The following is a 68729-nucleotide window of genomic DNA, read 5'->3' on the forward strand; positions in this document are numbered from 1 at the left end:
CTGTGTCCAGCTCCTCCCTCTGCAGATGAGCAAACAACCCTGGAAAGAAGCAAAGACTTGCTAGAAGTTTTAGAAATGTAGTGACACTACGGGACCAAGTCCACAGACTCTAGACCTCCTCACCTTACCACACCTTATTCTGCAGAGTAAGCTGGAGGCTACAGTTAGCACCCAGAGCTACACCCAGCTGGTTTCAGGTGGGGCCCACGTCCACCAGGGAGGCCCATCGGCTGGGGCGTGATGAAGATGGCCCGCACCTCTCCCGGCAGGCCCCACCACCCCAACTGTCACCTGCAAAGCCCGTGTGAGAACTCAAGCTGTCAGTGCCTCCCCCTGGGGACGCCCACGCCTACTGCTGCCTGAGCCACGAGTCTGAACAAAGAGAGCAGAGGCAGCAGCTCCCCTCACCCCAGACTATAGTACAGCTACTTGAGCACCTGAGGGCCAGGCCTCCGCTCCAACCCACCCAGGTTCCCAGAACTTGCTGGAAAGAGGGATGAGATGTCTCCTGATCCCTGCAGTTGGGAAGGAGCCAAGGGGGACCAGCTCAGCATGGGTGGTTATGAGACGATAGTGTGAATACTGACATTATCCTGAGGACTGTATTCACTTTCTCTGTTAATTCTCTAATGACTATATAAGGTGTTACCGAGCCTTTTATTGTGGAAGATACAGTTTAAGTAACTTGCCTGAGGTTAGTAAGAAACAGAGCGGGAACTCCCTCATATTTGCTTGATACTTAATGATTTTGTCCAGGTTTGCTCCAAGGTTCCCCTTCTAGTAAGTAGAGGAAGAGGAAAGAAGGTCGCTAGAAGAAATGTAGGGGACTTGATGGACAGGGCCATGGGCAGTGGCTGTGGTGAATGGGCCAGAGAAATTACGCGGCTATGGGGGAATAGCCAGGTCTAAACTCTGGGGACCAGGAACAGAGGCACTTCATACTGTAAAATGAAGAAATACACACTCGGCCCATGGAGGGACGGATGGTTATACCATGGGGTTGAAATCTCAGGGACATTAAGAGGAGGGGTAGGAGATGAGCATGGAGAAGGAGGCTTGGAACCCTACTTCTAAGTACCTTAAATGGCAAGCAAAGGAGTTTGTGCCCAAGCCTGCAGGCAATGAGTCACCAAAGGTCTTTGAGTATGAAAGTGACACGATCGGGACGGTCCTTGGGAAGAGGAGGCTGGGAGAGGTGTTCATGGATTGGAGGAGCAGAGGCAAGGCCTGAGGAGCTAAGTTGAGGGGGCGATTAACCGTAAGACATATGGAGGGTAATAAAGAGCCGTCCCAAGGGAGACAGCAATGGCAAGGAGAGGTACCAGGGTGTGAGTCAGAACTGGCAGGACTTGGCAACTGAGTGGCTAGGTACAGGCAGGAGTCGCAGGTGGTGGGAGGATGGTGAGGAACTGGGAGCTCGGGGGCAGAAGAGGAAGTGGGTAAATGGCTCCATTTTGGAGACCCTTGAATTTGAGACGGTAAAACATCCATATGGAGTTTTAGCAGCTCCCTGAATAGCTGGGTCTGAAATTCAGAACAGGTTAGGGTGAGAGACGCAGCTGTGAGAATAGTCCCCATAAAGACAGTAGTCGAGGAGCCCGAGGAAAGAATGAGCCGCAGTCACACAGCGCCCCACGCCTGGTGGGCCCTGCGGTCGCGGTCTTGAACATTTTCGAACAGGGAGCCCTGCATTTTTATTTTTTAAATATTTTATTTATTTGTTTGACAGAGAGAGAGAGCACAAGCAGGGGGAGCAGCAGAGGGAGAGGGAGAAGCAGACTCCCCACTGAGCAGGGAGCCTGATGTGGGGCTCGATCCCAGGACCCTGGGATCATGACCTGAGCGGAAGGCAGATGCTTAACCGACTGAGCCACCCAGGTGTCCCAAGCCCTGCATTTTTATTTTGCCCCAGGATCCACAAGGTATGCTAAGGGAGGCACTAAGGAAGAGGATACAATACAGGCTAGGATCCTTAGCCTCAAACCACACATGGGCCTTAGGGGTCTGTGATGTTTGAGAAGTGGGGCAATTTGATGCATTTGTGCAGTCGTGCATTTGAGATGGGGTTCACAGATTTCATGGGACTGCCAAAGGGGTCTGTGACCGAACAAATTATAAACCAGGATGGTACTGATTGCTGCTGGGAGGGGGAACTGGGTGGGTGGAGGACAGGTGCAGGAGGTTTACTTTTCACTGTATGCCCTTTTTCTTCTGTTTGAATGTTTAACTATGGTATATATTACCTGTTCAAAACCGAAATAACTTAAAACAAAGTCTTGATGTTGCAGAGAAAGAAGAGAGACCAGAGAGAGGGTCCTGGGGATAAGCAGATGAGGAGGGTGGAGACGCAGCCGCCACTGAGGCAGCAGCAGAACTGGAGTTGAACATGTGGGGGTTCTGCCAAGGGAGGAGGGCTCTGGTTTTTGTAAGTAAACTCTATGCCCACAGTGGGCCTCAAACTCTCCACCCTGAGATCGAGAGTAGCATGTCCTACTGACGGAGCCCGCCGGGCCCCCAGGAAGAGGGCTTTCGCAAAGGAAGCCTACCACCAATGGTCAAATGTGGCCAAAGGGGAAGATGAGGGAAAAGGCCCAGTGCCTTTCATGTGTCTGAAGCTTCAAATATGCATACTGACAATGGCAGGGCCTCCCCCGTGAGGGGTGCCACACACACCACAAGCCTCCCTCCCCCTCACTCAGCCAGCCCCATCAGCCCAACCCATCTGTGCGTTCCCTCCAGACGCCTACAGCCTACAGGGACGAGCTCAGAACAGACGGAAGCCGAAGCCACGCTCCCGCCAGACTTGGAAGGTGGGGTCTTCTCTGAGAGCCAGGCCATTCCTTTCCTCTCTCTCTCATCCAGGCGGAGTCGCACCGGGCTGCCAATCCGCTGGCGTGAGAGATCAGCAGAGGGCCCTGTGGCCTGAGCTGCTTCCACCAGGTAAGGTCTTCTCCCCCCCATGCTCCTCCTAACCACTGCGATTTTGTCTGCGCTCCTTTGCTAGCTGGCCCCTGCCACCCCCGCGGTCCCTGACCCACAAGGCGCCCTCACCGGCCAACAGCAGGAAGTGTGTGTGCTCTGCGAGGGGCCCGAGGTGAGGCCAGTCCTGTGTCTCGGAAGGCATCCCTCTGCTCTGGGCCCCTGCTCAGAGCTGGGCCTTTATGCCCTGCTGCACCTAAGCCTCTCTAGAGACTGGGGCGGGGTCTCTCCTCTTCTAAAAGCCTGAGAGGATTTCCTAAGTCTTCTGGGTTAAACCCTCACTCCCATGGGGTGCCTGGGTGGCTCAGTCGTTAAGCGTCTGCCTTGGGCTCAGGGTGTGATCCCAGATCCCTGGGATTGAGCCCTGCATCGGGCTCCAAGCTCCGCTGGGAGCCTGCTTCTTCCTCTCCCCCCCCCACCCCCGCTTGTGTTCCCTCTCTCGCTGGCTGTCTCTGTCAAATAAATAAATAAAATCTTTAAAAGAAAAAAAAAACCCTCACTCCCAGAAAGCCCACCCATGCATACATCTTCTTATTAATCTAACATAGTTCTAGCCACAGCAGTCCAAGTCCATTTTTCCCGGCCATCCATCCACAAATAGTTGTTTTGCTGCCATACGCCAGTCACTGCGCTAGGCCCTATGGGAAAAACAAATACAGGTAAGACACTGCTCCCGCCCTCCAGGAGCTTACAACTGAGCTGGAGAGCTGGGACAAGGTGGTCAACAGCAGCAAACTGGACCACATTTTGACTATCTAACTATCTGGGGGCTATGTCACCTGCTCTTAGAATCCTGAACAGTAGAAACAGAATTTGGAGACAGATTTTAGGAACTGGGTCTTGAAGGATATATGCAGGCTGTAGAAAGATGGGAGAAAGAGGAAAAAACTGCCTGTGGGGCAACTTCTTGAGCAAATGCACGGGAGACACAAGACATGGTGTATTGCCCACCGAGTAAGATAAAGACCCTCCCTGTAAGAAGGCAGCAAAACTCGAGGGGATGGTACAGCCGAGTTGTCAAGGGGACCCCAAACCAGGTAAGAGCATCCTGCTTCTTAGTCCTTTGTCATCTTGGTGGCTCTCATGGCTATGCTCAAGGTGCCTTGTCATCTATTTGAGGTGTTTTTTTTTTCTGGGTAATCTTAACCCCCAATGTGGGGCTCAAACTCACAACCCTGAGATCAAGAGTTGTACCCTCCACCAACTGAGCCAGCCAAAGGCCCCTCATCTATTTGAATTTTGATGCCATGCTCCATTGTTTGGTGGCCTAGTAGACTCAAGGTGTGAATACAAACTCAGTGGGGGCCTTGCAAGCATTTTAGTTAGTACCCAGTCCCACAATTTTCTAGATGGAGAAAGTCAGTCTCAATCTCTGCTTTTCTGGACCTCAGCTCTCCCAATTATAAAGTAAAGGTAACAATACCTACCTTGTAGGATGGTCATGAGGACTAAATGCAAATGCAAATATTTTTGTAATTTGTCAAACATTAGAGAAATGAGCTGTGGAAGTACTGTTTTTTTTTACAGTCTGTGTCCTCATCCCTTATTCAGGTACCCAGACAGCTTGCTAACTTCTCAAAGCACAGCAGCGCCCCGGAGATACAAATCTAAGGGGCACCTGGCTGGCTCATTGGTGGAGCATGTGACTCTTCATCTTGGGGTTGTGAGTTCGAGGCTCACACTGGGTATAGAGATTACTTTAAATAAATAAAAAGAGGGGTGCCTGGCTGGTTCAGTTGGTTAAGTGTCTGCCTTCAGCTCAGGTCATGATCTCAGGATCCTGGGATAAAGCCCCACATTGGGGTCCTAGCTCCGTGGGGAGTCTGCCTCTCCCTCTGCCCCTCCCCCTGCTCGTGTTCTCTCTCTCAAATAAATAAATTTTTAAAAGGTTTTATTTATTTGACAGAGAGACACGGTGAGAGAGGGAACACGAGCAGGGGGGAGCTGGAGAGGGAGAAGCAGGCTCCCCGCTGACCAGGGAGCCAGGTGCAGGGGCTCATCCCAGGACACAGGGATCATGACCTGAGCGGAAGGCAGACGCTTAACGACTGAGCCACCCAAGCATCCCTAAAAACAAACAAACAAAAAAAACCCACCTTTAATAAATAAATGATAAAAAGAAAGACATCTTTAAGTCACCGTCCACAAGGTCTAACTTGCCTCCAAAGGACTCACAGGTAACCCTCATAGGTAATGCCCATTATTAGATTTGTTGTTTGAGGAGTACTGGGGGAGAAGAGGGAAGATTGGCAACTGAAGCCTAACTGATGGTATTATCCTGCAGTATTCCATTTTTTTGTTCCAGTTATAATTTGTCTTTAGGCAGAGGACCGGTGCTCATTTAAAATATTTCTCTGAAAGGAAACTGTCAGAGCTCTGCAGACCAGCTGGGGCAGGTGCTACAGGACCCCTGTGGCAGGTGAGGAGGGGCGCTAAGCAAAGGGTGGTAGCAGAGAACACTGCAGGGTTTCCCTGGCCAAAGCAAAGGGCAGGAGGCATGCTGAAGGTACCTGACGGGGAGGCTAGGCAGAGAATCACCTTGACTTTTTGAAGCCATCTGATTGCTCTCTGATTTATAATTTTTTTTTTTTTTAGGTTGTATTTGAGAGAGAGAGTGGGCATGAGCGGGGGGGGGGGGCCGAGGGAGAAGCAGACTCCCCACTGAGCAGGGAGCCCTATATGGGGCTGGAGCCCAGGATCATGACCTGAGCCCAAGGCAGATGCTTAACCGACTGAACCGCCCAGGTGCCCCCTGATTTATAGTTTCAGGGACAAAAAGGCACTGGGCCAGTGGGACTTGTTTTTCTGAAAGTAGGCTGCTTGTGACCCAGGACCTTGTGATCCGGGGAGACCCAGTCCAGCAACAATGAAGCCTTACTTTCACCACTGCCTCCCCCTCACTTCTCTCCCCACACATACGGAGCATTCTCTGAGGTCAGGTAGCAAGGCCAGTGTGTTGGCATTCGGAGGAACGGGAATACCGATGGCCAGGAGGAATGACAAGCTCTCAAGTTCCAAGCCCTCTCCATGGACTGTTTCATTTCAGCCTCACACTGTCCCTGAGACAGGTGCTACTGTTAGCTTTTCTTTCTCACAGATGAAGATTCTGAGTCACAAAAGCGATGAAGCCCCAGCTTCCTCAGCTGGTTTGTGACAGTACAGCCATCTGCAGCGTGTGCGGTCGCTCCGGGGTGTGACCATTCTGCTACGGGGTGAAGGTCCCCTGGCTTGGGTAGGCCCAGGAGTTCAGAAAAGGCTAATTTTCAGCACTACCCACTCTAAACAAGTAGGCTTCACGATGCTTGAAAGCTGATGGAAGCTCCCTTCCTTCCTGGAACATTGGCTGGAGTCTGACAAGTCTCTGATTTCCAAGGTCATTGCTTCCCCTCCCCGCAAGCCAGCACTGACTGGCTCCTTTCCAGTGTTCAGGCCCCTCATCCATCTACCACTGCCCTCAAAAATAACTGCTTAATGGCTCTCCAGTAACTGCAGCCAACTCCTTAAGGGCTCTTGAGAGGAGATCATGTGGGAAAGCTAACAGAACTCATCCAACTTTTAAAAGTGAGCTTTGATCAGCTCTTTCCTTGCCTCCACCTTCCCGGATGATCTAAATTGGTTGGTGTGCTTCACCTCTCACCGAGCTCTCTCCACCAAGAGCACAGGGAGAGCAAAGCCGTCCTGGATATAAAGTGCAAAAGTTGGGAGGGAAGAGATGTTTGATGCTAGAAGGTTCAGACACAGCTCTGAGACCAGAATTCCTTTCCTGCATCCAGCTCATGACTAGCGACTTCACCTGGTTGCCATGGAAACATCAGTCTCTGGTGGATGGCAAGTAGCACTTCTGACAGAAAGCATCAGAGGCTACCATGGTAACACCAAAAAGAGTGAAGCTGCCTTTTCTCCTGGAGGGGTGAGGAAGGAATGGAGGATACCAGGGAAAGCAGGCTAGAAGGGACGGGCGTCAGAAAGCTTAGCTCTGACTTAAACAGAGAAGGAACTAATTCAACAGACACCTAGTATGTGCAAAGCAAAGCAATAATGAAGAAGGCATGTCTATGGCTGGCCTCATCAGGCCATAATCTTCTAGTAATAGAGTTTACCCAGAACTGTAAAGGCAGAATGAGAGACTTGTAACAGGACAAAGAATCCTGAAAAGGGAAATCAACTAGCAAAGCTTCAGAGTCTTAAAGGACAGGATTCTGACCAGCAGAAGAGGGGCAGAGGGAACAAGCTGAGCAAACATGGAAGTGGAGAAGTGCAGGACGTACTGAGAACTCTGGGTACAGAGGGAGGAAAAGTGACTCCCAGGCCTTGGCTCCCAGGAGGGGCAGGCTCAGATTAGGATCTAGGAATCTGAAGCTCGACTGCCTGGATTGGAATCCCAAACTTGCTGTGTAATCGCAGGGCAGGCTACTTACCCTCTTTGGGTATCCGTTTCCTTGTTTGCAAAGTAAAGATGGTGAGGGTCGACCTCGGAGGGTCGTTGTGAGGATTAAGAACTCAGTACACAGAAAGTGACTAGAACAATGCCTAACCCGTAACAGCCCTGCACCACTGTCGACAATTCACCGTCATACCACCCACCTCCCACTTTTCGGAGCCAGCACAGCCTCTCCTCACCATCCGACTATTACTTCCCGATTCTCACTAGGCCCCTTCCATAACAGAAAAAGGAGAGGCTGTGGTTGACCCTCTCCCTTCAAGCTGTAAACTCGTTTCCCTTCCTCATAAACACCAGGACTAAAGGTGCAAAGGGCAAACCCCTGCTTCCTCTGGTCACTCACATCTGGGGACTGTCGGAGCTAAGGAGAAAGTAGGCAGAAACCCAATTTCAAAAACACGTAAATTTAAAGAACAAGGAGGAAATACCACTGCCTTAGAGAAGACAGAATAGGCTAGAAGTCAAAAGTCAGGTGAACGTCTCCTTTTTAGAACTGAGGACAGCTGGGCAATTCTGCACTAGAAGAGGATCTGGGCCAGTCTCTCCTCTACCCACACCTGAGCCACTATGCCCAGGCAAGAGAGGCTCAGGAAGGTTTCTTTTACCTTAGGAGGCTGTTTGCTGTCCCCTCCTCTCTACTCCAACCACCCCCAACGCAGGGATGAGTAACTAGAAGGCACTGAGTCACATGTAGTGACTCCGGTGTCACCCACTGGATGCTGTCACCTTATATGGGTGAGGACTAGAGTAGTTGTCTTCCATGTTTCCTCACTTCCACCACCGTCTCTCCCCCAGCAAAAGGCTGTATGAGGAACGAAGAAGCGTTGCGGGGAGAACTGAGGTGGAAGAAAAGTGAAGGCAGGCCAAAGTAGGCAGGAATGGGAACGAAAGGAAACCAAGCAGAGACAGGCACCCATCTGATGAGGGCAGGGAGGTAGGCAAGGCCTGTGGGTATTTATAGTTTGGAGGAGTTTAAGACTGCCATGAGGAAGCCTGGTCCCGAGCCTCAGGATAACTAACAAAAATGGTCCACACTATTTTTCAGGATGCATTAGCGGCCAAATCAATAATTATAGGGGGACTGGGCCCTAGCCAGCTACTACCTAAAAACAACGCGTCCTGCTTCCCTTCTCCCAGGCGCAGAGAGCAAACCAGGACAGGCAAAGGGTGGGGGTGGCGGCAAAGGCAACACAGCAGTGAGGCTGCAGCAGCCTGGGGGAATCAAGAGCTAGTTCTGGGTAGTGGCCTTTTCTGCCACAAGCAGGCGCCAAGTACCTAATACTTCAGTGTGAAAAGCAACCCCAGAAGCGAGTATCACCAAGAAACCTTCACTCTGCTTAGGAGTCTGAGAGCTGACAAATTAAAACCTAACAGCAATTATCCATATTTTTAGCATGACAATAAAGTCTTAACATTGTTGCCATAGAGACCGGTAGAGAATGGAGGAGTCCCACAGAGCTCTGCCCCTGAACTTCAGACCTTCTTCTCTAGGCTGGTCCCAACACAGTGAGCCACCTTATGGCAGGCCTCTTGTCATAAGCCTTACAAAGCAGGTGGAGGAGACGTGCGCATCCCCTTCCTCAGGGCAATTCCTGGAATACTCAGCATTCTGGAATTCACTGGTCCCAAGCCTGTGTCATCCCAAGCAGAGTCACATATGGAAAGCAAGAGTTGAGGGCAATGACTGAGGAATAGCAGACTTCAGGAATGGGGAGCCCTGACGTATGACGCCCAAACCCCTCTGGATACTGGACTAGGAGTTCCATTACAAAGAGGGCCAAAGGCAGGCACAGAGGCTAATGGTAAGACTGGTGAACTTAGCAGGCTTCTCTGGTACTTAAACTCAAGATCATAGAACACCTCTAGCCAAAGGTGCAAAATGTGCTACCGTCACACTGCCATCTGGTGGAAAGACAAGATCTGTCCTTAGGCACAGAGAGCCTGTTACTGTGTCCAGTGACAAGGTAGGTTTGGAAATATTGGGGGGGGGGGGCAGTTACGATGAAGACATACGGAGGAGACCCACGGGGCCGAGAGTATAATGCAGACAGATGGTGAACTCCATCCAGGCATGTGCCTTCTGTCCATTTTAATTTCTAAGGAAGATTAGATAAAACAAAATTAAAATAAAAGGAAAAAACACAAAGGCATTACAAATGTTTTATATCCCTAGAACCATTCACGGTTTTGGCTCATGAGAAGTTATTAACATCAGACACACCAACTGACCGAGACCACACACATATGGGCAGCGGCCACCACGACAGTGGAGCCTGCCTTTCATACAAGGTTTATATGGATATATGCACATGTATGTGTATGTATGCATATGTGTGTACACATACATATACACACACACACACACATATATTTTATGTACACAGACACGAGGGTATAAAATCCAGTGAAAAGGGCTCACATGTGCCCAGGTAGGGGACAGGAGCAGCTTTATCAGCTGGGGTTAAGCCCACGGTAGAGGCACATGGGAAATGGTAGAGAGTAGCAGCCTCCTCTCCATCCTTCCACCCTGGGCCACAGGAAGGACCTGGGAGGAAGGACAACTACACAAAGGAAGATGGAAGATACTGGAAAGGTATCCCACCTTTCACTAAACTCCTGAAAGCCCTGCCCCTAAGACATCCGAAATGCCTGGCAGGACAGATCATTCTCACACCCCCCAGCAAGATGCTGAGCCCACGGTAGCAGTTCTGGCCCCAAGCTGAGGCCTAAGGCAGGCTTCACAATGCGCATGTCTGTGCCACCTTCCAGGGCGTGTGCAGCAGCAAGCCAGCACCTTCAGGGATCACCCCCCACCCCCCAAAACCCCAAAATCCTCTTAGACCAGAGGTCTTAAGGGTTTTTTCCTCAACGGACTGTAGGGTAAAGGTATAGGAAGAGGAGAGAGGTTAGTTCCTTCAGTTAATGCCCTATTGCCTTCCCGACAGGGGGGAGGAATCGAGGAATCACTACGAGGTGGTTGGAAAGAGCAATGAAAGCTCATCCCAGAAGATGACATACGCGGAGAAACAGGCATTCCATGTAGGTGCAGATTCTGTCTTCTTCGACTAGTGGCTTTGCTCAGCAGAGTCCACTCCCAATGCAGCCCTGGGCAGGAGCTCTTGAGTCCAAGGGTGGCTCCAATTCCCGCAGAGTCAACGTCCATACGCTCAGGATGGCTTGGTCCACAAAATGGAGAAGGGGCCGTGAAAAGGTAGACGTGGAGAAGGGAGTGGCAGGACCCAGAGGCACAGGGAGGCAGTGTACTGCGCCACTGACTTACCTATGGCAAGAAAAAGAGGTCAAGAGAAAGCTAAAGGAAAGAAAACCAAAGACTAAACTGAGCCAGACCCTGAGACTCACATGGTCTGAGGGGTAAAGAGGCTGGAAAGCTGGAAGCATTGGGAGGCGATTGCCTGGGAGGCAAGGTTCAGGGCCGGACTCAGAGCTGCAACACAGAGAGGCATGACAAGTTAGTGAGCACAGAGCATTCCTTCTTTCCAGGGCCCAACCCCTTCTCCCTTCCCCAAGTCCAAGTCTACCAGTCAGAGCCGCAGGGTTCAGGGCCCCCAAGGGAACCGTCCCGTTCAGTTGCAAGGCGGCGGCAGCCTGGGCGGCGGCAGCAGCAGCTACAGCTGTGGTAGGCAGCTGGATTCCGGAGCCTAAAAGGGAAAGAAAAGTTGGTGTTAAGTCCCAACCCCTGATCTAAAATTCCACCCCACGTTCTTCACTCTGCACAGAAACTCTCTCCACCTTCTGCCAATTTGGCCATGAGCTGCAAACGTCCACCTGCTGATCCCAGATCCAGCTCTTGGTCCCCATCCGGAAAAGTGATGTCTGTGCCACCATCCAGTCGCTCGGTCACTTGGCCAACTCTCATAGGTCGACCAGCAAGCTCAAAGCCATTCAGCTGTTCCAGGGCCCGCCGGGCACACTCGGAATCTGAGAACTACAAGAAACCCAGTCCGTGTATCAGTCACCTCCTGGCCGTGGACATGCTCGCCAAGACCCACCACCACCACCTCGTCCCGCTATCCCAAAAAACTGCATGCTCACTATGGCACAAATCGTTCTGTCCCAGGCAATGTGACCTAAGATCCCCATCCCCCCAAAATATTCATGTGAAAAGGACCTTTTCCAACGGACTCAATGGCAATCACTAATCTTCCAGCTCCACTAAGAACCTAATAATGCAAACAGTCTATTATCTATAGGGTGGCCTACACTTACAGGCTGCTTCACAAATGAGCATATAAACACAAGTAAGACAGCCTGAGAGTCAAGATTCCTGGGCTTTTTTAACTTCAGCCCTTAGGACTAGTCAGTTAATTCTCAGTCAAGAAGTAAGAATCGGGCACTCCAGAGCCCAGACATAGGAGGGCACGCATCCTGGCATGGAGAGCACCCCACCCCTACGCCTCCACCATTGCTGCTGATCAGAGGGCGCTACTGCCCAGCAGCACCAGAGCAGCCTGGGGTAGAGAAGATTCCAGTCTGCTGTTGAAGTGTCAAGGGTATTGATCAAAAAGGCGGCAGCACAAGGGCAAAAAGGCCTCACAAAAGCTTTTCTGCACCTGAGTCATCAAGGAGTTAGAAGAGGTACTTGCCACTGTGGACACCACAGCTGGCCGTTTCCTCTGGTAGCACCTGCCCTAGGGCCTGACATGTGGTACTGACAATTCCTAGGCAGGTGGTATAAGTGGCTTGCCTTCACTGGATGCTTCTGAGGTGAGCAATACTCCTGGTAGAAAACAACCTACCTCCCCTCTGCCCTGCAGGCAGCTGTGGGGGGTGTATGCTGCCTGGACTGAACCTACAAAATACCAGCTTCGAGACTCTGTGGCTGGCAGCCAGTCCTCAGCCTGGAGTCACACGGGGCTAGAAGAACCAGTTATGGGAACTGGAAGAAATTTTGTTGGGAGTGTCAGGAAAAGGCCTCGCTATTCTCCCTACAGCGGTCTCTGAATATAAAGATATTTCTCAGTGGAGAAACTGCTTCAAATGGGGTAGTGCCAGGAAAAAAAAAAATCCCTATTCCTGCTCCTATCGTGAAAACATACTAATTCCATGAAGCATGTGTATAAAAGCCCACATCTTACCTCCCTCATACCCCCAACCTTTTAGCTGTAGCCTGAAATCATTTCTATTACCCAAAGAGCAAGCTGCGGCACCAGAGAAGCTGGTTGAACTCCTGGACACCCCCATACCAGGGCCACTGACAGTGTGTAGGAGCAAAGCCAGGATCTCAACCAATGCACTCATCTCAAGGGGCAGAAGGCTAGTCCAAGCTTCAGGCACCCGGGCTTATGGGTCATTTAGACAGTTCCTAAAGGAGGAGGATGAAGCTAAGCTGCAAAATCAGACAAGTGGACAAACCCACACTGAAATTCAAAAGTTAATGACCACCAACTCACCGTAATGAAACCATAACCTTTAGAACGGCCTGTATCTGAGTCCTTCATCAGGACAATATTATCAATCTGTAGAAGATGGAGAAATTATTAGCAATCTTTGCGCTAACCCGCACCTTTGATCTTTCTTAACTGTTCTACCCACCTCTAACTTTGTAGCCAACCAATTATAACTCTCCAAACCTTCTCTTTAAAAAGAGACAAAGGCCACCTCTTTCCAAAACACCTTTCCTTACTAATCTTACTGAATCTGGACCCCATTATGACTTCATGATGCCTGACTCATATGCGTACTGAGCACTCTGCATACAAAGATGGAACCTAACTTTTCCAGCACGGACCCATCCGCTCATTCTGACTGACGCAGCGGGTTAATCGTGGTCAGACAGAACAATGCGGTACGCTCACTCTCCCCACTTTTTCCAATTCCCTTCCGAGGTTTCCATTACTTTCTACTCACTTTGCCAAAGGGCTCAAAGATGCCCCGGAGCATGTCCTCAGTGATATTGAAGTGCAGGGAGCCCACGTAGAGGCGCATCGGTCCGCTGCTGCCCTTCTGCAGGTTGTTGGCCATGGCTGCCAGTCGGTTTTTCTCAGCCTATGCGAGGAGGAACCAACAGCTCGTATCCCACACCTCCTCCCGCCGAGCCCATCTTCTTGTGTCAGCTTTGCAACTTGCTCACCTGTGAAGCCTGGACGATGATGGGCACTCCAAGCAGCCGCTGCCCAGTCAGCCCAATGGCCAGAGGCACAGACTGGATTTCACAGAATTCCACGTAGGCAATGCCCTTAGAACGACGGGAGTTCCGATCGGAGATGATTCGGACATCACGAACCTTTCCCGGGCAAGAAAGCAATCCTGAGTTGGGCATAAAGGAGGATGGACAGAAAATAGGCTACATGGAAGAAAGCTAAAGGCGGGGGAAGGTTACCTTGCCGACAGCAGAGAAAAAGTCCTCCAGGTCCCGCGGCCGAATGCGGGCAGCTAACTGCATACAGAAAACCGTGCGGGCATCACGCTCCTCGGGACTCAGATTATCAATGGGCTCCCTGAAAAGCGAGTGCAATCTGGTGAGACGCCTGCTCCTGATACATGGTTACCGCTCTCCAGCTCCCCTCAAGTACCACACACTCCTGTATTCTGGCTCGAACGGCTTTCTACTTGTATCTCACGATCCCTGGCGGAGTGCTCACTATCCACTCACCTGACTGGACTCTTTTCTCTGAAATGAGGACTCTTACTGTGCGCGTGCCTGCGCCTACAGAACAGAGAACAACAGATGGAAAATCACGTCATCCGATTTCACTCGCGCTCGTCCAATGCTTGGTCTGCCAGCACCTCATCTCACATGGGAACTGTCCACACCACCCCTGCAGTAACAGGGTCTGTGCCCACCACACCGGGCTGCGAGCACCCGCGGGAAGGAACCACAGTGCACAGGGTTTACCCGGACTCCAACACAAAGGCCATCGTATTAGCAAGAGGCGATACCCAGTGGCAAGTGGCGGGCTCCTGTAGCGCACACGGTCCTCACGCCGCCGGTCCCGACTGCGTGACTCACTGCTGTGCCGCCGGTCCCAGCTCCGGCTGCGGTGGCGACGCTGCCGGTCCCGACTTCGACTCCGACTACTTCTCCGCCTATGCCGGTCCCGGTCCCGACTGCGACTACAGGTGGAAGGCACTACTGAGTTTGCTGCAGGGCAAACCAACCTCTTCCGGCCTTTGAGGGGTAGCTCTCCCTGGTATCTTCCCATTTAGAGTAATCCTCAAAACCCAAAAGCCCCCAGATTACTGACCTGCGCTTTCTATCCCTGCTTTTGCTATGGCTTCGACTCCTCTTCTTCCTGTGAAGGAGGGAACAAATTCTTATTATCAAGAAGGTTTTACCCTCTCCCCCAAGGAAAAGAACGACAGAAAGGCCAGGGTTGAACAGCAGTAAAAGACCAAAGAGCCCAAGATGATCTGGCAGGAGTCACAGCAACACTAGCTTGCACACAACCCTGAATGCTGTCAGCCATCTGAAGTGGCCATTTCCCCCCAAAGCCCAGCAAAAGCTGCTGTTGCCAAATCAGGGGTCCCCTGGCTATTTTACTCAACTGAAATAGAATGACACTAGCACAGATCCCCAAGTCTTGGCTGGAATGTGAAGACTAGAAGATCATTAAACCAAGTCACCATGATTCCCAGGACCTAGTGGAGCCATCACTAAAACTTAGCAGTCTTACAAGCAACCACCTCTCTGTTCTGGCTGTTTCTCTGATGGACGCAGTTGCTTCCCTTGCCCAAGTCACCGACCCACCTCCTCCTGCCACACTTACTTGCTTGCCTCCCCACTGGTGCTGCTTCCACTGGGGCCACTCGGGCCACTCGTGCCAGTACTGCTTGTGCTGGTGTTGCTAGGGCCGTCTTTTTTAACCTCTTTCTTCTGCTGTTCATCCTGAGGGGTTTGCCAGGAAAAATGTCACCAGGTACAAAGTGGCAGACACACACATTCCATTGGGCAACAAAAGAACAAAAGTGGACAAAGAAAGCTTATGAAATCAAAGCTCACAGTTATCTAGCCAGTTTCTGAGCACCCGAATCTCCTAACAAAGGGAATAATAGAAGGAAGGAAGGAAACCACTCAAAAAGAAGAGATCAGAGTGACAGATTTTGATGTCAAAACTTTAGCTACCCAACATTTGTTCCACTGACATCTATTTCCCAGGAGAGTGAGAAATTATTTAGGTCTGAGATACACTGACTTTCTACTATGTCACTGAGAGCTATGAGCAAAGCACTTACTCCCAGTACATTCTGCCCTACCCTCCTCCTCCCTCCCCCCAGCGTTGGGACCCGCTCTGCCAGCATGCCTTTGAGTATGGAAGCTGAAGAGTGGTGCTTACTAAAAAACATGACTTTTAGGAATAGCCACGATACAGAATAAACAAGCAGGGAAAGAGGANNNNCAAAGTGCTGAAACCGATTATCTAGAACTGGTGCTTCTTACTAACCCAATTCCAGGAGTGAGATGGGGAATATTACCTCCTCTTTTTTATAGGGAGCCTCCAGCATGGCCTCAATCACTATATCAAAGTCATCGGACGCCATCGTAGCAGAGCTGAGGAGAGGACATGGATATGTAAGAACCTCATCTTTTTCCTCCCCTTCTGGCATCCCACATTCCCTTCCTTCTCTAAGAAACAGACTTCAGAATATACAGTCTGTTTCTTGAATACAAAGGGATCTTCCTGGCTGTTGCTTACTCTAGGTTTATTTTTGCGCATTTTAAATCTGAACTAGTTTTGCTCTGTGGCTTAGAAAAGGTCAAGTGTCTCGAAGGAAAAGAAATATCTAGATAGAAACAAAATACAATACAGACCCTGTCCTATAAAGAGAAAGTGTTGGCATTCAAAATTACTATTCACTTGACAATGGACACTAGGCCTCCATTCTACAGTTCAAAATTCTGTATAAATAACTGGTTTAAAGTTAAACCATAGGGGCGCCTGGGTGGCACAGCGGTTAAGCGTCTGCCTTCGGCTCAGGGCGTGATCCTGGCGTTATGGGATCGAGCCCCGCATCAGGCTCCTCCGCTATGAGCCTGCTTCTTCCTCTCCCACTCCCCCTGCTTGTGTTCCCTCTCTCGCTGGCTGTCTCTATCTGTGTTAAATAAATAAATAAAATCTTTAAAAAAAAAAAATAATAAAGTTAAACCATAGAAATAAGCACATATTTCCAATAAAAAGATAAGGATGCAAGACTAAAAATCAGAACAAGACAAAACAACACCAGAATGCAGATGTGCCCTAAGCTCTCCCCGACATCCCCCACACAATCATCAATAATTAGGGGACTCATCGCCAAGCATTTCCCGTATAATACCAACTAGAATTCAGGTAACTCAGAAAGATAGTGATTAAGACAGGCTTAACCAATTCCACCTTGAAGGCTGTCTACGCAGGAAGGGTAAGACTTCCTGCCTCCCCCCCAAGCTTTCACACCTAGCAATCATCTTTCCCAAGTCTGTCCGCCATAGGCCCGTCAAATTAAAAAAAAAAAAAACACAACAGAAGATATTGGGGCGCCTGGGTAGCTCAGTCGATCAAGCGTCTGCCTTCTGCTCAGGTCATGATCCCAGGGTCCTGGGATAGAGCCCCTGCTTGGCTCCTTGCTCAGCGGGAAGCCTGCTTCTCCCTCTCCATGCCTGCTGCTCCCCCTGATTGTGTGCACACTCATGCTCTGTCAAATAAATACAATCTTAAAAAAAAAAGAAAAAAGAAAAACAAGATATCAAACAAAATCAATAGGATAAATTATTCAAAAAAACGTTAGTCTGGAATTATCAATATACACAACACGCATGAATCTCAAAATAATAATGCCGAGTGAAAAAAATAAGACAAAAGGGTACATATACTGTGTGGTTCCATTTATAGGAAAAAATTCTAGGAAATGTAAACTAACCTGTACTGGCAGAAAGCAAATCAGCGGGTTGCCTAGGGACAGGAGGAGGTGGAGAGGGGCTAGGAAGAAAGGATTACAGAAGGGCAGAAGAAACTTTTGCCGGTGATGGTTTCATGGGTGTTTAAACATCAAAACCCATCAAACTGTACACCTTAATGTGTACAGCTTTATTTTATATCAATTATACCTCAATAAAGCTGACCGAAAAACAAAAACAAAAACAAATCTCCAACTAATCTGAAAAACTTCGGTGCAAAGAGGCTAATCATAATCGGACTTTCCATATCCACAAGAGCTTTGTCCTCTTTAAAGCAGCTAATGCATCATGCAATGATGCTGTCCTTGTTGCCCTCAGAGCCCATAGCCTATTCTGGTGACTTTAGAATAAAACAGGAATATAAAAGTAATAACTAATGTAAAATAAGTAATATAAAAATAGGACTAATCACTCCTACAGTACCTAATATTGCTAGGCACTGTACTAAGCCTGTTTACAGAGACAAGATTCTTGGAAAGAGCAAAGCAAAAATTACCTGGAGTCATATTTAAGACTTAAAATGGAAACCAAATCAAAATCAAATAGGTGTGTCTAAGAACCAGTGAACTTGGGGCGCCCAGCAGGCTCAGTAGGTGGAGCTTGTGACTCTTGATCTCAGGGTTGTCCGTTCCAGCCCCATGTTGAGTGTATAAATTACTCAAAAATAAAATCTTAAAATAAAATAAAAAAAACCCCTCAATTGAACTCAACTGCTTATTGTAACACTGTACATTTATTTAACAATCAAAGATAGGAGCACCTGGGTGGCTCAGTCGTTAAGCGTCTGCCTTCGGCTCAGGGCGTGATCCTGGAGTTCTGGGATCGAGCCCCACATCAGGCTCCTCTGCTGGGAGCCTGCTTCTTCCTCTCCCACTCCCCCTGCTTGTGTTCCCTCTCTCGCTGGCTGTCTCTCTCTCTCTCTGTCAAATAAATAAGTAAAATCTTAAAAAAAACAAACAAACAAAGATAATATATTCTACAAGCCGCTATCAGGTCCAATGCACGATGAAAAAACTGAGGCTTTGTGAACTGCCCAGAATCACAAAGCTTAAATGGAGGAGCTGACTCTTGATAAAGGTCTCCTGACCCAAGGTCTAATGTCTTATCAATTCTATCAGGTGACCTCTCTCTCCTGTACTTTATAACTCAGTCTTAAAGAAAATTTTAAAGAGTATACAGCATACCAAGATGTCTAGTTTTTTTTAAGATTTTGTTTTTAAGTAAAATCTACCTCCATCATGATACTCGAACTTACAACTGAGATCAAGTCTCATGCTCTACCGACTGAGACAGCTAGGTGCCCCAAGATGTCTATTTTTATTTTTTATTTTATTTCACTTTTAAAAAGATTTTATTTATATATTTGACAGAGAGAAAGAGTACAAGCTGGGAGACAGAGGGAGAGGGAGAAGCAGGCTCCCTGCTTGCGGGGCTCAATCCCATGATCCCGGGATCATGACCTGAGCAGAAGGCAGCCACTTAACCAACTGAGCCACTCAGGCGCCCCTGAAGATGTCTACTTTTAAATACACAGTCATCTAAGGAATTACTATTCTGAAAGGTTTATCAAAAGCATTAGTCCCATTAGTCACACCTTATTATGTGGCTTCTAGATGAAACAGCATACACTTCAAAATACCAGGAACCAACCTCATTGTAATACATACTATTTGACCGACTGTGGAAAAAACGGTTCTTAAAAATAAAAGGTTTCAATCTACAATTTCTGATCTTTCCAGTCATTTTGCCTGCCAAGCCTATACAAGTTTTCTTTCCTTTTTTCTCTAAAAGTATTTATTTATTTAAGTAATCTACACTCAACATGGGGCTAGAACTCACAACCCCAAGGTCACGAGTCATATGCTCTCCAACTGAGCCAGCCAGGTGCCAAGTCTATACAAGTTTTCTAAATGTCATACAGCTCCTCTCTATTTTTTAAAATCTGCTTTTTCCTCCCCGAATGAAATGCTTCTGATTTCAATAATTGCTCTTTGTTGACTGCTCGTACAGGGTAGGAGTAGCTTAACACATGCACAACAACTTTCGCTCAGGTTGACAAATGAGCCACCACCTACGTACGGAGTGAAGTTTTCACTCAGGTACTCAGAAATGAATGACTCTATTCAACAGGCATACAAAACGCGAGCACATTTTGAAACCTGAAATCTCACTCGGTTTGGTGTATCTTTTCAGATGTCCTAGAAGCAGTAAAGTCCCAAACACTATGCATTTTCAAGTTGGTAGTTTTCAAACTCTTCCCATGTCCTAAATTAAGGGCCAAAGTCCATCAACCTCATCCACGAAAAAACTACAGAGCCTTCTTTCATCCCTGCTCCAAAAACTGCATTAGGGGTGGGCCCACAATCATGCACGTGTCTGGACTTTGTCATAGCACAGTCAAGACCCCAACAAGCACTAAGGCCTCACTGCTGAAGGGACAAAAGAGAGTGAAGAACCACTGTTAGCTCAGTTCAGGCAAAATTCACCACCTGCTGAGTCCCAAGGGGTGATGGATCCAGTCACAGAGCTGGGCACAAACATCACCAAACTGAAAGCAGCTTGCTTAATAACAGGAACAGGAGAAAGGTAAAATACACTCTCCAGGCTATGTAACAAGCCAAGGCTACACTTTAAAAAATGGTCTTACAGGTAACCGATTCGCACCGTCCCTGCGAGGGCCAGTGTCCCAATGCTAAAACTTCACATGTGGCCTCACTATACTCCTGTACCGCCACGGAACGTGCGGTCAAAAAAAAGGAACCAGGGAAAAGCCCAGAGGCCAACACAAGGAACAGGAGTCTTCCAGAGCCTGAAGATTGAGAAATAAGTCTCAGTACCCTAACCTCTCTGGGAGTGGTGGCACTAAGAGCTGAAAACCCATCCTGCCAGCCCTCTCAAACCGCGGTGGGTCGATGCTCCCCCCCATCCCGCCCCGGTACTGGCGACCCTAAACGTCAGGGCTTCGGGGACCTGGAAAGACATCGGTCACTGGGATCCTTGAAACAGCATCTTCATCTTTAGGAGATATAACCACGACAGTGCCGATCCCTAAAGTCATGCCAGCGGGCTACACTGAGGGAGCGAACACTTCCAGACCAAAGTAAACAAAAATATTTTCTTAAAAGTTTGCCTCATTCTGCTCTTGACGCCATTTTCTGCCTGTGACGTCAGGGGGAGGCGCCGTGCGGCAACGTCACGCATTGGTGACGTCGCGGGGGGGACTGGGTTTCGGTGTTTCTCACCAGTTCCGGGTCCCCGCAGGGGGGAGTCCCGGTTTCCGCCGTTCCTTTGGGTGTGTTGGGGGCGCGAAGCTCGGCTATTTTCCAGAGTCTCAGCAGTAAAAGCAGCACTACAGTCGGAGCTGCTCGTCTTCCCGCAAAATGGCGGCAGCTCCGCCGTCTTCCAGAACTTTCCCCAATCTGCGCAGGCGCCGACACATTCAGGCGGTGGAACTAATCTCACTGGTTTCGCGGCAACTGTCCAAAGTACAGATTTTCATTGGCCAAACCCCTAGGCATGGGTGGAGCCAAACTCAAATGTTTCTTAGCAACCATCCAGTTCCCATCGATTGGCTAACCTCTCCGAGAGTGGAAGCGTCCTAAGGCGGCCGCCCATTGCTCTCTCATTGGCTAGGTGACACGCGGAAGGCGGAGAACGCGGGCAAAGAACCAGCGAGGACTCTCCGGCCCAACTCCTGGCTCCAGGTGACTAGGCCAACGCCGTGGGCGGAGCCAACGAGGAGGTACAATTGACTTCCTTGCTACTCTCTATTCCTGATTTCCTCAGAAGGTCACGTGTCCTGCTTAGCCACGACAGCCTCGGGGAGAGCACCTGCATTTGTTTCACGTCAGGAAGGATGTTGTACCCCATTCTGAGCGCGATGTCTACACAGCCCTCCTAACTATCTCCTGCCCTCAGTGCTTGGGCCCCGGGAAACACAAGTCTTGCCACATATTTATTTGTCTTCTTTCACACTCTTATGGCCATTGCCTGGTCCCACAGCCACACACCTCCCATTGCAAAAGTAAAGTTGTAAGTTTCTCAGGTGACTCCTTGGGTGCAGCAATACTCAGATCTCTAACCAGAAAGAGAAGGACCTGATGCTCACTCACGTTCCAAGGGCTTCCAGAATCCCCATACTTTAGTTGCCCAATATATCAGCTGCCAGAAACATAGCTGGTTAGAACATCGAGAGAGCCAGAGTCGGAGGACCTGTGTTCCAGTCTTGATTTGAATACTAACATTAAACCTTTGTGTCAGTTTCAAATTCTTCCTCTGTAAAATGGAGAATTGGGACTCACTACTTCGAACACTAACCATGTGACTTTATTCAAACAAAACAGATGGATTCTTGCTGGAGATGCCTGCATGGCTTCCAGTTTCCCTCCCAAGACGTAGCTGGCAGCGCAGTAGCTCAGGAACGTGGAAGGGAAGCTGGCTTCATTCACTACTCCCGTCTGTCTCCACTGGGCCAATCTTTTCTCCCCAGAGAAAAGCCTAATCACAGGTCTCAATGGACAAGACCTCTTTACAGCTGGTCAGAAAGACCTACACCGAGGAGTCCAAGAGTGACCATTAAGGTTCCTAAATAGGAAACAAAGTGAGGACACTTTGGGTCTTGGATAAAGGCATAGATCTGAATATGCCTAGATTTAAGTAAGGTGTGGGAAAGCAGAGGCACAGGGCAGCAGGGTTGGAGCAGGAAAAGGCTGTAACTTCACTTTATTTGTATTTCCTCCCACACAAAACCATCATAACAGGAACAGAGATGGGCAGGGAAAGGGCTGGAAATGTGTTCAGTCCACGTTCTCAGGGCTATTCCAGGGAGCGCTTGAGGCCAAGTGCCTGTCGGAGTAGCTTCGATCCAGCACTAATTCCTCCCACCCTGGCCTGAGGTCTTCACAGATTGGTGGCTTGAGCCCTGCAATCAATTCTCATCCTTTGCCCACCTTGGTGTAAGGCAGGAAAGCAGACTGAAATGCTCCACGCCGGTGGGCAAAGGGAATCACAGCCCACAGATGTACTGCACTTTCTGTGCCACAGGAGCAGAACCGGAAGCTGCTTCCAAGGCTCTGAACACTTGCGGGCAGGGCTAGAGGCCGATGGTGTATGAGCGGCCTGTGGGGTTGTGAATAGCAGAACACACTGGTGCTGTCACAGCCCACTCATACCACACCTTCTTGGAATTGCTGCATCGCCAGAAACGCACACAGATGGTCTGGCCTTCACGTACCGTAATGGGCTGCTGCAAGAAGAAAGACAGGGAGGTTCAGGGTAGAGCTAATGAACTGTATGTGGCAATGTACTCCTGAGCTAAGCGTGGAGAGAAAAGGATAAAACGTGATGTTCCAACCCTCTCGAAGTTTGCTGGAAGTCTTTCAGAATGAATAATCAGAACCGAACCGTCAGCCATTGAACAGATAATCAAAGTGTGACGAGTGCCGTGAATGTGCAGAGAACATGCGCTGAAGAGCACCTATGAGAGCGAGTGTGCACCTAGTCCTGGTGGTCAGGGAAAGCTATCGGACAAGAGGAATGTTTAAGGGGACATGGGAGGTAAGTTAGCTGGCTGAAGAGATGAACAAAGAACTTTCCAGACAAAGGAGAAAGGTGTGAAAGCCTGAAGCAGGAAAGAAGACAGGGTATTAGAATCATGAGCACTGAGTAATGTACAGATTTGTGGAATCATTATGCTGTACACATGAAACTAATACAACACAGTGAATTATACTTCAATTAAAAAAAAAAAAGGTCCATAGGGCTGACGCAATGTAATCAAGGAGACAGTCGCTGAAAAGACAAGCTAAAACTAGATCACACCAAGTCTTACAATGTTAAATCTTTATCCTGAGGGCAGTAAGAAGTCATTGAAGGGTTTTTTTGTTTTGTTTTGTTTTTTTAAGATGTATTTATTTATTTGAGAGAGAAAGAGTGTATGTGCACAAACAGGAGGGACAGGGTGAGGGAGAGAGAATCCCAAGCATCCTCCATGCTTAGTGCGGAGCCCAACACCCACATTGGGCTCAATCTTAGGACCCCCAAATCACAACCTGAGCCAGAAGCAAGAGTCAGACACTTAACTGACTGCGCCACCCAGGCAGCCTGAAGTTGGTGAAGGGTATTAAGCGTGACAGAGATATAATCGGATTTGGGTTTTTAAAAGATGACTCTTGCTCAAGGTAGAGACTGGACAGAAGAGCAGACAGAGGAGATGTGGGGAAGCCAAGCAGAAGGGCACTGAAGACATCTCAACACCTACAAGAGGGATCCAAGAGCATGTGGGGGCAGTAGAACACGGGTCACAGTCAAGCAGCAACTTGAGAGTAGAGGAGGGGCAGAACACCAATGGCAAAAGTTATTCCTTAACCCACTGAGTGTTAAAGGTGATTCCTACCTTAATGGGGAAGAGGATGGGAAACCATGAGAACATCCCAGGAGAGTGAGTCTCTGGACGGATACCTGTGTGAAAAAAATAAGGAAAAAAACTGAGGTCTCTGTGACTCTACTTTTTACCTGGATTGAGGGGAGTGTCTTCTGTGAACAGAGAAATAAGTAATCAAAGACCTACATTCACAGATTCCTGGGCTCCCTGTGACTCTTAAGTGAAACATGTTCATAAGCTGCCCAGATAACACACTCATCCCGCCATCCACTGCCCCAGACACTCACTCAGGGTGATGTCTTGGTAAAGCACAGTCTCAAAGTAGCCTGCAAAGCCGTGTAGCACTGTGTTCACCTCCACGGGAAACTCCAAGGTGCAGTAGCGGTTGTTGTCAATCATAGGATCTGTTAGGGAAGAGATGTGTGGATGACAAGGGACCAGAAGCTCTAGACAACCTGGTAAAGCAAGAGCAAGAACTAACCAGGAAAGCTTAGAGAGAGCAGACCCAGGATAGCAAGAGAAGAAACCAAAAGGTAAGCTCTCACCCATCCAGTCAGAGGACAGCCACGCAGGAACCCACCTCTATTGGGATGGCTGAAGGTGAAACAGGGCTGGGGTGCAGAGAGCTGGTGGAAGTTGTGTAGCCGAACCACATAAGGCATCTCAAACTGGGCCTGTCCCGAGAGACCGAGCAAGAGCTGGAGCAGATAGTCAAGACATACCCACTCTCCCAGGGAAAGAAGCCTGAGCCTCCGGGACACAGAAAAGGATAAAAACATTTTCACTTCAACCACTTGCCCACATCCCCATCTCGTTCCCCTCTTCATCTTCTCCAGTGGAAGAAAACAGTCGATGCAATATAGGGGGGAAAAAAAAGAGGACTAAAGAGAATAGAGTTCTCCAGAAGAGAGTGGCTTTTTACCTCAGGGTCTCGATCCTTTTCCCGACAGGCTCGGACCTCATTATACAGCTTAGAGGAGGAGATGGGAGCCAGAAAGGAGGTGTACTCCCCAGGGATGCTCACACCGTCATCTGCAGAGCAGGAGGGTCAGATAAGTTCCCAAGGCATGAGGATGGTGTGTCTGACTAACTGAAGGTTCAAACCTCCAACAAACATCAAAACAGACCAGGCAGGGGCACCTGGCTGGCTCAGCTGGTGGAGCGTGCAACTCTTGATCTCAGGGTTGTGAGTTCAAGCCCCATGTTGGGCGTGGGGCCTACTTAAAATAAAAATTAAAACAAAACAAAACCACCCCAAAAACAGACCCAGGCTGCTCCATGTTGTCACATTTCCAGGCCAACCTACTCCCAACTCCTGTCAAGGGAGATTTGAATTCTAGGTTAACTTACAAGAATAAAACTGGAAAGAACTTAAGATATTCTAATCTAGTGGTTCTTCTGTGGAGTCATAAAAACCCTTTGAGATCTGGATAAAAGCTAAGCCCAAGGTACATCTCATGTCAGTGCTGGGAATCCACAGACCTCAGACTGAAAATCTCTGCTCCAGTCCACACCTTTCAATTTACAGATGGGAATGCTAAGGTTCAGAAAGATTACTTCATGTGCTAAGGGCATTGACCCAGATCCAACCTTGCAACCTCTTCCACGGCTACTGCCCACCCAACCCCCCCCCCAACCTGCCGCAGCCTTCCTAGCTGATAATCCATTCCCCCTACTCAGTACAACACAGCCTGGAAGCACCTTTTAGGAAGTGTTGGGCTCCATCCAGGCACTCAGGTGATAGTTCGTTGTCAGCAAAGGAGCCCAGAAGCTCACTGACGATGATGTCTGCTTTCTCTGGAGCCACCCATTCCCGCATGTCCGATGAGACTACTGTCACCTGGCTTCCCCATTCTTCAAACTGCCAGTTCTCTAGCCTAAGATAAGGATAATGCAAGTGAGGACACTGATAAGAGAAACTGGCACTGGAGACAAACTTCCCAGCATGGAGGTTGCTACTCACGTCACCACAGCATTTGGGTTCTTCTCCACAGCGTACAGCTTTATCCGCCGGTCAGCCTGCTTGGCTGCCCGCAGGGAAGCGTTCACCAGGGGACCCCGGCCTGCTCCCAGCACCATTAGCACCCTAAGAAAGAAAGGGGAAGGGTCAAGCTGACTCAGCAGATAAAGAATTGGTATGCAAATCTCTGGGATTGTGGGGAAGAGCACTCACTGGACATTGGTGTCCTTCTCTTCATCTGGCACTCGATCTAATAGACATTTATAGATGGCCTGGGGAAGGAGCGAGAGAAGAACTCTGACTATAATCCCATCTACCCAGGTCATCCCGGCCCTATACCTGACCCGGACCCACACTATACCTGCTGATATTGAGAGTATTTGATGGGGTCCTTTTCAAACACTTCATATGTCTGAGATTCCAGATTGTCCATCAGTGGCTGATGAATGAGAGGAAAAAGGCAAAGTTAGCTCGCCAGTTTCTGGCAGGGGCAATGTATCAGAATACCAAAACCTTTCCCACTGCCTCCTGAGCTTTGGTAGGATTTTATGGCACCTACCACCGGAGACACTTTCCCATAGCTCCCTCCTCTCAGTGCACTCCAGACCCACCTGGAGTGGGGACTGCAGATAGTCTTCATAGCCCTTGGCAAAGAGTTCGTAGGCATTGGGTGGAGGGCGGTTCTGGCTCAAGTATTCCAGGTACTGGAGGTAAGAGCAGAACTCCTTCTCTGAGTGGTGGTTGGTGCCCGTGATGATGAACTGCACTTCCAACTGTGAGAGAGGTCAGACCATCAGACGCAGCCCTCCAACCAAGATTCTGCGATACTGTTATGGTTTATGGCCTAGCGTAAGAGCCCTAGCGTAAAATAAGGCCTGGACCAGCAGTCTTCCCGTTTAACAAATCCCTCCAGGGATCCACAAAACAGCATGAGGCCTCGATAAACTCATAAAGCCCTCCTATGTCCTTCCTGTGACATAAAGCATCATCGTGGCTCAAACAGCCCTGTGGATCCTCGCTGTAACATCTTAAATGAAACCTGAAAAGTTCTCATGAGATCTGGTTCCTTTTGAAATGTTTCTGGGAACTCCTACTGCCATTTGACTCTTTGTTCTCAAGCCTTCCAACTTTGCTGAAACTGCTCTCCAGAAACCAAAGAGGAAAAGAATCAGCCCCACGGGAAAAAAAGCATCACACGTATGTGAGTAAGGCAAGAGGATTAGCTGGAGTACCTTTGAAACCCTACACCCACCTTGAGGAGCCGAAAGATCAGCCTCTGGTGCATCTTAGAAAGAACAGGAAATCCCTTCTTATTGGTCAGGAAAATGCTGGTGGGGAGAATGGCTGCTTTGATGGGTTCCCCAAGCCAACGATCAATGACATGATTAGATGGAAGGTCAGCCCCAATTTCAAGAGCTACACAAAGGAAAAGAAAGACCAGTTACCTACTGCTAGGCAAGACGGCTTTCCTTCGTGCTTTTTTGTGCAAGATCTGTTTACTCCCTCAGAGCAAAGCAACTGAGGCAGAGAGAGCAGCAAAACTGCCCAGCAGCCAAGTATACATGAAACTCCTGATTCTTTTTTCTTAATTGTATCCAGCTTTACTAAAGATACTTTTCATAAACAATCACGTATTTCAGGCAGAAGGTGGGCAGACAATCCTCAACAGTATACAACTACTTTCAAACTCCCTCGGTAGACTATGAAAATCAGAGAGCTACTGTAAAACCCAGTGAAGCCTTCATGTGATGCTCTGAACAGGGAAAGTTCAGAGTGAGCATTGACAGTTCACATTTAGCATGCTGTTTAACAACTTTTCACAAGCCGACGCTGACTTTCAGGAAATCAAATGAAAATGGCAGAATTTTCAATCTGAAGATCCACCAAGCTAAAAAAGGAACTCTTTTGAGGGATGCCATCTCCATGGTGACACTGCAAAGTCCATATTGCCTGACATACTGGGTGTTTTGGGGTCAGGTTCCAACAGGTCCCTGGGCTTAAGGGAGTCAAGTCTATGCTGAAGACAGAGAGGGAGAAGAGGATGTAAAAAATGAATTTTAATTTTTCCACACCAGAAGACATCTTTGCCAAGGTGGCTAATGTGTGTCAACATCAAGGAATCCCTCCTCCTGGGAACCAAAGGAAGTTTCTCAAAACTATAAGGGAAAGGTGTCCCCGCCCCCGGTATTAATCTAGCTTCAGAGATCTTCTATTAGTGACATATGCCCTTCCCCCAAAACAACAATGAAGTGTTCTGTGTGCTAACAATATAGCTTTAAAAAAAAGTAAAATAAAATTCTGCATTTTTATGAACATTGATAAAATATTTCAAACTGTAAAGTCACCAGAAGTACAGTTATCAAAAATGTACACACTTCACTTGGCATCTCTGAAACTCCTCATTCTTATTCACAGGAGGTCAGAGAAGGGAAAACTATCTCTGGACCCTTGTGGACTTACCCACTGCAATCCTCTTGCTATAGTCACACAAGGTCCGGAAGTTGTGCCACCTGTCCAGGGTCAAATACAGAAAAATACAGTTAAATATATATGGCCCACCAATCACCATAGCTGGAGACCACCCTATAGGCTTTACCGTGTACTTCCCCTCCCCCTCCCCTTTGCCCTGGTACAGCAGGAAAGCAGACATACCACATCCATGTCTTCTCCTCGCCACTATACTCCTCTGTGTGTGTACTTGGTGCATTCTCAATGATATCATCTCTCAGGTCCTCTGGAGCCACCAAGGGTACCCGCATCCAGAACTGAACATGAACAAGCACGCTATTTAGAATTCTATTTTGAACTCATTGGGTCCAGAAAGTTTCCTTCAATTATCTTGATCCAGATCTCAAGTTAATCCTTTTATGTTTTTCCCAACTTGTGATTATATGTACACGTCTTCATATCTTGTATATAATCCTTATGTAAATATCAGCCCTGTTCTTTATTGCAACTCTAAGTTTCTAGAAATAATTGTACATTCTGTATGTTTTCTACCCCTCTGCTTACTACTTTTAGATGGTGGTAGGCAGTACTGACATTTCAGTTCTGCCAAATGCACCCTTTACTGAATGGCTAGGAACAAGAAAGTACCTAGCACAGCCTGACTACCATAATATGCAGCAGGAAATGAAGCCCTCAGCCATACCATGGATGAATGGTGGCCAGTGTGGATGTGATTGGTCAAAACTCTGGCCAAGTTTGTGTTATCTTCCTGATTTAGGGGCAGCAGGAAAGCTGGAAGACCCAAATATGCCCCAAAATTCAGCTCCTGTAACATGGCCTGCAGTGGAGATAAGAGGAAAAGGTTAAGAGCTAGCAACCCAAATAGCTTTAATTGCATTATATTAGATTTACTAAGTTATGGGAGGAAAATACTGCTCTCTACACCCAGCCAGGTTATGGACCTGATCTCTAGAAAAATCCAGTGGAGAGGTCAAACAGTCTTACCGCCTCAGAGTTCCTGCGGATCTTCTCCACTTTTGAGTCTGGACGAATCCATGGAGAAAGCTTTCCCACAATTAGCGTATTCCAGTCTGCACTCCCCCCATCCAAGAAAGACAAAGACTAAATGAGGTTCAGCACTTTACTTGTTCAATTTCTAGTTCTTAACAGGGAATAGAGAGTAGAGATGAGAGACAAAGACTTTTTCTATCACAGATGTGGGAAAGCCTGATGCAGAAAAGACTAAGGCTTTTTAGCAGGTAAGCAAGGAGAAAGTTATCTATGTCCCAGGACTAACCAACATATCCAAGTCAGGAAAGGAAGAGAATGAGGGCACTGTTAAAGCAGAAGTTGTTACTGCCTCTAATAATTAAGGAGCATATGGGATGGTCCCTACCCCTTCCTGACAGCAGTAGGTCTGATCGTGTCTGGGGGCCCGGCCGATTCTTAGCAGGTTCCTGAGTGAACTCCCTCTTGAAACGCGGGTGGAAGACAGGCATGCAGAGGAAATCAAACCTACAACCGCGACAGACCCAGAATCGTCATGTAAAGAGAGCAGCAGTGCCCAAAGATCCAAGCAACTGGATTAGACTATCTCAATTCTGCACAACCCTTTCAGCTGCCATCAGTCACCCGACTGGACTGCTGAGTTCAGCCCACCTTGGGGCCTATCACTTCCGCTGCACTGTGCCTCAGTTTCTCCCCAAAATACAGGCATGGAAAAGGAGAAAAGATAAAAACACACGCCAAGTGGATTTTCTACTCTACTGTCACCGGTTTTCCAAGACTGTCACATCCAGATTTGCCCCAGTACCGCCCAGGCCTTCCCCCTCAAGGTTTAACACTCCCCCCCAACTCCACTCTTAAAACTATAATTCCGCTCTCCGGGGCCCTGAAGGTCTGTAGTCCCCTTTTTGAGTTTACCTGACAACTCCCCTGTCTTTGGGGCTCAGTGACCATACGCCCCAGCAAGTTTTTGTTTGTTTTTTTGGGTTTCCCCCCCCCCCACGCTCCAGGGCCTAAGGCTTCTCCATCCTCCCCCAAGGAGTAATGGTTTCTCCCGCCCTATCTTACCCACTCCGACCCCCTCACCCCTGCCTCTCAGGGGATGACTAGTCTGTCCCTCTTCGTCCCCGAGTTCGGAGCCCGCATTCCGCTTGCGGAGGTCTGGGCCCTCACCCCTGCTTGGCCACAGCCCCCAAAGTGTCAGCTATTTCGGGGACGCAGTTCAGGTCCCTCCCGCTGGACACGCGGCTCCCACCGGCACCTCCGACCGCCATCGTCGCCATCTTTTCCCTCGCGCTGTCCACGCCGGGATTCCTTGATATTAGCAGCCAATCACAAAGCCAGAAAAAAGCCCCCGGAAGGCGGGATGAGTCGTCTTAACAACCAGAGCGTCTTCCACTGCTTCAGAGCTGGAGGCGGAGGGGTGGGGAGTGGCTCTTCCCGCCAATCCGCGGGCTGCACAGTGACGTACGACGTGGCTCCGGAAGATCCGCCAATCTCAGGGTCTGGTTCTTGACGAACTTCAATCTCCCAGAATGCTTCGTGCATTCATAGACCTCCGTTAAGAGACTACACATCCCATGAAACCCTGCAGTATAAGCTTGAAGTATTATTACTGGGCCCACTGCAATTGTCTCAGGGCCAGTGGCGCAATGGATAACGCGTCTGACTACGGATCAGAAGATTCCAGGTTCGACTCCTGGCTGGCTCGGTGGGACGGAGGTTTCTTTATTGCTATACAGTCTTAAGCAGCAGCTTTTAAGTCTCCCTTCTCCTCCTTACACTTTCAGAAGTTTCCTTGTTACGTTTTCACGAGTTCAGCTTTCACCTCTTAATTTGAGTTCTGCAGCCATCTCATGTCAGCTTTTTCCGTTAACTAATTCAGAGATGGTTCTTGTGTCACTGCTTGGGTCCCTCTAAACCCTGAGAAAACCGGGTTAATGGCTGATGCTCTTAAAATGGGCCTTAGTATATTACAAATAGATTGTGGCAACTCAGCCGCTAATTCCTCATGATTCTGTATCTCAAACACAAAAGGTAAATAAACACACACATACACACCACATTCATTCATAGTGAGGCATTACAGTGCAGAGGAGTCATGAACTGCCTGGCGGAGGCCTGGGAAAATATCTTCATTCTTGTTAGAGGGACGGAACGAAAGGAGAGAAATGAAGCAAGGAAAGACAGGGAAGAGAACGGGAATACCTGAAGGCAGGGAGCCCAGAGGTGTTGAGGACCTGGCAGCGGAGATGGAAAGGAGCACACAGCACAAAAGGCCCAAAGAAGGAGGCGTCGACAGAACTTAGGGATTGCCTGGCAGGGAGCCGTAAGAAAGAGGAATCTGGGTTCTGGCCTCTGTGAGTGAAACAAGAAAGAAATGGGTTTAGGGAGAATGAGAGTTCGGGTTTGGAAATGCTGAATTAATTGGACGCCTAGGGGGCGCTGTGTAATAGAGAGTTGGGTGAAGGGTGAGGTGAACCAGACAAGATTTGGAGATGGCCAGAAGAGAAATAGGGACAGAAGCCACGAGATTGAATGAGATCATCCTGGCCCGTCGGGGACAAAGTCCTCGGAAACCTGGTAAGGGTGTGGATAGGATAAGCTCTAAAGAGCCCTGGGTGCAAAGTAGTGCTCCAGAGGGATGAAAGTCCAAAAGCCAAACAACTTAAAATGCCTATGAAGCCTAGAGGGGTTGGAAGAGCTTTTGTCCCACCTTAGTCTTCATTTGTTTCTTGCAGATATTACAACAACAACAACAACAACAACAACTACTACTACTACCAGGTTTTTGTTTTTTAAGATTTTATTTATTCATTTGTCAGAGAACACAAGTAGGAGGAGTGTCAGGCAGGGCGAGAAGCAGGCTCCCCCCTGAGCAGGAAGCCTGATGCAGGACTTGATCCCAAGATCTCCAGATCATGACAGGAACCAAAGGCAGACATGCAACCAACTAAGCCACTCAGGCATCCCTAGGCTTTATTTCTTTTCTTTCTTTCTTTCTTTCTTTCTTTCTTTCTTTCTTTCTTTCTTTTTTTTTTTAAGATTTTATTTATTTACTTGACAGAGAGAGAGAGAGACAGCGAGAGAGGGAACATAAGCCGGGGGAGTGGGAGAGAGAGAAGCAGGCTTCCTGCTGAGCAGGGAGCCTGATGCAGGGCTTGATCCCACGACCCTGAGCCAAAGGCAGACGATTAATGACTGAGCCACCCCGGTGCACCCCTAGGCTTTATTTATTTATTTATTTATTTACTTACTCACTTACTTACTTACTTATTTATTATTGTATTTATTTGACACAGAGAGACAGCCAGCGAGAGAGGGAACACAAGCAGGGGGAGTGGGAGAGGAAGAAGCAGGCTCCCAGCGGAGGAGCCTGATGTGGGGCTCGATCCCATAACGCCGGGATCACGCCCTGAGCCGAAGGCAGACGCTTAACAACTGAGCTACCCAGGTGCCCCTATTTCTTAAAACAGTTTTAGATTTACACAAAAGTTGGGCAGATAGTACAGTAAGTTCCCAAATGCCTTCCCACAGATTTCTCTGTTATTAACATCTGAACATATATGGTACATTTATTACCATTCGTGGACCAATGCCGATACATTATTATGAACTGAAGTCCATAGTTTATTCAGATTTTCTTAGTGTTAACCTCTTTCTGTTCCAAGATCCTATCCATGATACCATATTACATACAGTTGTCATGTCTCCTGGGCTCCTTGGGGCTGTGTCAAGTTTCTCAGTTATTCCTCATTTTTAATGGCTTTGATAGCTTTGAGAAGCACTGGTCAGGCACACTATAGATGCCCCTCTACTGGAATTTGTCTGATTGTTTTCTCATGATTAGACTGCGATTATGGGTTTGGGGAGGAAGATCACAGAGATAAAGTGTCGGTCCCATACTATCATATCATTAATATCATCAACATAATTTATGACTGTTGATGTTGACCTTTATCACCTGGCAAAAGTGGTGTTTATCAGGTTCCTCTACTGTAAAATTACACTCTCCCCACCTCCTTCCATCCCGTGCTCATTGGAAGGAAGTCACCGTGTGCGTCCTACACTTAAGGAGTAGGGAGTTATGCTGACCCTCCTTTAGGGCGGAGTGTCAACAATATTTATTTGGAATTCTTTCCTGCGGCTCTTAGGAGTAGGTGGTTGTCCACAGGAAGTGGGTGAGTGCTCTACCAACATTCGAAGAGGTAAAAAAGAGTTTTGAGCAGGACTGCTTGTTCTCTGCCCCAGCTGTGCCCAACCAAAGTCTACATTCAGAGAAGACTTATTAGATGTTTCTTCTTCAGAAGCTAATTATCTGGGTTGTGGACCATCTGTGCTCCTGGCATCTTCCTCCTGATGTCAAGCTGGTGGCTGCTCTGTTGGTTGTTAACTAACCCATCCATGGGTAAGGGGGAGGGAGGAATATCTATGAAACAGTAATGTCAGTTTTGCCATCGGTTAACATAATTTTCAAGAGAACTTGTGCAAAACGAGCCTGGAATTTCTGACTGGCCTTAAAATAACTTCACATGGGCTGAATTTCATTTGTCCGGGATGTCTTTGTTTTTTCATTCAAAATGGCCTCAGCTCTGTGGCAAACATGGTGCTGAACAGTTCCTAGTAATTCCGCACCACATTGCTCCCCGCCTTTCCAACAGCACTTTCCTGTGACTTCTAAAAACAGCAGCTACTGTGGGTCTGCCTATAGGAGCCGGAGAGAAGCAGAAGCGAAGGAGTGAAAAAGAAACGGAGCTCCTTGGAAAGGACTTGGCCGGAAGCATAAAGTCAGAGTTGGTGAAGTCTGTCTTCTGTTTGGCCTCCGTCTGCTCTGCCCTCCGCGCTGAACTCTTGTGCTCAGAAGCATGTAAGTCGCTGATGGAAGGCCTACTGAACGCAACCCTTTGCTGGGATGAAAAGGTAGGGCGATGGTAGGACAGGGGCAAATACTCTGGGTGAGAAATAATGGTACTTTCTCCAACAGGAGCCAGAGACCAACAGGAAGAACCTTGGCAACTTTTCTGGAAAGGAAGGAGTATCCTCTCGCAGATGATTCTCCCCTTGCCCCTCTACCCCTCCCCTCACATTCCTCACCTCCAGGCCCAGTTCTTTAACCGGATCCTGTTTTTGTGACCTTGTTTAAACACCTCCAGCCCATTGTAAACACTCCCTTCGTCCCTGGTGCTCGGCTCCTCGCTCAGCACTTGCCTCCCTCCCCAGCGCCCCTTCACTCACCTCTGTGCCTGCCCAGCCAGCTAGACTCTTCAACACCAAAATAATGGCCCGTTTGACCCTCCTACCGCTCCAGATTGCTTCTGTACAATCAAGGCCGTCCTGCAGCTACCAAAGTGGCAGAGTCACTGAGGCAAAATAATCGCTGCTGATTTGCATTCTCTTCCTTGTCAGCTCTATTATACAGTGTTTATCTGTCAGAATGAATAGAAAGTAGAAACTGTTCTGGAACACAGAAAAAGATGGAAAACTACCCGATTTGTTTACGAAGCTGAATATCAAAACCTGTCAGAAGTAGCATTCCCCCCCCCAAAAAAAACCTATAGACCAATCTCCCTTATGACTGTAAATGTAAAAATCCTAAAATATTTAAGATTAACACATAAAAGTCAGCAGTATATTAACATAATAATTACATACTACAACCAATTCGGGTTTAATCTTGGGACTTAAGACAGGATTAGGTATTAGGAAATTTATTTATATAAAAGGTCAAAAATAAACCAAACAAGAAAAACATCTGATCATCTTTAATAGTCGCCAAAGAAAACATGGCCAGTCAATTCCATGTGCTATAAGCACTCCTAGTAATCTTAATAGTCTTCATATATAAACACGTGTGTGTGTGTGTGTCTGTGTATTTACATGAAGTCAACAATTTATGTAAAAACAAGAATGTCTAGCTTCATCACTGTGTTATTAACTATTATTCTGAAGTATCAAACACAATAGGCTGGAAATTTTTAAAAAAGGGTTATAACTTTTGGAAAGAGAGAGACAAATTTATCACTGTTTGCAGATGATAGGATTGTATACATAGAGAATCTATGAGGATCAGTTTTAAAATGATGAGAATTAATAATAGAATTCAGAAAAGTCACTTGATACAAGACAAATACCATACAAATCTGTAGCCTTTTAAATGCTGAGAATAACCAGTCAGAAGACATAATTAATACAAATATCCCAATAACGTGATCATTAAGATCATGGACTGTGGAGCCAGATGGTTAAAGCTCCGTTCATCCACTTACTAACGACATGACCATAACCTCTCTGGCCTCAGTTTCCTCGTCCATAAAATGGGAATATAAATAATAGTTCTTATCTCATAAAGCTGTGAGAAGGATTAGTTAAGTTTAAATTAGTTAAAAATAGTAAAACATTGAGAACCTACCCTGCACATAATAAGCCTTCAATCCTGCGATTAGTTTTTTCCTCATTCACAATGCTAACAATAATGCCGCTATGAAATACTTAGCTGGAACCTTCCTGCAAAATGTGGGGAACCTGTATAAAGAAAATTACAAAGTTTTGCTGAGAGATACAATGAAAGACAGGAAGAAATGGAGAGACAAGCCGTGTTCTGTAAAAAAAAAAAAAAGAATCTTATAAAGATGTCAATTCTTACCAAATTAATTTCTCGCTTTTACAACATTCAATCACGACTCTAATGGAATCTTTTGTTACTTGATAAAATGATTCTACTATTCATCTGCAATAAAAATCAGACAAGAAGAGCAAAGAAAATCCAAAAAAAAGAGGAGAAAGGAGAAGGAACTGACTCTGTATTTTAAGCCCTTTTCCTTAAACCCTCTATGAAATAAGCAGTATATAAATAAATAAAGGGCTACAATGTGTCGTTGGTGTAAGAATAGAGAGAATAAAAGAGCTAAACCAGTAGCCCAGGAACAGACCAGTTATATGTGTATACATGTTTGTGATTAAATATATGATTTAATTTGTAATAATAAAACCAGCGAACACCTCCTGAGCCCTTCTTTCATGACCGGTTCTGTGAAAAGCGCTGTACATTCGCAAGAACCCTGTGAGGTAGGAGGTACTTCTCTCTTCGTCTTAGAAAGATAAAGTAAGGGGCGCCTGGGTGGCACAGCGGTTAAGCGTCTGCCTTCGGCTCAGGGCGTGATCCTGGAGTTCTGGGATCGAGCCCCACATCAGGCTCCTCCACTATGAGCCTGCTTCTTCCTCTCCCATTCCCCCTGCTTGTGTTCCCTCTCTCGCTGGCTGTCTCTATCTCTGCCGAATAAATAAATAAAATCTTAAAAAAAAAAAGAAAGATAAAGTGAGTTGCCCCCCCTAAGAAGGGGTTCAGATGGGGTGCAAACTTAGGTCAACTGACTCCAGAGCCTTTGATCTTAACCTTAAGGCATATCATCTATAATTTTCCTTCTAGAAAGCTATCCTAGACAATCTTCACAAACTAGGACAAAGATTAATTAAGAGAAATGCTTAGTGTAGCATTTTTTTTTATGATTACGAAGAATGTAAAACAACAAGTTGGATATCCTATAGGGGTATGGTTAAATAAATCATCCATGCAATGAAAGCTTAAGCAGCCATTAAAATCAATGTAGCCAGAGAAAATTTAATAACATGGAGGGGCGCTCAATGATATGCTCTTCTGTGACACCGATTACAAACTGTACATACAGAATGACTTTGATATGTGGGGGGGAAAATGGTATTTTCCAACTTTTCTGTAATAAACATGTTTGACATTTTTAAAAATGAGTATAAAACCTGTGCCCTCCCCCTGGGTTTTCAGCTTGTTTGTATCCTTCTTTCCGTTGCAGACCCCTTCCCTCTCTCCAGGTCCCTCATGCTGTCCTGTCTTCAGCAGTCACTGTCACCTCAGAGCATCAGTGTAATAGCCCTCCTACACAGACGATTATTTGTTCAGTCCTATCTCATGCCAGGCACTTTAAATATATTCTCTCACTTAATCCTCAGGACATAATCTGCTGGCGGAGGAATTACTGATGCACCCATTCTGTAGATGAGGAGACTGAGGTTAAGTATCTTGAACAAAGTTATGCTTCGGTTAAGTGGAGGAGCCAGAATGAGAATCCAGTTCTTCTGATTCCCAACTCACTGCTTTTCTTTTTACCTTTCCCAAAATGTGGTCCAAGGACCTTGGGGCTCCCCTGAGGCCCTTTTCAGGAGGTGTCTGAGGATCTCCTACACGTCTGTGTGAGGCCAGGTTTTCTTTACTCAACCAAAGCCACATACCACCACAGAAAGAAGATACGGGAATTCACTTGTCTTTTATTGAACCAGATATCAAGGAGATTTACAAAAATATAAAACAATGTTACTCTTGTTCATTAAATTTTGTTTGTTTTTGAAAATGTACTTTTTAATTAAAATGTATTATTGGGGCGCCTGGGTGGCTCAGTCGGTTAAGTGTCTGCCTTCGGCTCAGGTCATGATCCCAGGGTGTTGGGATCGAGTCCTGTATCAGTCTCCCTGCTCAGCAGGGAGTCCGCTTCACCCTCTCCCTTTACCCCTCCCCCTTGCTCGTGCTCTCTCTCTCAAATAAACTCTTTAAAAAAGGTATCATTTAGGGGCGCCTGGGTGTCTCAGTTGTTAAGTGTCTGCCTTTGGCTCAGAGTGTGATCCCAGAGTCCTGGGATCGAGTCCTGGGATCGAGTCCTGGGATCAAGCCCCACATCAGGCTTCTCCGCTATGAGCCTGCTTCTTCCTCTCCCACTCCCCCTGCTTGTGTTCCCTCTCTCGCTGGCTGTCTCTATCTCTGTCAAATAAATAAATAAAATCTTAAAAAAGTGTCATTTATGTTAACATGCAATGGGCTTATTTTTTTAATGAATTAATAAACATTCTTTAAATTTTTCTCAGTTTTAATTTTTTTCATTGGGAAAATATTCAGTTTACTCAGTTTATTGTGAATGTCTGGAATATCAGATACATCATTTCAATACGTAAATATCCAATCACATTTCAAGGTCCAACTTAGATCACCCGAATATTTTCTTTGCTTTTCTCTAACAATGACAATAAGACCCTTCTATATTTTATTAGTTTCTTTAGTTTTTAAAATAGTTTTTTAAGTGATGTTCAAGTAAACTTCAAGTCATTATCTTCGACTTTTTCTGAATAAAAAGTTTCTGTTGCTAAGACATAGGCTTAAAATTCATATACTTGATATTACCAAATGAAATTTTATCTGTTGTAGGAAGAAGGAAATCAAGTTTCAATGAATACTAGAAAACCATTCAACCCTTACTCATTATTTCCTGCCTCTTCCCCTCTGACACGATACAGAAAGTTCTTTTGGTTCTATGTCTGCCACCAGGGACTAAGTACTGCTTTCACAAAGTTGAAATCTAATCAAGATCATATTCAAGAAGATTTTATTTATTTGAGAGAAAGAGAGAGGAGCAGGAGTGGGGCAGAAGGAGGGGCAGAAGCAGACTCCCCACTAATATGGGGCTCAATTTCAGGACCCTGAGATCATGACCTGAGCTGAGGGCAGATGCCCAACCGCCTGAGCCACCCAGGCGCCCCAAGATCATACTTAAAGATCAAAGCAGTTGTGACTTATTCGAACTTGGATACTACATGACTCCATCTTGACAAAGGGTTACATTCAAGAAACTCCATGCTCAATGGAACTGAATAATTTTTTTTGATCGCCTTTAGAAAAATACTGTTGATATTCTCTCCATTTTGATTTTTAATAAAATATCTACAGATAAAACTTACATAAACAAAAGCTCTTTGGAGTCCTTCAAAATGTTGAGAGTAGAGGAGTCCTGACACCAGAAAGATTGAGAACACTTGGTTTATAAGCAGCTGCCCTCCAAGAGATTCTGATGTTATAGATAGGACTAAACATACCTCCCTGAGCTCCCAAGGGCAGTGACCCTCTCAAGGGTAAACTGTTCCAGTGCACCCTTCCTCACTACTTTAAAAAGAGATCAGGTGGTTTTGGCTGGGTTCCCTATCCATCGTCCTCCATCCCCATCAGAGCCCTGATGTAGTCCTGGAAGAACCACCAGGCGAAATGGGTGGTGTCTGCTTTCTGTTCTCCATCGCCAGGCACAGTGCTGTCTTCAGAAAGGCAGAGGCATGAGGGTGGGGAAGGAGTTGAGAAGAAATAAGTGTCAGGGTGACCTTCTATTTTTCCTTATGCCAGAAGAGGCCTGGGGCAGGAGTTAGCAAACTCTGGCAGTTGGCATCCTGCCTGTTTTTTGCAAATAAAGTTTTATCGGAATACAACCATACCCATTCAAAATAGATAAATAAACAAACGTACCTCCCAATGTTGTGATGAAAACTCAAGCACCTCGCATCGCAAGCCCCTTAAAGAAGTTGTGACAAAGCTGTGGGGATTTAAATGGTAGACCTTTTCTACCTGGAATGACAATGGGGAAGCAGAGCTTGAGGTGGGCCTCAGAGATGATAGAATTTTATGAGTCAAGAGTTCTGCCAGGTAGATAGAACTGTAACAAGCACAGGAAAGCATGAAAGGGTGAGGAAGCCCAAGCAAGGGGGTGGTGGAGGGTGACTAGTGAGTGTAAATGGGGGGGAAGGTTGGAAAGTGGAGTTTCATCCTGAGGACTTGAATTCACAGCTAAGCCACGTGGACTATCTTTGGAGAAATAACAAAACGAAGTAAAAATTACAAAAGACTTATGAAAAGTAAATTAGAATCGTCATAAAAATTGGCCCAGCAGAGGTGAATGAGAGGAGGGACAGTTAGGACAATTGGCAAGGCCCAAAATGAGGACCTGAGTGGGATGGGGCAGTGGCAGCAGAAAGGTGCCCATTGATCTCCTGGGGTGGCAGGAGGACACTGGCAAGGTCTTCAGGATCTGGCCCCAGCTTTGTAGTCCCAGAGCCTCTATTTGCCAGTAGTCCCCTGTGCCTCCAACTCACCGCAAACTCACTGCATTGCCAGTGTACTTGGGAGGACGGCGCTTTCTAGTGGCAGGGATATTCATCTGCTCTATGGGGGCATCCTCTTCCCAGAGTCAGAGATAAGCAGCTCAGTAACCATGATGTTGCTTGGAAGATATCTACTTGGACCTAAGGTATCAGAGGGTCTCAGGACAGCAGGTTCTGGAACCAGATTGTATGGGTTCATGCCAGGCGTCTTCAAGTTACAAGCTTTGTGACATTGCACCAGTTACCCCATCTCTCCACACCTTAGTTTCCCGATTTGTAAAGTGGGGGTGGTAACGGTACTCACCTTAGAAGTTTGATGTGATAATTGAATGATTTACTACAAGCAAAGTACTTAGAAATCATATCTGGCACCTAATAAGGTTTCAAAGCTCTTGTTTCATGAAGAGAGCTTGCAATCAGGTCTTGTTCCTGCCCCCGGTGTAGCCTCTCTCTCCAGTAGCCTAACTTATATCCCCAGTTCAGTGTCTCTTTCAAACAGGTTTAGAGCTGAGTGTGATGGCGAGTTTACGTGTGTCAACTTGGCTAGCCTATAGTACCCAGTTATTTTTTTTTTAAATAAAGTTTTTATTTATTTATTTGAGAAGGGAGGGACAGAGGGAGAGGGACAAGTAGACTCCCCACTGGGCAAGGAGGCTGACATGGGGCTCCATGTCAGGACCCCAAGATCATGACCTGAGCCAAAGTCAGACACTTAACCAACTGAAGCACCCAGGTGCCCCAGTACCCAGTTATTTAAACGCTAAACTAGGTGCTGCAGTGAAGATGTTCTGTAGCTATGGTAGACATCTATAGTCAGCTGACTTTAAGTACAGTACCCTTGATAATGCAAAAGGGTCTCATCCAATCAGTTTAAGACCTTTTTTCTTTGTAATTTTATTTTTTTAAGTAAACCCTACCCCTAACATGGGGGTCCCCAACAAGACCCTGAGATCGAGAGTTGCATGCTCTACCGACTGAGCCTGCCAGGGACCCCAGTTTAAGGCCTTTAGAGCAAAAACTGAGGTTTCCCACTGAAGAAGAAATTCTGCCTCAAGACAGCAAGCATCATTTCTGCCTGAGTGGCCTGCCTACAGCCCGCCCTACAAATTTCAGAATTACCAGCCCAACAATCACATGAGCCAATTCCTTAAAATAAATAGCATTTTATATAATAAATAGAAAAATATAATTACTAATATAATATAAAATATAATATAATATAATATAATATAATATAATATAATATAATATAATATAAAATTCATAGGTTCTGTTTCTCTGGAGAACCCTGACCTTGCTCTTTGGATAACCCTTTTCTAAATTCTAGGCTGATTGTTTACTTTTGATTATACGTTCTTTCTTCAGCCAGGCTTAGTACATTTAGGTCTCTCTAAAATTCAGTTGTCTTTTTCTAGACCAGGAAAGCCACTTAGGCTAGACCTTAGCCACTTGAATACAAACCACTTTTCACAGTAAATTATTTCTACAATTATGTCTATTTTCAGTTGACTCCTATATTTTCACTGTCTCAAGATATAAGGAGACCTACCAGTTCCTTTAACAAAATCTGGCCCAGGTCCTTCAAGATGGGTAATGTGGAGAGATTGTTCAGGGGTGAGGGACCCCACAGAGAGGCTGGACCTCCGAGATTCCCCTCTCTTGGGGGGGGGGGGAGCATCAGGCTGGCCTCTAGGGGGCGCTGGATTTCCTCTGTGCTTTCCGAGGAAGACTACAGGGTCGCCGCCCCAGAGACCCGGATAGTCACCCTTCATGGAGAACCTTGAGGGGACCGGTTTTGTTTGTCCAAGAGCCCCAGAGTTTCCTTACGGAGAACAATCCTATCCCAAGCTCTGGAGGGGATTTATTTTGTATCTCATTATAGAGGAAGAATCAGCAAGACTGGGTTCCTGGTCAGATGGGGTAAATGACAAGCGAAGAGAGAGAGAGATGCCCGTGAAAGAAAGGAGAGGCAGTAAATGTAAATCTTTTCTGAAAAGTGTCAAGGGGAGCGAGGGCAACTGAAGTCCAAGACGCTAACCTTCAGCTGTCACTGCCACCCAGCCCCTCCGCTGGCCCTCTTCCCCTTCCCACCGATTCCACAACAGCCAACAGCTCCCACGAAGGGCGCCGCCCGCGACCCTGCCGTCTCCAGTCACCGCGAGGAATGAAAGGACCAAGACAAACCGCTGTAGTGCCCCCTTTGCGCAGCACTGAACACCTCTTGTGCCCCTTCTCCCTTCATGGCACGGTTTTGAGATACTTTTTCTACCAAACTATATTCATAAGCTCAGTAATTACTTTTCATGAAATTACTAGAATTAATACTTTCTGTAATACCAAAAAAGCAAAGACACTTGAGCAAGGTACAGATGCAACGATATTCAATTAAGCATTTTGCAGTAGGGCAAACTGGAAACAATCTAAATATCTCTTGAGAAGGGAATGGCTAAATTATGATGTAGCCATACTCCAACAATATGAGCTAATATTGCGGTACATATGTTTGCAAATGTTTAGAAAAAGCTCTGGCATTATATTCACCAAATCGCTCTGGCTACTCTAGCGTAGTGGATTGGGGTAATGGGCTGTGTGTGTGTGTGTCTCAGGGGGCGCGGTAAATCTTTTTACTTTTTACTATTATATATTTGTTTTGAGTTTTTTTTACAAAACACATTTTTGTTGTTGTTTTTAAGCCAATAAATATATTTTTTTTATATAGTTGGGCAGCGCTGTTGCAAGCAAACGTTCGGTTTTATTTGGGCTTTGGGAAGCAGCTAGCTGTCCGGCTCCATGTCGTTCAGGGAGCCAGGGCCGGGGAACCATTGCCTTGAAGCCATTTGCTTTCTCGGGTAGTTGGGAATCAACAGTTCTCAGACCCCAGCTCTCCAGAGACTTGGCTGAAGCCATGGGATATTCTTCTCAAATTTTGGTTATTTAAGATGAAGGCTTTCCTTGGTGCATGATTTACTCATTTCTAACCCTGTGTGACCCACTGCCCCTTCCCTTCTTTGTCTTTGTCACTTTTTCCAAAATGCCAGCCCAAACTTACCTCTAAAGCCTGAACCAAAGCTCTCTTCCCTACTAAGGTTCTACCTTATAATTCCTGATTCACTTCTCTTAGTTTTCAACCATATTCATCTGTACTTCCTATTACTTTATATTTTTAGACTGTTTTTATGTGTCTACTAGTAAGTTGCAGACCTTGAGGACAGGGTCCATTTCTTTTTTATTATTATCCTTATTTCAAATACAAAAACCTAGTATGGTTTAAGATGAGTACCTAGCTAAATGAGGAAATGCTGAATGCCGTAATAAATATCAAGACAAACGATTTTGAGATTTTCGATGTTCATCTCGAGATGCTACTAACTACAAAGGGAAAATGTATTCTATATAGAAGAGAGATTGACGATTACCACCTTAACCAAGCAATCAAATTCAGCATAATTAATTGTGAGACATTCTAACCTAATATGGCTCCAGGGTGATCTAATGCGAAGTACATAATATCATCTATTAAGTATTCTTTGCAAAAATGTTTAACCTAAATCTAATAAAGCCTGTAGACCTACAGGAAATGTAGGCTTACAGCACTGTCCAATAGAACTTTATTTTTTTAAATAGCTTGCTTATTTTTAACTTTTATTTATTAAGTCATCTCCACCCCCAAAAGGGAGCTTGAACTCATGACCCCAAGATCAACAGTCTCATGCTCTACCAACTGAGCCAGCCAGGGGGCTCCTAGAACTTTCTATAATGATGTAAATGTTCTATATTTGCACCACCCAATACAGTAACCACCAACCTACTGAATTTTAATTAACTTAAATTTGAATTTATTTTTTTTAAGATTTTATTTATTTATTTATTTGAGGGAGAGAGTGAGAGACAGCACGAGTGGGGTGAGGGGCAGAGGAGGAGGCAGACTCCCCACCGAGCAGGGAGCCCAATGCTGGACTGGACCCAAGGACCCCAGGATCACTACCCGAGCTGAAGGCAGCCGCCTAACCAAGTGAGCCACCCGGGTGCCCTGAAATTTGAATTTAAATAGCTCCATGTGGCTCGTGGCTACTATACTGAACAGGAGAAGAGCAAGTTAACCACCATGGGAAACAACTGGACAATGGGACATTCTACAAAGTAACCAGACTGAATTTTTTAAAAAACTAATTTCAATTAAAAAAAATAAATAAAAGGTTGGTGGGGCACCTGGGTGGCTCGGTCCGTTGAGCATTCAACTCTTGATTTTAGTTCAGGTCATGATCTCGGAGTCGTAGGATCAAACCCTGTGTCAGCCTCCAGGCTGGGCATGGAACCTGCTTGGGATTCTCTCTCCCTCTCCCTCTCCCCCTGCTCTTCCTCCCTCCAAAAAAAAAAAAAAAAAGGTAGGAGAAATGTTCTATTTTTAAAAAAGATTAAAGAAACCTAACACCCAGCGGCACCAGGCTGGCTCAGTTGTTAGACATGTGATTCTCAATCCTGGGGTCATGAGTTCAAGTCCCACATTTGGCATGGAGCCTATTAAAAACAAAAACAAAAAAAAAAAGGAGGGGTGCCTGGGTGGCTCAGTCGGTTAAGCATCTGCTGGTTAAGCATCTGCCTTTAGCTCAGGTCATGATCTCGGGGTCCTGGGATCAAACCCCATATGGGGCTCCCTGCTCAGTGGGGAGCCTGCTTTCCTTCTCCTGCTCCCCCTGCTTGTGCTCTCTCTTCTCACTGTCAAATAAATATAAATAAATCTTAAGAAAAACCCAAAACACAGAAAAAACAAACCTAACATCCAAATGTAATACCCACACCTTCAATGGACCCTAAACCAAGAAAACAAATTAGGGAAATTTTAATATGATCTAGATAATAGATATTATGAAATTATTAATTTTTAAGTATAATAATTTTATTAGTTATACAGAGGAATGCCCTTATTAAAAGTTGCCTGCTTAAGTATTTAGGGAATGATATATCACATCTGTAACTTACTATACAATGGCTCTGGAAGAAAAAAGTCTGTATAACTATATATTTATCAGTCTTAATAGAGAGGGGGAGGAGGGAAGGGAGAGGGAGAGAAAAGCAAACTGTTAATAATTGTTGAATCTGGGTTGTTAAGACTATACTGGTGTTTATTGTACTATTCTTTGAATTTTTCTGTAGGTTTGAAACTTTACCCCAAAAATGTTGGGGAAAAGAAAAAGTATAGAACGAAGCAATATTGACTATTTCTGACTTTTTCCATTAATCTGTTCCTGATTTGTGAATTGCGTGTGGGCCAACACTTCCTTATAAATGACAGTAAGCACCATTTATAGAAACAATCTAAATTATGTTAGACCTTAGTTTTTCCTGTAAACCAATCCAAGACCATCATGATTTATTGTAGCAGAACGCCTCAAGACAGTCCCCGTGAAAGCAGTTTGAGAAGCTGAATAGACGCTTCTGAATAAGGGTGGAGGTCCTGCTTCTGTTCTCAGTCTCCACCTTTGATGCCATCAAGGCCCTGCCTTGTTCTAAGTGGACTGTGAAACTTGGTTCCTGGGGACGATCTCTTCCCACTCTGCTTTCAGAGAAAAAAGTAACCCTCAAACCACACAGCAGGAACCAGGAACACAACTGGCTTGTGTCCTTTCCTGTAACAGGGCTGGATGCCCTGCTGCTTTCTCCTAACTGCCCCACCGAGAGCCGTGGTGACAGAATCGTCCCGTACCCGCAGTGGCATCCAGCCCTCCTCTGTGATATTACAGGTCTTCAAGGGCAAGCCCGGATTTAATCCATACCTGCTCTCCAAGAATGAAGCCTCTTAGACTCCAGGTGGGCGGGCCGGCACTCCTACCTCCCACTCTAAGCGTAAGCATTACACATCTGTTTGTCCGGATCCTCTCGGTTCCCCTCCTCACCCATCTAGTCTTTCATGTTCTTCCTTCATCTGTGCCCAAAGGAAGCATCGTCACTTTATTCAGGAGATAATCAAATATAATACGGGGCCGACACTGACAAATAGCTGCACACAGAATTATAGAAATCCGCTCCATTTCCCCGAAGAGACTCAGTCACTGTAAACAAGGAAGGAAAACCAGGACGGTATCTAACCCACTGCGGTGTTTCCCGCAAGCGTCCCCACACTCCCGGAGTGAAAGCGGGCCTCAGGTGGAGGTGGTCCTTTGGGCAGGAGGTGGGGGAGGCAGCGCGCGTGCGCGGAAGTCCGCCTGGGACCCCCACGAGGCCGCGCTCAGCGGCAGGCCTTGCTAAACTCCCGGAGGGCCCAGCGCTGGTTCTCGGTCGCCTGCTTGAGTTGGGCGTACTCCTTTACCAGCCTGTCGAACTCCTCCCCAAGGACCTCATAGGTGCTCAGGGCCTGTCGGGACTTCTCCATGTCCTGCTCTTGTAGGCGAATGGCCCCCTCCAGACGGTCCCTATAGCCCAGGGAACAGAAGATACGATGTAAAAGGATCTGGCTCCTCGGAAAGTAGACAGGACTGCGGATATGTTAAAATGGACGGGTGAGGAGGGTGTGGGGCCAGCCCTGAGTAGCTGGACCAGGCCCTTGGGAGTTCTCACCTAATGAGACGATGAACTTCCACTTTCTCAGCAGTGTAAGTGTCAGACAAGATCTTTAGCTCCTCCATCCTGACAGAGGGAAGAAAGAAACGCTGAGGGTCCCTGACGGCAGCAGAGCTGGGAACAGGACACAAGTCCCTGCCCATGGTCAAGATGTGGCAGTGACAGGACAAGAAGGTCACTCAGAATTCCTTAGTAACGTATCTCACAAGAAAGCACCTATTTTGGAAGGCTTTATAAAATAAGACTCAAGGGGCACCTAGGTGGCTCAGTCGGCTGAACACCCAACACTTGATTTTGGCTCAGGATCCTGAGCCGGAGCCCCATGTTGCCCTCCGTGCGGGGTGTGCTTGTCCCTCTCCCTCTGCTCCTCCCCCCCACTTGCATGCGCTGTAAAATAAATAAAATTTTAAAGTAAGATTCAAGAATGTCAAAAGGGGGTATCTGGGTGGCACAGTCGGTTGAGCGTCTGACTCTTGGTTTTGGCTCAGGTCATGACCTCGGGGTTGGGGGATCGAGCCCCGTCTCGGGCTCCACACTCAGCGCAGAGTCTGCTTGGGACTCTCTCCCCCTGCCCCTCCCCACAGTGCACGCTTGCGCTCTCTCTCAAAATAAATAAATCATTAAAAAGAAGAAGAAGAAGGTTGAACACTTCTGGGTAATCCAACGGCGAATACTGCTGTGCGGCATTAACCGAACACCCATAAGATGCTAGGCACGGCGGAGAGGAAAGAGAGATGAGGCAGAGGGTTGGATGGGGTGGTGTGTGAGACAGCCTTCCTGAGACCCGCAGGGGTCACACAGCTCACCTCAGCTTAAGGATCATGGCACTGCACTTGACCTCCAGGTACTGGGCATTGATGCGGTCCAGCTCAGACTGCGTCTTAAGCCGGTGCTCCTGAAGAAGCCTCTGCAGCAGGGCAAGGCAGCGCAGAAGCACCTGAGCCCCGGGAGGCAGGGGAGGCAAAGCCAAGAATCAGTAGGAAACCAGGCAGATCAAAACTCCTTGGCTGGGGCGCCTGGGTGGCACAGTGGTTAAGCGTCTGCCTTCGGCTCAGGGCGTGATCCCGGCGTTACGGGATCGAGCCCCACGTCAGGCTCCTCCACTGGGAGCCTGCTTCTTCCTCTCCCACTCCCCCTGCTATGTTCCCTCTCTCGCTGGCTGTCTCTATCTCTGTTAAATAAATAAATAAAATCTTAAAAAAAAAAAAAAAAAACTCCTTGGCTTCCCCAAAAGTGGCCCTGGGGCCAGGATGAGAGACAGACGAGGCCGTCCCAGTGCCTGACAAACCTGGGAGTAGGTGGCGCTCTTCTTCTCAAGCAGCACCATCTGCTCCTTCTGCTGGCTCTTGGCATCCTGGCATTGCTGCTTCTCGCCCACCAGGACCTCTGCCAGTTTCCACACCTTCGCTGCCTTCAAGGTTTCACTGTCTGAATCTAGTCAAAGAGACAGAGGACCGGACAGGAAATTGCTCTAATTGCTACTGCCCTTCTAAGGCCATGTCTCAGTGTGCTATCCCACGTCCAGCCCTACAAATTCTCTCTTCAGGTTTTCTTCTGGTGTCCCGTGAAAATGGCCCAGTTCTCATAAAGTTCTCTTCGCTCTTACCTTTATTTTTATTTTATTTATTTTATTTATTTAATTTAAATAACCTCTACACCCAACATGGAGCTCCAACCCATGACCCCGAGATCAAGAGTCACATGCTCTTCAGACTGAGCCAGCCTCATGCCCCTTGCTCTTACCTTTAAGTACAGATTTGGCCCTTAATTCTGAAGTCAGAGAAATGAAGATAAAGGGAATACCTATTAGCCTGAACTTTCTTCCCTATTCCATTCTGATTCTCTGGAGATAAACGAACTCATCCTTCTCTGCAGTAAGAGGACACTTGGTACCTTGCTGAATAAAAGGAGTTCTCACACAATTCCTTGCTTGTATGTTACCCGCAAGGAAGCAAACAAATAAGCATCTCCAATGCTTCCTAGCTTCTGTCCCGGATCTAAAACTCAATGTATTATTCTCAGAAGAGCAGACCAGAAATCCTGAAGGTCAGCTGTGGACGGAGCAGAGTGCCAGCACTCACCGGAATTGGGGTCATGGTAGCAGAGCAGGGTGAAACATTTCTTCTTGAGCTGCTCCTCCACTTCCGGTGGGAGCCGAGCTCTCATCCACACAAAATCCTATAGCCGCAGAAGCAAAAAAAAAGAGAGATGCAAACAGACTGTGAGAACTAGGAAGATCCAGCCAACAAGTACGGGATGGTAACACTCTCAATGATAACCAGCGAAAATGCATCAAGAGACATCAGGGAGATTTCATTTTTGTTAGCCTATCAAATTTGCAAAGCATGAAATGATGGTCAAGACCCCATGTTGATGAAAAGGTAGGGAACTGGCAATATACACCAGTATGTTTAACGTGTATATCCTCTGACCAGTGATCCCACTTTGACAACTGATAATTGGGGAAATTATCATACAAAGGCAAACACACCTATGAACTAGCATGTTCCTATCCGTGTGGTTTCTAACAGCAAAAATGTAAAAACAACCATATCCATCATTAAGGTTAAGCAAATTATGCTACATCCATACAATGGAATCCTTTTTAAAAAAAATTTTTTTTAATGTAATCTCTACCCCCAATGCGCGGCTCGATCAAGAGTTGCAAGCTCTACGGACTGAGCCAGCCAGGCACCCCCATACCCTGAAATCCTATCCGTGATTTAAACTGATGATACAGGGACGCCTGGGTGGCTCGGTCAGTTGAGCATCTGACTTTTGGTTTCAGCTCAGGTCATGATCTTGGTGTCATGGGCTTGAGCCCAGGGCCGGGCTATGCGCTCAGCTCAGAGTCGGCTTGGGATCTTCTCTCTCCCTCTGCCCCTCCCCTCACTTGCACTCTCTCTCTCAAACAAATCAATAAATCTTTTAAAAACTAAAATAAAACAAAATAAACTGATGGTATAACAACACTGAGCACGAACTATGTGCCTGGCACGGTGCTAAGGGTGCTTTAGGAGCTATCATCTTATTTTCATTTATTTATTGACTTGAAAAAAGTCCCAAATACATTAAGTGAAAACAGATTGCATTCACTATACAAGCATGGGGGCTATAATACCATTTATGTCGAGCTGTAGATAATATACTGTACTTATTTCTAGATGTAGCATTTCAGCTTTTACTTTCTCCTGTGTAACATTTTTCTTATTTATTTGAGTTTGGCCCCCATGAACGTGTATCATTTTTACAAAAACAATAAAGTGTAACCAAAAAACGTTTAAGTATATGGGAGACATTAAGCCATTTCCCTTCTTTGGTCCCAGTCTCTGCCCACTCCCAACCTCTGAGGGGGGCATGAGCTCCAGAAGGTCTGCCTTCTCCAGCCCCAGCAGTGGAGGCGTTTCCCTCTCCCGGCTGGGACCCAACAGTCGGGTCAGTTCAGTCACAAGTAGCCGCTGTTCCAGGGTCTCATGAAACTGACAGAGAATAAAAAACAAAAAGAAGTTACTATACAACTTCTCCCACTCCACCTCCTCCATCCTCATAAACCAGTTCTTCACACATTTTCCAAGTCCTCAAATATGTTATCCCCCTCAGCTGCCAGTGCCTTCTCCTGTCAATCTTTCTTTTCAAAACCCTGACAACACACCCACCTCTTCCGCCATAACTACAGTCTATTTCTTCTTCTTCTTTTAAAAGATTTTATTTTTAAGTCGTCTCTACACCCAGTGTGGGGCTCGAACTCACAACCCTGAGGATCAAGAGTCACATGCTCCACCCTCCGAGCCAGCCACGCGCCCCCCAGTCCATTTCCTCTTTGATAACCATCCCTCGAAGCTCCTCCTTCCCCCAGAGCACACAATCAGGTGAAGCCACAGTTGGCCTGGTCAGTCCTGCGGCTGGTAACCACCCCCTACTGCATCTCTCCTGCTTCACCTTTTTGTCCTCAGAAGTTAAATTTGTGTCTTGTGTCTTCACATAGTAGTCCACAAGCAGCTCTTGAATGACTCTCTGTAAAACCTCAGACCTCAGCCATGTTGTCTTATGCAGTCGAACTTCCTTCCATGCCTAGGAAACCAAAAAAATCCCAGGTAGGAACCTCTTNCCCTCTTGGAAGATTCTTCCTTCCTCCTGTCATTCCTCCTCCCGGGGCTCTTACCTGAGCCTGCTCCTTTGCCAGGGTGAGGCTTAAGCCACTCTCATCCATGTGCTGGGACAGACCCAGCAGCAGTTTGCTGAAGTGTGGGTTCTGTAACAGGTCCTCTTCACTCAGGTTACAAGGAGGAAGCTGTTTGCTACACACTTCATGGGATGTCCCCCACAGGGGCAAAAGAGAAGGAAAAAACCCCCAAAAAACACAAAGGAGGTATCACATATAATTGAGAATCACTCTTAGCTTAATACTCACTTCCAAAAAACCCCTAGGTTTTTGGTAGGGAAGTTTTCTAAATCTAATGAAATGTTTAAAACCCCACAAATAAACTCGAGGCTATACTCAAAAGTAACAAGCATTTATATTTACATATACAAAGATATTAATCAAGAATTAGGGAATGAGTCTCTACTGAACCTAAGAGCTCAGAAAACGGAAGTACAGTCAGAAAGGATGAGACAAATAGAATCAGGAATAAGGGGGGCGCCTGGGCGGCACAGCGGTTAAGCGTCTGCCTTCGGCTCAGGACGTGATCCCGGCGTTATGGGATCAAGCCCCACATTGGGCTCTTCCGCTATGAGCCTGCTTCTTCCTCTCCCACTCCCCCTGCTTGTGTTCCCTCTCTCGCTGGCTGTCTCTATCTCTGTCAATAAATAAACAAAATCTTTAAAAAAAAAAAAAAAGAATCAGGAATAAGGGACCTTCTAGTAGGGGTCACCGGAGTACTCCAAATGCCCCGTTTACACAGAATAGCTAGAATTCTTGAGGAAAGGGAAAAAACCAAGGTAAAGTTCCAACTTTAGATGTGATCTCTAGTTGCATAAGCAAGACTGTGAGAAGCTATACTCTTAGGAGTAAGTGGAAATCTGAAGTCAATTCTTACTGTACAGAGCTGAGTAACCCATGTGGACTCAGAGCAGCACACACATGAGAAAAAGTGCAAGAAATCGGGATCCTCTGATTATTCCATTGGTTCAAGGGCCTCTCTTTCCATCTCTTTTCCCACATGCTTTCTGCTGGGGTCTTCTGTTTTACTCCTACTTACCAAATAATCAAACTTTCATTATTTGGACCATGAGAAAGCCCTTTTGGAAACTAAGAACTCTCTTTTTTCTCCCCCTCAGGCATTGAAGGATCAACATGGCAATGTTCAAAATATAGAAGATTCGAGTTCTTGAAGGATTCAAGATATAGAAAGGGTTTGGAGATAGGGNNAGAATTCAAGATACAGAAGGATTCAAGATACAAAAAGGGTTTGAGATAGGGGAAGAATTCAAGATACGTAAGGACCTGAGATTTTGGAGTACAAGATATGAGAAAATTTAAGACCCAGGTAGGAAGGAAGCCTTCGCAGAGTTTGCTGGCCACCCTTCTCTTGAGGTTATGCCTGCTGACACAGCATGGAAGCAACTGGAGTTTTTAGTCTACTGCACAGGCGGGTAAGTAACAGGAGCCAGTGTAACCTTTTTCTAATAAGAGAGTGTCCAAGAATCTTCATGTATCCTAGTTTCCCCAGAAACTTCAGCTTTTATGTGAGAAAGCATACTGGTGAACTTTATAAATCCTTTTTATTATAGAAAGCAAGAACCTGGCTCAGACCTCTCTGGGTAAGTCATCAAACCGCCTTCAAATGGCAGCCCTTACCTTCTTGGAGTATTTCCATCCCTTCTCCGGGGGAGCAGAAATCCCCGGAAGCCATCTGATTTTCTTGAAATTCTTATGTGTGGAACTGAGTGAAAGAGAACAAGGAGTGAATAAATTGGGTGGCCACTCCAAGAAAACTACCTTGGGTTCAAATTTCTGTTGTCTACAAGCTGGGGAGGAAGCACAGGGATGCCTCTTACAGGGAGAGACTATATCACACACCCTGGGTCCCAAGCTCCTGTACAGATTTTATGGGCAGACTTATAAGTGGCAAAACAATTTGCATTCTAAGCACACAAATGTTTCCACTTGTTCCAAGCTGTCAAAAAAGGAGCCTCCTTTGGAAAGAAAATTTTCCAATTCACTAAACGGAAGGATGCTCCCCTCCCCTCAACATTATGTCCAAGTTAAAACTGGGCTGCTGCTTCCCAGTTATGAGTGAATTGGGGAAACAGGGGGTGGGGGGAGTCAATGTCTGCTTTCTTCCCCCAAATAACTCAGCTATCAAATTCCACAATAGTTTCTTGAGCTTCTTTAACTTGTCCTTTCGTCTAAAATCTGTTGGTAGTTTTTGATCATTAACTCTAGAATCATCCTTCAGGAGCGACAAATCATTCCACACTTGAACAACTGGTTTTCACATAACAGCATTAGTAAGGAGCACCTGGAGGAAAGAGCATGACAAGAAGATGGACAGGGAGGTCAGTGCCAGAAGAGCAACTCAAACGTGTCGTTAAGGCAGCTGAGGCTGGGATGGGAGCCCCCGGGTGTTTCGCCAGAACATGGAATACACTGCAAAGTATGACATCAACACAAAGGGGCAGTAAAAGTGGGCACCATTTGTGGACTCTGGGGACTAAATTTTTCCCTTGATGTTATTTTCCTTTTCTTTTTTCTTTTTTTTTTTTTTTTTGCTCCACCCACTCCTCTCTGGAAGGTGTCAACTCCAAAGGGCAGCTGAGTCTCCCAAAGCAGGAGACACTGAAGGTTATTACGATTTAACACTTTGAGTTCACAGAGCATTTGGTTTACTCCCTCGTCTTATGCGTAGCATCAAAGTAACTACTCATCTATTTCGTAACGTGGTCCAGAGGGGAACACAGACGAGGAGCCGGAATGCTAAGACTTAATTTGCAGCTCTGCAGTCCCTTCTGTGTGAATTTAAGGGAAATGGTTTTTTTGTGCCAAACTTTCTTCCACCTGCAAAACGGAGATAATGAATCCTGCCTTGGCTGAGACACCAAGAATTAATAACACAATCGACTTGTCAACAAAGGCCACTAGTTAGTTAAGCCCAGTGTTTTAACAGTTCTGTTTATCGTTGATCTAAGTTCTGCAGGCAAATTTCGCACACGGAAATGAGGACCAACACAAATTTCAAAAGTCAGCTGTTCTTCGCTCCCTAGGGGAGCTGCCCACTTGGGTTTTCTTGGGGTGCCCTTCTTTACCCTTTTAAAATGTTACAGGGCGTGAACGAAGGCGGCAATCAGGCTCGATTCTCCACCCTCCGCACCCAGACGTGTTAAAACGCTGCTACAGGGACCCAAGCATTTAAATGTTCTGACTCAGGCGTCTTTTAAATTCTTAGAGCTGTCTTTACACGCTGCACTGAACGTTAAATTGATTTTACAGGTATTTTCACAAGATGTGACCCTTACAGGGCCCGAGATGAATCAAAATGCGGAGCGGGCTCTCCGGCGCCCACTTCCCTTCCGTCTGGGCAGCCAAGGATTCCCAAGGGCGAGGGCGGCCGGGGGCCGGGGGCCGGGGGCCGGCCGGCCGAACCCTCCCAGCACGCCTCCTCCCCGCAGCGCGGCCCGCCGACCCTCCGAGGCAAACCTGCACACCAGAGGGCCGCTGAAGCTCCCGGCGCCGTGCGGAGAGGGCTGGGGCGGGCGGGCCGGCAGCGTCGACACGGGGACCCCGCCCTCGCCCGGGCTCCGGAACGTCTCACTCGGGCCCGACACTGGGGCTGGGGGAAGAGAGGCCCGGGAGGACCGCGCGGGAAGGTCGGGGGAGTGGGGGAAGGCCGAGAGTGCACGCGAGGCCTCCTGAGAGGGGAAGAGGGGCGGGGCCACGCTCGAGGCGGGAACGGCAGGCCCCGCCCCCCCTCCCGCAGAGCGCGAGCGCTCGGTCCTGAACCGCCGGCGAACCCGGTCTCTTGGCCCCTTTTTCTGGGTACCTCCCCCTTGTTGAGGGCAAATGTTGAGAAAATGGTAATGATTGCTAACATTTATTGAGGGCCTACAGTGAGTCAGGGTTTACTTGCCATTCCTCATTTAGATCTCGTGTAAGTTCGTACAGCGTCCTACGAGGAAGTCACTATTATACCCATTTTACAGAAGGGAAAACTAAGGCGCAAAGAAATTAAGTAACTTGTTTGAGGTCGCAGCTCACAGAGTCTAAACCTGACCCAATGGCCCTCTGAACCTTCCCAGGCCTGCCGCCCACACCAAGCCTACCAGTCTCCTCCTTCTGGCGCAGCCCCCTGGGTTAGCTGCTCTAATTTCCTGCCCCAGGCTCCTCTAACCTCTCCATTATCTCATCCTTCATTCAGCTCTCTTGCTTCTTCACAGGTGCTCTCTCTCTCTTCCTCCCTCCCTCCCACCTTCCCTGCCTCCTTTTTAAACCATAGGGGCATTTATTGTTTGCTTAACAGTAAGTCTGGAGCTGGAGGTCCCAAAGCTTTTTAGTAGCTCTGTGGTCAAAGTTCTTTGCAGTTCTTTTTGCATTTCCCTCATGATCACAAGGTAGCTGCCGAAATCCAAGAAGTACAACCAACTCAACAGCATCCCAAGCAGGAGGGGAGGGGAGGAGCCTTCAGTCAGAGAAGAAAGCCTTTCCCAGCCAGACTTTCCCATATGTCTCATTGGCCAGACTGGGTCACACACCATCCCTAGACCAATGAGCTAGATGTCTTCCATTTGCCCCCCCCATGCACATTCTGCTTTTTGACACCCTATATAGACCAGTAAGTACTTCAGGGTTCCATATTCATGACTGCTTTTAGCCAATGAGGGATCCTAGCAGGAGGTCACATGGGAGGAGGGGGAAATGATCTCTGACACCACTTCCACCCTCTTTTCAAGGTGGACTGGAATGTAGTCATTAAGTGAATTATTTCAAAAATAATATTTGATACTAAGTAAATTACACCCAGTTTCTTAAATCTCTTGTATCAGAAAAGCTGATAGTCTGGGGTGGTGGGGAAGGAATCTCTCTGTTAGGCATGCGGAGTGTTAGAGAGTTTCATCTTTTTCTTTAGTACCAACTGGAGAGTTCCGCTAGCAATACATAGAGGAATAGCGTGGTCCAGTGCAGAAATCTTATATCCCTGGTCATCTTGTCAGCTGCCACCTTTCGTGTTTAATATTAAAGTGCTGTCATTTTCTACGGCTTTTAAAAATCGTTTATGCTTCCTCAGCTCTGTGCTGCAGCATTATTAAATATCAGGCATAATGTTCCTAACAAACGATACTTGGAACAAAATACCAAGCATGCTTTGGTGACTCAGAGCTGATCAGAAATCGACTGAAATTTCATGTCTCCTATTTGTCAAGTTTTATTTGGCTAAGCAGCTCTAAAGGACTTAGGGAATGGGAGAAGGGTGCAGAGGCCCGTCTTCAGGTAGGGTAGAGGGGAGGGGAGGGTGAAAGCCATGGGAAGCCTTGAATTGTGTCAAACCTTCATATGCAATTATCTGTTCCATCTCTCTCTCTCTCTCTCTCTCTCTCTCTCTCTCTCGGTGACCTTGGGCTTCAGGTTCCTTATTTGTCAGAATGAGGAAGTAACATAGTTCCAGCTCCTCCAATCTCGGAGTGTTGATGTAATGATCAAATGAGATAATGGCTGAGAAAGTGCTTTGGAAGGACGATTAAAGTGAGGTATTTTAAAATTGACACTTACTGAGCATGTATTACGCGACTTGGAAGACACAGAGATAAACATGACCCAGTCCCTGACCTGAGGAAGTTCATAATGTAGTTGAGAAGAGTAAGACATGCACATGAAAAGTAAATAATACAAGGCAGCAAAGAGGTGTCAAAAGAGCAGCTTAGATTATAAGTACTTGGGAAACTTGGGGCACCTGGGTGGCTCAGTTGGTTAAGCATCTGGGTCCTGGGATCAAGTCCCACATCGGGCTCTTTGCTCGGTGGAGAGCCTAGCTCTCCCTCTGCCTCCAGCTCCCCCTGCTTGTGCACTCTCTCCCTGACAAATAGAATCTTCACAAAAATAAGAAATACATACATACATACATACGTACTTGAGAAACTTAAAAGAAGGTACAGAACCCTTTCTGCAGGAATGGATAGGAAAGACTATGAAATCAATCTTGTCTTAACTGGGCCTCAAAGGAGAGAGAATTTGGATCATTTAGAATGGAGGAAACATCCCAGCAAGCAGAGACAGGGAGTCCAAGCTGCCTTCTGGCTTCAGGAGTAGATGGGACTGGCTGAAGGGAAGAGGACTGTATAGGCCACTCTTACATAAGACTAGAACATTGAGGGGTGCCTGGGTGGCACAGCGGTTAAAGCGTCTGCCTTCGGCTCAGGGCGTGATCCCGGCGTTCCGGGTTCGAGCCCCACGTCAGGCTCCTCCTCTATGAGCCTGCTTCTTCCTCTCCCACTCCCCCTGCTTGTGTTCCCTCTCTCGCTGGCTGTCTCTCTCTCTGTCAAATAAATAAATAAAAAATCTTTAAAGACTAGAACATTGAGCCTATACACTATCTTGGCAATAAAAACTGCAACAAAGTACTGAAAAAAGATCTTACAATCACACACCATCTGGTGTCCTTGAGCAAGTAGGATTTGCTAGAGAAGCCCTAGAATTCATTCTTTCTCTCCCCCTCTCCCTCCTTCTCTCCTTTTTCCTCCCATATTAAAAACAAACAAACAAACAAACAAAAACAAATGTGCACACAGGGGTACATGGCTGGCTCAGTGGGAAGAGCATGGGACTCTTGATCTCAGGGTTGTGAGTTCGAGCCCCACACTGGGTGTAGAGATTACTAAAAAAAAAAATAAAAATGAACAACGAAACACACACACACACTCACACATTTTTATTAGGTATTTTGACACACAATATTTAATAGGTACAATTCATTAAGTTTTAACCTTGACTATTCATACTTACTATCACCACAATCAAGATAGGGAACATTGGCATCACCCCTTAAATGTTAACTTGTGCCGCTTTGTAATTCTCTCGGGCCCCTCCCAACCACTGATCTACTACCGTCACTATAGATTAGTTTGCACTCTCTAGAATTTTATATAAATGGAATCAAATAAAGATGCACTATTTTTTGTCTGGCTTCTTTCACTCAGCATGATTTTGCAATTCATACATGTTGTTGCTAGTATCAATAACCCATTTTTTTCATCCATGTCTTTTTAGTGCGGAGAAGTAGAACAGAATCCTCCTAAAAACCTTCATGTGTTTGGGTTTGTAGATAAGGAGGTGTTTCCTCCATGACCCTAAGTTACCTATCTCGGTGCTTGGCGTACAGAGGCACTTACTTGTTGCAGGAGGGAATTTTGGCCACCCCCACGATGCTAACTCCTTATATAGTTTTGTTTGTTAAGTGGAATGCTTGACCTTTATGGGCCTGTCTCTTCAGCAGTGTTGTTCATCTCACATTCTGCTACGCCATATGCAAAATACAATCACTCACGTCTTAAATGTTCTTTAATGATAAAGCCAAGAACATGCTCAAAGTATTCCTGAGCTAGATTCCCGCAGGGAGTTGGGGGGGGGGGGGGGAGGGAGTAGAAAGATAAATCAGGCATAACTCCTGCCCACAATCTAGCTCTACTTTCTGGAAGACATTGCTCTTGATCAGGTATTCAAAAGATATTAACGTGTATGTTTTTAACTTGATGATAAATGTAAATGGGAGCCTGAGAAAAAGCTCGCTTAACCTTTCAGACTTGGACATTCCTTTGCTGCATTGTTTAAGAATCACAGGGAAGAATGGAGATTTGCTGAGAGCACTTGCCAGGACTCTGCCTCCCACACTCTAGCTGGGGAAACAAAATGGTGCCACAAAGATAGAAATTTCAGGTGAGTATTTAGTACATATTCTATTTATCCAGCTAATGGAAACTTTCAAGTAGAATATGGTCTCACATGGAAAATTTAGGCTTAAATAACCAGTTTCAAAGCCAGGATGTTAAAATAGCTGTTTGACTGTGGAGCCACACTTAGCTGAGCAATTGCTCCGAAAATTAAAAAAAGAAAGAAGGAAAGAAAGAAAAAGAGTCCTACCACTTTGAAAGTATCTGAAGACAAGTAGCAAGAATATATTTGTATTACGGACCCAGAAACTAGTTTCAGGAATGAAATTTACAAGCAGTCAAGAGGTTTTAGAATTATTTTCAAGGGTGTTCACTGGAAAATGAAGGTATTCAGAGACACAACTATTGATGATTAAGCTAAGAAATTCCATGCCCATTGTAAGCACATGACTTAAGGAGGAAACAAGTGGATAAAGAAAATATGTAATCAACCTATGACATCAAATGAAAATTTTAGAACAAATGTTCATAATGTGCCATTTTTCAATGGCTTAACCATTCCAAGGGGATTTCAAACCCAGCCGCCTCGTGGCTTCAAGGGTTGCCCGTCTCTTCACGGAAACTTTTGTTATACAAACTGAAATGAGCCTGGTTTTACTTCGAGACACGATTGTGAACTAGTATATAAATAAGGCCTGATAGGACATTTTGGATCTCAAAGAGAAGCTGAGAAATTTGGCTCAAAAAAGGGGACAGATTGAAACAATTTTTACCAAAGGAATATGAGACAGTAAAGGAAATTGATTCAGAAGAAGAAGCCTCGTATCATTTTGAAAAGCTAGACATGAGGCACACCGTGTGCAGTTCTTGTTATAAGGATTGAGTGTCTGCTATAATGAGAAAGCATGTGCCAGGCTGATAAAAGTATTTCCCTGGATTTTAAACTGATGATGACACTGTCTTACACTGAGTTGCATATGAAAGAGATTTTCTCCTTTAAAAACTGTATCAGAACCAGTGGGAGAAACAGACCAACCAAAGGGCATTTGGATTTTCATGCTTGGGAAGAACATACACTGTAAATTTTGAAATGCCTCCTAAGATGAAGGTGTTATGGCACAGGAAAAAAAAAAAAAAAGCACAAGCTTGAGGAAGTTAGCAATTTAGTATACTTTCTAAATTCCATTTACCAAAGAGAAATTTTGCTAAACTAATTTACAGTATGCAACCATGGTAGCTAAGTAGATTAAGTATTACATCTGGGTTTCCTGTGACTGGGTTGCCTTCTAAAAAACCCAGGCATAGGGGTGCCCGGGTGGCTCAGTCGATTAAGCATCTGACTCTTGATTTCAGCTCAGGTCACGATCTCAGGGTCATGAGATCGAGCCCTGCATGGGGCTCCATACTCAGTGGGGAGTCTGCTTGAGATTCTCTCTCTCCCTCTGCCCCTCCCTCTAATCGTGCTCTCTCTCACTCTCTCTCACTCTCTCAAATAAATAAATAAATAAATCTTAAAACAACAACAACAAAAACCCAGCCATGGGTCATTCTGGAATGGATGCTTTTCTTGGGCAGCATTTTAAAACTAATTTATTGATACCTTCAAATGCTTATTAATGGGAGGCTCTATGGATGGGGAGACCATCAGGATCATCCGAGTCATCAAAAGTCTACAGGAGGGGCGCTGGGTGGCGCAGTCGTTAAGCGTCTGCCTTTGGCTCAGGGCGTGATCCTGGCGTTCCAGGATCGAGCCCCATATCAGGCTCCTCCGCTGGGAGCCTGCTTCTTCCTCTCCCACTCCCCTGCTGTGTTCCCTCTCTCGCTGGCTGTCTCTCTGTCAAATAAATAAATAAATAAATAAATCTTAAAAAAAAACACAAGTCTACAGGAGCCAGGCAGGTAAGCAGCGTGTGAAGCACAGGGGGTGGTAGGGACTGTGACAAATGAGAGGAGACAATACACCCAATAAAGGAGCAGCCATCGCTTGGTTCCAACTAGTTGCTGCCTTGTGAGACTGGAAGGCAGGGTGTGTATGTGTGTGTGTGTGTGACAGATCTCCCGATTATTCAGAAAAACCTCAGAAACCCCACTCTTCATATACAATATCCAGATTTTTATGTGAAATCTCCTGAATTGTAAATGTTGGCAACCAGTTATTTTATTTGTAACAGCTTATTATTACTACAGAGGCAGGACACGTGCATTGTATAAAAATAGAAAATGTAGGCCAACAACAATAAAACATACTCTCCCACTCAGAGAGCACCACTGTTAACACCTTACCGCATATCCTTTCAGTTTGGTTTTTTTTCCATACATATATAGACATTTTGAAAAGAAAATACAAGTACCCTGTACTGGTTTCATAACTGGCATTTTGTTAATGATTTTGACCTTTCCATCTCAGTAAATTTTCACCTCATCTAATCCCCTGTCCATATAAAAAATTTGCAAGTTGACTCCAAATATCTTTTTCTTCCTTTTTAAGATTTTATTTATTTATTTATTTATTTATTTATTTATTTATTTAACAGAGAGAGACAGGGAGCACAAGCAGGGGGAGCAGAAGGCAGAGGGAGAGGGAGCAGCAGACTCTCCGGTGAGCAGGGAGCCCGACACGGGGCTCAATCCCAGGCCCCTGGGATCATGACTTGAGCCGAAGGCAGACGCTTAACCGACTGAGCCACCCAGGTGCCCCTTCAAATATCTTTTATAGCAATTTGCTTAAACCAATAGGGAATCCGGGCCCATGCATTGTATCTTTATTAGATAGCTTAAGTCTCTCTAATCTAGCAGTTTTGAATTTTTTGAAAATCATACTGACTTGGAAACAAACTGAGGGTTGCTGGAGGGGAGGTGGGTGGGGGTATGGGGTAACTAGGTCATGGGCATTAAGGGCATGTGATGAGTGCTGGGTGTTATGTGCAACTACTGAATTACTGAACTAATGATGTACTATATGTTGGCTAATTGAATTTAAATTAAAAAAAGAAGAAAAAAATCATACTGACTTGCTGAAGAGAGTTAGCCAGTTGCCCTGCAGAATGCCTCCCTTCCTAGGTTCCTCTGGTTGCTTCCCCTTAGCGTCCTTGACTTTCTCTATTCCCAGCACAGCCTGTAAACTGTAAACTCTAACACCTCTGGGGGGAGGGGAGCAGCTAGACTATACACTAGGTTGGGTTACGTGTTTGCCTCACACCAGCACTGGTCGACTGGTCAGTGACTCCAAGACCCATTCCAGGAAATGAGTGATGCCAAGACCACGCACTGAGAGGTTACTTGGTAATGTCAATGTCCAGTTATCCACCAACCGTTTCACTTGTCGTTTTAACCCCAATTAATAATCTTTGCCAAGATCAATCATTTTATTCAAGCTCACAAAATGCTGTTTTTCCAATTCTGTCATTCTTTCTACATTTGTTAGCTGGCGCTTTTCCCCTCCTCCGTGAGGGTTCAAATTAATATTATAAAAAATAACTCCCAGTGGGCCAAAGAATGCGTTCAGGGGGCAGGATTTGTCAATGGGCCGGCACCTTCTGATCTACAGTGTAAGTCCAACAAAGTCTCCCCCTGTCATCTGTCCCCTGCAGCATTCGGTCTCTTGTTTGTAACACTCAATTACTTTGCACTTGGTGACATGTTGCTTGTAATCTTCTCAAGGCATTTTATGTGTGTATTTGTCTCCCTGGCTAGACGGTGACCTCCTCAAGGGCAGGGACTCTCCTGCAGCATCTTTCCTTTGCTTCTCCTAATGTGCTTTTTAAGGTGTTTTGGCTACTGCTAATTCAAATTAGCGGGGGAATAAAAAGGCACTAGTAAGAACCAAAAGTTTTCATTATTATCTCTTGGATTCCCTGGCTTTCCCACTAAAACCTTCCCTGATTATCTATCGTAACGAAGGGCTGATCTAATTTACAGTTTACCTGTGCTGTGGGAGTCCCTGGGATGAGGATGGGGGCTGGGGTCAGGGGGTGGGGAGGGGAAATAAGCTATTAGTCTTCTAAAGTGGGAAAGTCATTTTCCAGCTGCATGACCTTGGGTAAGTGCCGTTACCACTGCTTCTATTTCTTCATTTGGTAAAATGAAGTCACTGGGTTCTCTCTCAAGTCACACCCCGCTTGGCTCGAACTCTGTAGCGTAGGAGCCAAACCTGCACCTTTCAGCAGACGTTCCTTCCCCTAAGCCATGTCTGCCTTCACATGGGGCAGTGCTATCCTTTCTAAGCCTAGGTGGACAGAATCCACCTCTGCCGACTCTCCGAACACCAGCTGGACTGCTCTAATCCATCCGTCCCAGTGCCAGTTTGCTCCCCAGGGCCAACTGTGGCTATCCCGAGGGCTCTACACCCGTAACTGGCACCGCAGAGGCCGTCTTGGGTCTTCCTTTGCTGTGAGGGAGAATGGAGAGCTCCTTCTTGTGGAGGCCGCTAACATTAGGGCTCTGAATGACCCCAGGCCCGCTCTGGGGTCTGGATCCTTCTAAACGACAAAATGCTTTTGCTCCCTGGTTTTTCCACTCCTTTTGTCTCAGTTCTGTCAGTCTCCTTTCTCTCTCGTTATCCCTTCTTTGTAGGTACAATCTCAGGGACCTCCTCCGGCTGGCTTTACGTGCCTGAAAATAGCTTTCTCTACTTTCTTGACTGAGGACAGTCTCCAGCCTGATTACAAATGGAATCTTACCATTTCCCTGGCCTAGAGAGCTCCAGGTGGTGAAGGGGGAAAGGTCTCTAAGGAGTGAGGCAGAGAGAGAACCACCGCCAGCCTTATTCTTCACAAGCCACGTTCCAGCCTGTGGTGAACGGGGCTGACCAGAGCAATGGCCGAAGTCGGCTGTGAAAGCCTGCTCCCTGCACTGTGACTCTCACCCACAGACGTCTACACAATGGATCTGTAATTCTTCCATTTCCTCCTTTCTCCATCTCGGGCCTAGTGGCTGTTGATGGAAAGCAGGTGGTTAGTTGGCCAGACAAGGTCTACTGATTGCTGTATCCTTTGCAGCACCCCAGGCATCTATCGGCTGTAGATATAAAACAGGACGACTGAGGAGAAGCAGTCGCCCAGCGAACAGGAAGAAGGCAAACTCTTGCAAGGCAGGGTACACTTGGGAGCCTGCCAGTGATGACGTGGGGTGGCGGGGGCTGCTCTTCTGCCACGGCCTGCCTTCCCTGGGCCTGTCCTCATCAGATGCTAGCACTTGTTTTTCCCCGGGAAGGAGGGAGAGAGTAGCCCCATTGGCAAGAATAGTCTTGGGAAGCCCTGGGGCCAGCACAGATGAGCGTAGACCCAGAAAGGAACCAGCTGGTCAGCAACAGATGGGAGGCTGAAATAGGGAGCTAGAAACGAAGGGGGGGGGGTGCTTGGGTGGCACAGCGGTGAAGCGTCTGCCTTCAGCTCAGGGCGTGATCCCGGCGTTGTGGGATCGAGCCCCACATCAGGCTCCTCCGCTGGGAGCCTGCTTCTTCCTCTCCCACTCCCCCTGGTTGTGTTCCCTCTCTCGCTGGTTGTCTCTCTCTCTGTCAAATAAATAAATAAAATCTTAAAAAAAAAAAAGAAAGAAATGAAGGGTCGGAGTGGACAAGACCCCCAAGAGTCAAAGAAAGGATGGATGTAAAGTTATACATGCTTGCCTGGATTTCCCAGGCCTGAAGCGGCCTGGTGAGAAAATTGCCCAGAGTCTCTGTATTCACTTATTTAATAATAATAATTCAGAAAAAGCAACCCCAGCTATAGATCAAGCCACCTAGATTCAGAACATTTATCCCTCCAAAAAGTGCATCCCCTCCAGCAGTCAGTGGTATGAATGTGGGCTCTTCCTCTCAACCATACCCTCACGCACAGGCCTCTCCTCTGAGACCCCAGCTTGGCTGACATGGCCACCTTAGAGTAACCCCGAAATGCGGGATTTCTGTTCTCAGGAGTCACCATTTCCAGTATGAAGCTCTAAGTGACAGAGAATGAAGACTAAGGATCAAAGATTATCAGATTAATTTGCCTCAAACCAAGTCACCTAGAGACAATTAGTCTCAAATAAATATTTATCAAATCTGCAGCACTTTCAAAAGGAGTTAGCAGAGTCACCCTTTGACTTTTTATTGCTCTTGTCTATGTAGCCTTTAATTATTAGTCAACGGAATATGCCGCATGGTTGTTCATTTGTTTAGAATATATTGGCATTTTTAACACCAGGAATGTAGAAGTTAGGCCAAAGCATCAAAATCGTATGAGCTCCATTATGTTTTCCAAGGCATTGAATTTGTCAAGGAATATTAGATTAAGAAACACAAAAAATGATACACAGAATGTCTGTACCAATTATAGCTGCTAGAAACTTTAAACTTTTCCGAAAAGTGTCTGAAAAGTAGATAATATAGGGAAAGATGTCCATAAAAGTAGGAAGCCATTTCATCATTTACAAAGTGCTCCAAATTTGATAAACTTACGTGGTTGAAAGTAACTCAGAAGTACTATTGGATGAAGAGATATAAATCCTTAAAACACCTGAAACATAACAACAATAGAACACCCAATGGCTATAAAAACACACCAAAGGGAACTGAACTTTGGGCAAACTGGTCATTAAGTGAGGTAAACTTCGGCAGCTCTTCCACCCATGGGTCTTGTCCCTGCGCTTTCAATAAAACCATCTTTTCTGAGCTGAAAAAAAACCACAAAAAACCAGTGAAGTAAACTTTAAGTGTATAAGTCTCCCATGAATTGGCTTTAAGGGACCGATTTTAGCCAAACGGACCAGAACCAGGTCAAAGTGGGTCGCCCCTCTGGCTTCCCAGTACCTCAGATCTTGGGAGTTGCAGGGGCTGGAATCCTGGATCCCTCTGCGGGGTGGGAGGTCTGGAGTGGTGAGCTATGTGAGGGGACGGGGGTGACAGTGACCTGAGAAGAAGGGAGTGAAAGAGCGAGTGTGTGTCTGTGAGTGTGGCTCTCTGTGTATACAGTGGCTGGAGGGCTCCGTGCGCCTGCACCTGGGTGCGTGGCCTGGCCTGAGGCTTCCTGCACGGCTGGCCTGGCCCCTCCACCCCCAAAGACCCACTCGTCACGTCCCCGAGCTGAGAACAACCCAGGACAGGCATCCACCTAGGCTTCCCAGGCCCAGGGGAGTCCCTGAGAGACAGGCAACACAGGCAGCGGATCCACCCGAGCTGCCCCTCTTCCCAGCACAGGGCTGAGCAGCTCTCCTGGTCCTTAGAGAGAAGGTGGCCAAGAAACAACTCATTAATAAGGTCCAGTTTCTACCTCTTCATCCAGATACAGAGATAAGATACTGTGGTAAGAACCCGCTGACCCCGTATCTGACCTACGTGGGGGGTGCAAAAGAGTGAGGAGTGTTCACGATGTCCTCTTCCTATAATCCAAAGCCAGAACACTGCTTGACTTATGCTGGAGATACAGACGTGAGTCAGACCTTTAGAAAGTACTGGAACCTGCCCGTGCACGCCTGAGGATAGGCCACAGCACAGGCTGCGCACGTGGAAAGAAAGCCAGTCACCCCACCGTGGCAACTGGAAGGCTCCTTGTCCACAGTCCATTTGGAATGTCATATCTTTGGGTCTCTGGCCCTTGGGGCCCTCCCCAGAGGACTCTTCTGCCTGGCCTGGGAGTGCGTTCCTTGCCTCGGCTGGCCTCAGCGGGGCCCTCTGGCCAGAGGAATTTGTCAGGGGTGGCGAAGGCAGCAGCGGTGACCGCAGTTCAGATGTAGTTGGCAGGGGGCTGTCGGGCACTGAGCCGCTGCATGTGACAGCCGTGGCAGAGCAAGTGCCCATCCAGAGGGAAGCAGCAGCAGCCTTCCTCATCACTCAGCTGCATCCGGCAGTCCTAGGGAAGAGAGACACCCAGTTCACCCCAGCCCGGGGAACCTCGGCCATGCTGGGAGTCTGCCCTGCCTCCTAACGACTGGAAGAAAGGGGGGGTGAGGTCGGAAGGGATGGACTCCCCGAGGAGAAGCCCGAGAAAATACCTCAGCGGGACAGCAGGTGTCGCTGCCACAGCAGGAATAACGAGACAGCCACCCATTTGCAGTGGTTACCAGGAGTCCCCAGTTTAGTCCTGTCCTCCCCCCACCCCCACCACCATCGGGGAACCAGATGCAGAAAGGACTCAACACCCAGGACCAGAGAGAGTGGCTGGAGGACGGGAGGATGGGAGAGATACTGTAGACAGGTCGGAGCACCTTCCCGGTTCCCAGGCCTTAGACCTCTCCTACAGACTCGGGCAGTCCAGGGACATGCCTCCTCCCCCAGCCCTGGTCCCCTTCTCCAGATTCTCCTCCAGGAGCCCTGGCTCCGAACACTCACCTCACAGTGGTAGCACTCAAAGTGATAATCTCGGTCCATCGATATCACCCTCACAATGTCCTCACAGCCCTGAAATGATGCAGACCCCCACAGGATGAGCGTAGCATGACAACCCCAATTCTGCCCTCCCTGCTACGGGCCCCTTCCCACCCCAATGCGAAGATCATACGAAGGCCTCCAGAGAGAACTCTCTGCAATGATCCACAGCCTTGGAATGGCCTTTGCAAATCCTACTAGAACTTTGCCCTTCCCCTTCCTTGATGCTTCCTCTAGTAGGGCACGTCCTCTCACAGTCTTCCCTCTGTCTAGCAGCTCTAGCCTTACCTACCCTCCGAGCTGTGGCGAGGGAAAAGGGGCAGGCAGCCTAAGTAAAGTAAGCTAAGCTGGGGACAAGGAGATCCAGTAGGCTCTGGTTCCTCACTGGCTTTTGCATTCTCTCCGTAGGCCACCGTGTAGCGCACACAGCATAAATCATTGCTGACATCTTCCTACGAGCCCTGAGGATTCTTCCCACCTTTTTCTAGCCCCTACATCTGGGATCTGGTGACCCTGACCTCAAAGAACGTCTCCTCCTCTGGACTGGGAGAGACGGGATGAAGCCTGGGCCCAGTGAGGCTGTCAGACATGTCCAGGCCCGGATGTTAGGGTCAGGGTGGTGACCCTGAGAGCAGAGTCACACGGGAATCTTCGCAGAGTACATTCCTCAGCACCACCGCCTCCCACGGGAAGCCAGGCCGTAACGTCCCCATCCCCTTCCCAGGGGCAGCAGCACTGGCTGCCCCGCAGGAGAACCCAGACATACTGACCTCTGAGGGGAGGATGGGCTGGCCGCAGGCCGCACACTTAGGAGCATAATTTCTGAAAAAGAGAGGGCAGAGATGGTTGAGGTTGGGGAAGCCCCGAGGCCAGTCCACACCGCACCCCAGGGGGGAGACTCACTTGTGGTAGTCAGTGACACAGTACACCTGGTTGGAGAAGTCCACTGTGAAGGGGATGCCATCTAGACACTTGTTGCAAACGATGCAGCGGAAGCAGCCTGGGTGATAGGACTTCCCCATGGCCTGCAGGATCTGGCTCACGGGGTGGGAGGAGAATCAGTCTCCCTCCAGTCTCGCTTCTCCAGCTACCCAGTTACCTGCGGTGCTCCCCACTGCCCCCCAACCTCATCTAACTCCCTGCTCTCCTCCCAGAACAATGCTATGTAATCGGAGGGGCCCAGAAACCTTGAAAATGGTCTCAGAGAGCATCCAGGCCAATGGTCCGACCCCGGGCTGCATATCAGGATCCCTCGGGGAGCTTGTAAAACCCATCAATGCCTGGGCCTCACCCCAGAAGTTTTCACCACAGTCTCTGATGATGACCCAGGCACTGGTTAGTTTCTTGACTTCTTCCTAGGTGACCTGCTAGGGTTGAGGGCCACTGATCTAATCCTAGTCCTCCTTCTTATGGAAAAACAACAACCACCAGCCTGAGTTCTAAGTGATCCCAGCCAGTAGCAGAAAGGGGATTAAGACCCAGGACCCCACACTCCTAGCTTGGCTGTGCCTGCAGAATTAGGCAGGGACCAGACCACAGAGGCTTGGGGATGGCAGGATTAGGGGTCCAGACTTGACGCCACCGGCAGAGGGAAGCCACTGTGAACGCTTGCTCTGGGGAAGAATGAGATGAAAGCGCCTCATGTGGTGATAGGGTTCCTCCCTCCGCCTCTTCTCAGTACCCACTTAGGCCCTGGAGCTACCCCTCAGGCCCCCAGCCTCACACAGAGGCTCAGCTGAAGGCACTTTACCTTCTCCAAAATCAAGTGACCACAGACACAGCATTTCTCAGCTGCCTCCTGAAACCCTGAAAACTAGGGAGAAAGAAAAGACCAAGGGAGGATATTACAAGTAGAGAACGACCTGATGGGCGGAACCCCAATGGGCTACCAAGAAGGGGGTCCCAGTGTGGGAGCCAACTCCAGGCCAGGGGCCCCCTCACTCACCAGATAATCTTCCT

General features: G+C 47.1%; 4 protein-coding genes and 1 non-coding gene across 12 annotated transcripts in view; 1 reads left to right on the forward strand and 4 right to left on the reverse strand.

Annotated features, from left to right (window-relative positions):
• Nucleotides 1-9494: 9494 nt before the first annotated feature.
• Nucleotides 9495-20764, reverse strand: RBM23 (RNA binding motif protein 23). 3 transcript variants are annotated; one of them, XM_008710526.2, is made up of 14 exons: nt 20555-20762; nt 15854-15929; nt 15148-15266; nt 14626-14673; nt 14321-14494; nt 14034-14087; nt 13761-13878; nt 13512-13664; nt 13289-13426; nt 12832-12897; nt 11171-11366; nt 10960-11079; nt 10781-10865; nt 9495-10700 (listed from the first exon to the last, which is right to left on the reverse strand). In XM_008710526.2, exons 2-14 carry the CDS (start codon nt 15917-15919, stop codon nt 10697-10699), a joined length of 1341 nt encoding a protein of 446 aa, XP_008708748.1. In that variant the 5' UTR covers nt 15920-15929; nt 20555-20762; the 3' UTR covers nt 9495-10696. The 3 variants fall into 3 exon arrangements, with proteins under 3 accessions (XP_008708748.1, XP_008708749.1, XP_008708750.1); XM_008710527.2 differs by lacking the exon at nt 20555-20762 and adding an exon at nt 20283-20526; XM_008710528.2 differs by lacking the exon at nt 9495-10700 and having other exon boundaries at nt 10777-10865; nt 20555-20764.
• A 1241-nt stretch (nt 20765-22005) lies between these two features.
• Nucleotides 22006-30469, reverse strand: PRMT5 (protein arginine methyltransferase 5). Of its 2 annotated transcripts, XM_008710529.2 has the most exons (17): nt 30281-30469; nt 29499-29617; nt 29108-29193; nt 28806-28940; nt 28307-28419; nt 28115-28164; nt 26907-27070; nt 26266-26427; nt 26016-26093; nt 25868-25926; nt 25658-25780; nt 25396-25571; nt 24617-24726; nt 24275-24368; nt 23982-24098; nt 23707-23771; nt 22006-22557 (listed from the first exon to the last, which is right to left on the reverse strand). In XM_008710529.2, the coding sequence occupies exons 1-17, from the start codon at nt 30388-30390 to the stop codon at nt 22405-22407; spliced, it is 1914 nt and encodes a 637-aa protein (XP_008708751.1). In that variant the 5' UTR covers nt 30391-30469; the 3' UTR covers nt 22006-22404. The 2 variants fall into 2 exon arrangements, with proteins under 2 accessions (XP_008708751.1, XP_008708752.1); XM_008710530.2 differs by lacking the exon at nt 29499-29617 and having other exon boundaries at nt 30281-30409.
• A 276-nt stretch (nt 30470-30745) lies between these two features.
• Nucleotides 30746-30818, forward strand: TRNAR-ACG. The gene has a single exon. It is a non-coding gene; the product is annotated as a tRNA-Arg (tRNA).
• Nucleotides 30819-45974: 15156 nt separating this feature from the next.
• Nucleotides 45975-54412, reverse strand: HAUS4 (HAUS augmin like complex subunit 4). Of its 5 annotated transcripts, none has more exons than XM_040620712.1 (10): nt 54246-54412; nt 52407-52491; nt 50769-50911; nt 50546-50677; nt 49951-50085; nt 48688-48784; nt 47895-48040; nt 47413-47543; nt 46604-46672; nt 45975-46458 (listed from the first exon to the last, which is right to left on the reverse strand). In XM_040620712.1, the coding sequence occupies exons 2-10, from the start codon at nt 52459-52461 to the stop codon at nt 46275-46277; spliced, it is 1092 nt and encodes a 363-aa protein (XP_040476646.1). In that variant the 5' UTR covers nt 52462-52491; nt 54246-54412; the 3' UTR covers nt 45975-46274. The 5 variants fall into 5 exon arrangements, with proteins under 5 accessions (XP_040476646.1, XP_040476647.1, XP_008708754.1 ...); XM_040620713.1 differs by having other exon boundaries at nt 54254-54411; XM_008710532.2 differs by lacking the exon at nt 54246-54412 and adding an exon at nt 52990-54192.
• A 9687-nt stretch (nt 54413-64099) lies between these two features.
• AJUBA (ajuba LIM protein) overlaps nt 64100-68729 on the reverse strand; it is a 10451-nt gene continuing 5821 nt past the window's right edge. The window contains exons 3-8 of the mRNA XM_040620714.1: nt 68716-68729; nt 68521-68583; nt 67674-67804; nt 67541-67592; nt 66735-66803; nt 64100-66255 (exon numbers count right to left, since the gene is read on the reverse strand). The exon at nt 68716-68729 is cut by the window's right edge and continues 54 nt beyond it. Coding sequence (XP_040476648.1) covers nt 66130-66255; nt 66735-66803; nt 67541-67592; nt 67674-67804; nt 68521-68583; nt 68716-68729 — 455 coding nt within the window. The 3' untranslated portion in view covers nt 64100-66129. The remainder of the gene's footprint in view (nt 66256-66734; nt 66804-67540; nt 67593-67673; nt 67805-68520; nt 68584-68715) is intronic.

Source organism: Ursus maritimus, unplaced genomic scaffold (assembly GCF_017311325.1).
Source record: "Ursus maritimus isolate PB19 unplaced genomic scaffold, ASM1731132v1 scaffold_36, whole genome shotgun sequence".
Lineage (NCBI taxonomy): Eukaryota > Metazoa > Chordata > Mammalia > Carnivora > Ursidae > Ursus > Ursus maritimus.

Coding starts and splice junctions, on each gene's coding strand:
- PRMT5 (XM_008710529.2), bottom strand. CDS start 30,390: ATGGCGACGATGGCGGTCGGAGGTGCCGGTGGGAGCCGCGTGTCCAGC. Junction 28,941..29,107: donor TCCGCAGGAACTCTGAGGCG/GTAAGACTGTTT, acceptor TCTCCACTGCAG/GCCATGTTACAGGAGCTGAA. Junction 22,558..23,706: donor CCATCCTCTTCCCCATTAAG/GTAGGAATCACC, acceptor TTCTTCTTGCAG/CAGCCCATTACGGTACGTGA.
- RBM23 (XM_008710526.2), bottom strand. CDS start 15,919: ATGGCGTCCGATGACTTTGATATAGTGATTGAGGCCATGCTGGAGGCT. Junction 11,080..11,170: donor CATGGCCAAATTGGCAGAAG/GTGGAGAGAGTT, acceptor TTTCCCTTTTAG/GCTCCGGAATCCAGCTGCCT. Junction 10,866..10,959: donor GAACCCTGCGGCTCTGACTG/GTAGACTTGGAC, acceptor TCTGTGTTGCAG/CTCTGAGTCCGGCCCTGAAC.
- HAUS4 (XM_040620712.1), bottom strand. CDS start 52,461: ATGGCTTCCGGGGATTTCTGCTCCCCCGGAGAAGGGATGGAAATACTC. Junction 50,912..52,406: donor GATGGAAATACTCCAAGAAG/GTAAGGGCTGCC, acceptor CATCCCATGAAG/TGTGTAGCAAACAGCTTCCT. Junction 50,678..50,768: donor TGGCAAAGGAGCAGGCTCAG/GTAAGAGCCCCG, acceptor TTGGTTTCCTAG/GCATGGAAGGAAGTTCGACT.